This window comes from Arachis ipaensis, chromosome B6 (assembly GCF_059453495.1).
Source record: "Arachis ipaensis isolate K30076 ecotype BB chromosome B6, ASM5945349v1, whole genome shotgun sequence".
NCBI lineage: Eukaryota > Viridiplantae > Streptophyta > Magnoliopsida > Fabales > Fabaceae > Arachis > Arachis ipaensis.
The window spans coordinates 20,308,672-20,380,760 of record NC_142441.1 but is presented as its reverse complement, the minus strand read 5'-3'; the positions used below and the strand labels follow the sequence as shown (position 1 = coordinate 20,380,760).

Below are 72,089 nucleotides of genomic sequence, written 5' to 3'. Positions count from 1 at the left end.
ATTATTTTTGAATTGAATTCCTCCATGCCTGCAATGGTCATACTCTTGGTAGCCCTCGCCGTTCTGCTCCTCTTCTTCTCCTTCTCCAAGAAGCTATGGAGGGGCGTGGAAGACTGGTTCCACGTGTACCAGTTCTTGAAGGTCCCACAGCACAACCACACAACCTTGCAGGAGAATCATCTCTACAGAAAGGTCTCCCTCTACTTGCATTCTCTCCCTTCCATCGAAGACTCTGATTTCACAACACTCCTTACTGGCAAGAAGTATAACGACATCCTTCTCTGCCTCGGCCCCGACCAAACCATTCAGGACCGTTTTCTCGGAGCCACCGTCTTCTGGCACAACCAAACCGACGTCGACGACGGTGCTGATCAGAATCCCCAATTCAATCGCGCCAGAGCCTTCGTTCTCAAGATAAGAAAAGTGGACAAACGCCGAATCCTCCGCCCCTACCTTCAGCACATTCACGCCGTCGCCGACGATATTGAGCAGCAAGGGAACCGCGATCTGCGGCTATTCATGAACACCGCTGCCGCTGCACAGGGAAGAGGAAGGTGGAGATCAGTTCCTTTTACCCACCCCTGCACCTTTGAAACCCTTGCCATGGAGTCCGATCTCAAGAACCGGGTGAAATCCGACCTCGAATCGTTCCTCAGGGCGAAGCAGTACTACAACCGGCTTGGCCGAGTGTGGAAACGGAGCTTCCTCTTATACGGTCCTTCCGGAACCGGAAAATCGAGCTTCGTCGCTGCCATGGCCAATTTCCTTCGCTACGACGTGTATGACATCGACCTCTCCAAGGTTCCCAGCGATTCGGATCTGAAACTGCTCCTACTACAGACGACGCCGAAATCAGTGGTAGTGGTGGAGGACCTCGACCGGTTCCTGGCGGAGAAATCCACGGCGGTGAGCTCTTCAGGGATGCTGAACTTTATGGACGGAGTAGTGAGCTCGTGCTGTGGCGAGGAGAAGGTGATGGTGTTCACGATGAACAGCAAGGAACACGTGGATCCGAACCTTCTTCGGCCGGGTCGGGTCGACGTTCACATCCACTTTCCCTTGTGCGATTTCACGGCGTTCAAGACGATGGCGAATAACTACCTTGGAGTGAAGGAGCACAAGCTGTTCCCTCAGGTTCAAGAGATTTTCCAGAACGGCGCGAGTCTCAGCCCCGCCGAGATCGGCGAGTTGATGATCGCTAACCGAAACTCACCGAGTCGGGCCATCAAATCGGTGATCACCGCCTTACAAACGGACGGCGATGGGAGAGGGTCCGGGAGTCCGATCGTACGGCATACAGGGGAGGATGACGTGGACGAACCTGACGCTGTTATGTGTGGTGAGGGTCTCCACACGGTTAAGGATTTGCGTAAATTGTACGGCTTTTTCAGGTTGAAGAATACCAGAAGATCCCCCTCCTCCAACACCAGCTCAATGCCCAGCCCCTTGAGATGACACGTGTCACCACTGGTTTGCTTCGGCGAAGGATGCTCTTCTTTTTTTCTTATATAAGCCAGCTTAGCTTATACATTTATGATTTATTGATTGGATACATGATGGTGGATAGATATGCTCTCTTCAGTGGGATTGTCTCTCATGGGAATGTAAATAACTAGAAATAGATGGTTAATTGCATATATTAGGCAAAAGCAAACTATACATACACTGTATAGTTTTTTTCTCATTTTGGTGATTTGCGAATCTGCTTTTATTTAGGAGGAGTGTTAGGGCAAGTAATTTTTATGATTTATAGTTATCAAATAGTTATTTGATGATGATTTTAATGGTATAAGATTGATGTGAAATTTCATTCAATGGCTTACTTTTTTTTTTTTCTAATTACATGTTTGACTAAAATTGAACAAAGTTGTCGGTACATAGACTTTTCTTTTATTTATAGTTGAAATGTTTTCTTTCTTTGCCTTATTCTCTCTCTTTGAAATCATATTTTTTCTGTTTTCAGAAAATACATATCGCGTTTTACCATTCTATAAAGAGTCTTTTATGTATGTCAAATCATATTTATACGATGATGCTCAAGTCCTACAGAAATTAATTACTGTTATCTCACTCTCACGGGAATGTATTATATTGTGGTTTATCATTCCATAATATGCTCATAAATGATTATTTTGGTTCATTAATACATTTATATCTTCATCAACATTTACCGCACATTATATAATACGAAGTAGTGGGGTGCTCGAGCTTGACAATAAGTAAACAAATCTGTTGCCCCTTAGGTACTTAAAGACAGTCAAAAAGATTATTTTAAATATGGCCACTATGTTATACATTTGTATCTTCAATGGAAAGCTGTTACTAAAAAACTTAATTAAGTCTATTTTAAGATGGCGAGGAAAGTTAACTGACAAGGGAAAACAGACTTTTGTCAAACATCTTTGTATAATGCAATATCCGGGTATCCAAGTGATTAAATCGGGTAATTCACGTGAATAAATACTGAATTTTTTGTAAACGCTTTGATGGCTTCATGTGTTATGAAAAAAAAAAATTCAAGTTTTAGTCCTTTAGAACATTAAAAGTTTTTATAATGATTATTTAAACGGTAATGAATCAAATGATAATTTTTAATAAAATTTTAAAAATAATTTATTATTTCGTTTTAAATTCATAAATTCGTAAAAATATAAATTTTTTAAAATTTAAATTAAAACACAAAATTTAAATTTTTATTCTTATTCGTTTTTATTTTTTAATATTTTATTTAAATTTAAATAAAAATATTTTTTTAGATATTTATATTTTAAAATTAATATAAAATAAATAAATAATTAACTTATGTATAATTGTATATATTATACTAATAGTACAATTTAATATTATTTATTGTGTTGCATGTTAATTCAACTTTAGTTAATTTAATTTATATATAAATAATATAAATCAAAACAAGTTTTTTTTTTTTGGTGACTAATCAAAACAAGTTAATTCCATTCGGCTTTACAAATGGATTTACAAACTATTTATTTGTCTGAATTACCGTGATTAATTTAGAACAAATCATAAGCCGCAAAATTTTTATTATGTACTATTTGTTTATGTGAGGCCCGAAATCGTTTTCTACCCACAAGTTAATGTGAGAACTTGGTTCGCTAACTAAGTAATTCCACGGAGTGCAACTGTAACTCCTACATTTTAGTTTTCTCCCAACTTGGAATTGTTGACAAGTACATAGTTGTCATTACTTATGTGAAGTCCACGTCCTTCTCATTAGGAATAGTTAGTTTGGTATTATTTATCTGACGATATTGTTAGCTTCTCAAAATTAGAAAGGAGATAGATGGTTTTTTTTAAAAAAAAACTAAAATTAAAAAAATAATTATTTTTTTAAATATTTTATTCTAATTTTAATTCTTGGAATCTGCTTTTTTTTTTTATTAAGATGAGGCTTTCGGCGAGTTCGTCGCATTCAAACTAACTTCACTCAAATTTTTTCTGAAACCTTAGTTGAAAAGGAAATTTAAATTTCTAAACCATTATCATATCTCTAACAGTATAGAGGAGTACACAAAAGTATATAGATAATATGGTTTTTTTAATATCGCCGCGTTAATGATAATCATTATTATCGTCTCCAGAAATACACAGGTCGCACAGGAATAAACTATATTTAACAAGAATTTTTTTATTATAAATTAAAAAAATTAGTATTTTCCAAAAAAAATATAGACTTATTCATTTATACTCTTGTGTACTCATATGTATTCTGAAAGGAAAAGTATATGGAACCAAAAACTTACCAGCCAAAAATTAAACAAAACCACATTAATTTATATTAATAATTAATTAATTTTAAATTTTTTAAATTCAAAATTTAAAAAATTTAAAATTGATTAGATAAACCTAATTAAAACCTATAAAAACCTTCCTCTCCTCTCTCACATTAACCTACCTACCTCCAACAATCACACACCCCCCTCTCTCTCTCTCTCAACCCTCTCCGCCTTGCGTCATGGCTTCCACCGCTGAAGCCGCCAGAGAGTTCCTCAAAATCCACGAAACCTCCTTCTCCGACCCCCAACACACAAACCGTACGGATCCTATTGAAAGTTCATGAAGGTGTGCATGTTGGAGCTCCTGGGCGGCAAAATGTTCCACCAGCTCCTCCACGTGAGGCAGCAAGAGAGGAAGAGGTTCCTTAGCGATTTGGCGAAGAAAGGGTTGGCCGGTGAGGCCGTGGATATTGGGGCAGAACTCATGATGCTGACCAACAACGTGATATCGATGATGACGATGAGGCAAACAACGTGATATCGATGATGACGATGAGGCAGAAGAGTTGTTCTGAAAGGGGAGGAGAAGCGGAGGCGCTGAGAAAGGTGGGGGAGGACACGGTGGAGCTGAGCGGGAAGTTCAATGTGTCGGATTTTTGTGGTTCATGAAGGGTGTTGATATTCCTCAGATCTTCTTGATGATGAGTAGGGGGAATGCGCATTTTGTTCTCCTATAGTTTGGTGGATATTTAGGTGTTAAGAGACCCTAAACTACACACTTGATCTCAACTAAAATTGAATAATTACAGAAATATAAAAAAACATTCATTTAGTATGAAAAAAAAATTATAATACTTAACAAAAGAAACATCTAATTATATTTTAGTAAAAATAATTAAATGTCTATAAAATTAAAAAAAATGAAATTCTCAAAGAAATAAAGACATTCATATTTGCAATACAAAAAAATTCGAAAAATATATAAAAGAACATCCATTTAGTATGAAAAAGAAACATTTTCGATACTTAACAGAAGAAACATCCATATATATTTAACTCGTAGAAATTTTAGATTCACCCAAAGATATTTGGCTGATTTTTGGCTAATACCCTTTTGGTTCCCTAATTGTTCTCATTCTGAAAACGATGATAATAGTTGACTTTTTAAGTTTTCTTTACACCCAATCAAATGTTTATGAAAATAACAAGTAATGAAGTGGATAAGACGAACTCTATAAAAATATAGAAGTTCACCAGAGATGCGATGCGACGAACTTATCCTAAATCCCAACAAAAATGCCTATTTAAGAATTTAAAGTTAGAATAGTGGGTTTAGAAAAATAATTATTTTTTTATTTGATTAAAAAAAACGATATATATATATATATATATATATATATATATATATTCAACATTAGCTTTTATTTTGAAAAAAAATTAAAATTCTAATATATATCTCCTTTATCTTTATTACTATTATATTTGTGTTTAATCCATTCAAATCTTAGATTTTAGTAACAATTTTAATAAATATTAATTCTTATCTGATGCTTATTAGAAATAACTTTTACTTTGTTTTGTCAAACAACTATTTATTTTAACTTTTAAAAAGATAAAAAATAACAACCAACTTTTTTAAGAAAATAACAAAATTATGAAACCCACCCATAGTACTAGCTTTGAATTAAGACAAAGGAATATCATTCAAAAGGCTAAACTTAAACGAAAATGTTTAGCAATAAAAAAAAATTAATTATTCTGTTAGTTTCTATCATTTTGTGAAATTTTTAGTTAGGTTTTTATACTTTTTTAATTGAATCTCTGTATTAAATTTTTTTTAATTAGATCCCTTTTGACAGTAATTGATTTAATTGTATAGAGACCCAATTAAAAAAAATTGGTGCAGGACCCAAATAAAAAAATGTATAAAGATCCAGTTAAAAAAATTTGATACAAAAACTCAATTAAAAAAAATATAAAAATCTAATTAAAAATTTCGCAAAACTATAAAAACTAATAAAATAATTAAATCTAAAAACAATTAATTAAAATCAGTTAAAAAAATAATAACTAATAAATATTAAATAAAATAAATTTAAATATTTTTTATCTTCCTAACATTATCAAAACTTAAATAAGGGTATAGAATTATAGAAATGCCAGAAACACAATGATCAAATTCTCTCTAATCGTTCTCTAGAGTCTAATAGTCACTTTAATTGTTTGTAATTAATTCATAACATGCAGTCAGATTTTTAAAGTGTCCTATATAGTATATGATTCTTTGTTTCCACATTCCCTTTTAATTTAAACATTGGTCCACCATGAAGCATCTTTGGTGATGAGTGACCACAGAAATTAATAATAGTAATAATAATTACTTCAATTTTGTTTATTTGTTTTATTAATTGATATGATTGAGTCTTCTTTATTCATTCTCCCACCAAAATTGATGATCGTGGTTTTGTCGCGTAGAAGATATTAAGGGAATATAAACAGGTCTACTACACATACAAGTATTTTTGGCTTATAAGTTATACAAGTTGACCCAAACACAACAAAAAGCACGCGCACTACACTCTTCTACAATTGAACGTAAACACACGCACTTTATTCAATCGTTTCGTTTTTCCAAAGCGCGCTCGTTATGAAAGACTCTTCCTCTTCTTCCTCAATCAATACCCAAACTGTCGAGATTCAAGCCACATTCGAAACCAACTACAATTCTGAAGAAACCTTCCAACTCTTCGTGAAAGGTAGAAGAAATCAAGAAGAAAACATACATAAAAAACACCAAAAAGAACGAACAAACATTATTCAAGGTATTCTTTTACTATTCTTCTAGGTTTTTTACATTTTTGTTTATGATTTCGAAATCAAAACACTATATCGTCTGTATTTCTTTCTATGTTTCACTATTCTTGGTTTAGATCTCATATTACTATTCTGATAAAACTGTTCTTCTAGTGAATGCTTTAACGTGTGTTTTGATCTGTTTTGGTACATGTTTTGTGCATGTTTACATATTTTTTAAGTAGGTTTGTATACTCTGTATTGTGCATGTTTACATGAAAGACTCTTCCTCTTTTAAATGGTTTTTGGGTGTATATGTCGGACTTGGAATGCGACTGTTGCTTCTAGTGGCATTTTGAACTTAAATATCTTTCTGAACTGATATAATGTCATGTAATCGAAAGAGATGTAGAGGTATATAGGACTGATATATATATTAGGATTATTGAAGTCTAACTGGTACCGTTCTAATTGTGCTTGACCTTGTAGTGTCATTTTATGCATGTTTGGTTGAGTTGGATATGATTTTGAACTCATTTAATTTCGTTTAATTGAAAAACAAAATGTTTATAGGATTGGATTTGGATGTATGTGGCTGATATTTGGGTGTATCTGACTAATATTTGGGTGTATCTGACTAATATTTGGGTGTATGTCTCTGATATTTAGGTGTATTTTTTATCTATTGACAGTATCTCTTTTTCATTGCAGTAAAAATGGCAACCAAGAAACAAGGTGAAAAAAAATACAATGTAAGCACAAATATATGTCTTAGAACAAGTCAATTTTTCCTAATACAAATATATGTTATTTAAATGACTCTAATTTTGCTTTTTTTTAAAGCAAACCAAAGACTTGAAGTGTGCCACCAGATTATTGAGTAAAAAATTTGAAAAAATGAGCGAGGCAAAGAAAGCGATTTTTCAGGAATTAAGTTTTGGTGGACTAATGCACATCCCGCCAATGAGGGTGCATCACAAACTATTAAAGGAGTTGGCTAACTCCTTTAAATTGGGCAAAAACACACTCGAAACAAGCTATGGTTCCTTCAAAGTTAAACCCAGCACAATAGGGGCTGCCCTTGGCCTCAATGCATCAGGTAACTCATTACAGAAAACCTCTATAGTTCCATTCTTCGTAATATCTTATTCTGATATCATGTAATCAAGAAATAAATATAGGTGTATATGAGTGATATTTGGGTGTATTTCAAGTGATTTGGAGTGTAAATTGTTTTCTTTTTTGTAAGAGATCTATTTCCTAATAAAGTGAGTTATAAGGAACTTTCTGAAGAGAACAAACTCATTTTTAGAAGGTTCCAAAGGAAGACTCTAAAGAGTTTGACTGATGAGATGATGAGTATTGGTGTTGAAAATGAACAAGATCGCCTGATGTTCAAGAGGATTTTCATCCTCTATATTCAGATGGCGTTCTTGTTGCCAACAACAATAAACAAAATCTCTCCTGTGCACCTAGCTCCAATTTTTAAGATGGACAAAATAACGGAGGGCAACTGGGGAGCCCATGTGCTGAATTTCATCATCAAAGGCATAACTAATTACCGTCTGAAAAAGAAAAAATCAATCGACAGCTGCCTCTTTGCCTTGATGATAGTCTATTTCCATCTGGCAAAAAATAAAGACAAGAAAGGAGAAGAAAAACCTGGACTGCCTGGGTTTGCAATTGGAATAGAGAGCAGTTGGTTGAAAGGATGAGAGCAGAAATAGATGGACATATGGTAAGTGAACAGAATACCTTCTCTAATTTGGGTGTATCGTATTTACATAGATGCCATAAACTAACATTTTTACTGTTTCAGGGAATCATAAAGATGGTAGAAACAAAAAAGAAATTGAAACAAATGAAGAAAAAAGAAAAGAAAGAAAAAAAAGAAAAAAAAGAAAAAAAACAAGGCAAGTTCATCATCATCTGAGAGTGATACATCTGAAACTGAAGTTGATTCTTCCTCTGAGTCTGAGTCTGAAGAAGACTCAGAGGAACCAAAAAGGAAACAAACCACTAGAACGACCAAAAAGTAAGTAATATTTTTGGGTGTATTTTGTCACTTTTAGGGTGTTTTTTACTAATGATTGTTTGTCTTGCAGAATGGAATCCAAAAAAAGGAAGTAGATTCAGGAGGATTCGAATTCAGAAACTGAATCGAATGATGAGTAAGATTCTGAAATTATTATTGCTTTATTTTTCGTTTATTTTTAAAATTTGATGTATTAACAGAGTGTTTCTCATTAACTTTTAGAGAAACTACGTAAGTTCTCAAAAAATAAAGCCTGTGTTTCTTTTCAATCCTTCAGGTGTATTTTGACTTTATTTGGGTGTATTTCAGGTTGAGTCTGGTAGAAGAATCAGCCAATGACCCAACTCAACAGAACATGATGGTTGTGCGGATGGAGACACATTCACAACCTGAAGCGCTTTCAATGTGAGTTTTACAACTAAATTTCAACCTTATAATCATGAATTTTAACGGACTTTCTTAACTTTTTATTTTTGTCTTGCTTAGAGTTCCGATTCAAGTTTATATCCCTCTGTCCCAGACAACCCCTGTGCCAGCAATTGAACCATCCCTCGCAAAGTCTCCAAGAGAGAAAATTAGTGAAGAAAGAACAAAAAGATAAGGAATAATATTCGGGTGTATTGGATTATTATTTAGGTGTTGTTACGGTGGGTAATCAGAGATTAATGGGCTGGACTTGTTAAGTTGGCCCAATCGTCTGAGGAAGGAAGCCTTCGAGTGGATCTAAGTCTTCGGGCCTCCGTCCGACTTGTGAGTGAGAAAGAATGGGGGGTGGTACCTGCAAAGACACTCCGATGCCTAAGTTAGCAAGGGAGTAAGCAGGTCTAGAGAGTATTGGGACTTAGTGATACCTGAGGGGTGTCAGTGTATTTATAGTGGTGAGCCAATAACCACCGTTGGAGTAGTTCCACCTTTCAAGGGGAATAACCGTCCCTTGATCTTAGAGAAGTTGGGATATAGCTCCTGGAAGTGGGTTAAGAGATTCTAGGGGAAGTTACCTATTCAAATAGGTGTTATTTGCCAGTTAATTTGTACTCCTGACTTTCTTAGAGCAGGTCGTGGTAAGAACCGACTTCTTGAGGGAAGATCGGCATAGAGGGAGGGTCAATCCTTTGGATTGGGCCTCTCGTTTGGATCTGGGCCTTTAGCATTGGGCCAGGGTATGAACAGTGCCCCTACTCGAGTACAATCTCTTTCAAGAGTTGGGCTCGAGTATTTTGACTTGGGCTTATAACCGACCTGCTGAGGAACCGACGTGATTTTTTGGAACCAACGTGTCTCAAAGTTTTCCAATAGTCGTGTCTAATCAAACGGCGCGTCGGTTAGGAATTTCGTATTCATACGCGGGGATCAGTTACATTGGTAACGGTGCACCTCTTTAATGATGGCCTCTGCTTTTACGATTATGCACATATTTATAAATACTTTCCCTCTCTTTCTTTATTTCATTTCTGAAAACCTTCGTATTTTCCTTCCTTATTCAAAAAAGAAAAACTCTATTCGCGAGGATTCCCCTGAGCCTTCTCCTCTCTCTGAGCCGCCACTGCCCCATTCCTTTTTCAAGCAAAGGTTAGTTTTTTTTTCTGTTCTCTTTTTTACAAAATGCTTTCATTTGCATGTTTTTATTTTGAGAGGAGTGTTAACTGTAGGCTTAGTGACTTGGAGGATCTGACCTCAGGCCCCTTAGAGACCTTGTTTTTGACCCTTTTTTCCTTTTTTCTTTTGTAGGTTTCATTATCCTTTTAGAAAAAGATGTCGTCCGTAGAGTCCCTTTCTCAGTGGGTGGATGTTACGGTTCTTGGGGAAGAACCTTTTATAGATACTGACTACATCACCGATCTTCGCACTCATCATAGGATTTGTGCTTCTGATGAGGATGAGCCAAAATATGAACTGGTTGCCCCGGGTCCTGAAGACCGGGTTTGTTTTGGAAGGGCTTCTGGCGAGGACCCTCATTTCTTTTTTATGTATGAGAGTCTCTTCACTCGACTGGGAATTTTTCTACCTTTTTCCTTCTTTGAGATTTCTGTCCTGCACCACTGCCGTGTTGCCCCTACTCAACTTCATCCCAACTCTTGGGGTTTCTTGAAGGTTTACCAACTTATTAGCCAGGCTTTAGATTTTCCGACCTCTTTGAGGATTTTCTTTTATCTTTTCCATATGACCAAACCCTTTAGTGGGCAAAATAATAAACAACAGTGGGTGTCTTTCCGAGCTATCCAAGGTCGGAGAGTCTTCAACCTTTTTGACGAATCCTTCGATGATTTCAAAAATTTCTTTTTTAAAGTTCAAGCTGTAGAGGGTCACCACCCTTTTTTTCTGGATGAGAATTCTGTTCTCCGCTTTCCTTTATACTGGCTGGAGGCTTCTCTTGTGGAGAAGTATGGTTTGGATGACCTGGATGAGGTCGAGGAGGCTGCCGTGGGGTTCCTCCGAGAAGTTTGGGGGAGGGCCCCTTATTTGGATACAAAGAAATTTCTCCAAGGGTCTCCGAGTTTTGTTCGGGCCCAAATAGGTAGATATGATTATTTTTTTATTATTCTGACTTGTTATAACTTGTGCTTAATTTATTTGTTGTCTTCTTCCTTTTCAGAAATGGTGAAGAAAGCTTCTGCCTCCTCCTACCAGAAAGTCCAGGATGCCAAGAAAAGATCTCGGGTGCGGGTGGACGCTGCAAGGACCACTGGCGATCTTCCCCCTCCTCCTCCTCCTCATAATTTGGGGACTTCCTCCCGTCCCATTATGGTATCCTCTTTCTCTACTTCCTCTCTTCCTTCTCCTCCCCCTCCGCCCCGACCTTCCCCTGAACCCGAGAAGAAAAAACGGAAGACTTCTGGCTCTTCTTCTGGGGCTGCCTTTGATGGTCCTCAATTTGTTCGAACCCATCTTTTTCCTCATTCAACTATTAGTATGGATGATGCTATGGTTCGGAACCATCTAAATCTTATAGTTCAGGAAAGTGTTCGGGCGGCTGGGGTTTGTACCAAGCTCCTGGATATTTTTGAACATACTCCCCTCAGTTCATTGGGTTCCACCCCATGAGTTGAGGAACTTGAGGGGAGGATTTCTTTATATCAGGAGGAGGAGAGGAAGTAGAAGGAGGAAGTTACCAGATTAAAGGAGGAGAAGGATAAGATTCGGGAGAGGGAGAAGAAGCTAATGGGCCAGTGTGCCATGGCGAAGGGCCTTAAGGAGAAGGTAGAACATAATTACATCAGGCTTTTTACGGAGAACTTGGACCTGAAAAAGGAGCTCTCTGGGTGTCGGGATGCCTATCAGGACCTGGAGGATTCAATTGCTGAGGGGGCAGAGGAGGCGTGGAGGATCTTTAGGGAGCAAACCGGAGTTATTGCTCCTGACTTGGACCTCTCTTCTTTGGATCCTGACAAGATCGTGGTGAATGGTGCAATTGTCTCCCCTCCCCGACCTGAGACGGACTCCGAGTTAAAGACTCGGGCGCAAAGGATAATTGAGTCTCCTCCTCGGGGTGATGCTCCGAGCTCTTCGGGGGTCCCCACTGAGGTTCCTGACCAGCCTGATCCGACTTCTTTTGATGCCGCTCTGACTCCTACTGCTCCGACTCCTGGTGGTGACCTTCGTTCTTTCAATTAAACTATGGGGGTTATATGGGGGCCCGGTCTGTGGGTCTCCCTTTTTTAAACAATTTTTCTTTATATTTTTATTTGTGGTGGTAACTTGCTGACAATTTTGTGGCCTTTTTTGCCATAAACAAAATTAAAAATACCCTTTTTTGGATAAGGGTTTTAGGTTATTTTTCCTTTTGGCCTGTATGCTTTCTGCTTAGGTTCTTTTGGAAACCTTTTTTGTTTTTTCAAAAACCTTTTGTTATTTTCGAGAAGGCTTTTCCAGGGCTAACCATCCTTTGTTAGCTTGAACTTTTTCCAAAGTTTTGGGACAATTTTTGCCAAGTCTTTTCGAAGTTTTTCTTATCTCTCTTTTATACTCAATTTTGGATTTCATTGAGCTTTCGTAACTTAGGTTATTTTTGCGATGCATTTCATTTGTCCTCAGTTTCCCGATTTGTAGGTCGACTATTTTCCGAGTTCTTTTTATGATCTGCTTATATAACCTCTTTACGCTGACTTGTACTTTGTCGTTTTATCCTGACGATCATCTAGGTCGGTTCATGGGATTTTCATGTTTTGTCGAGCTTAAGTCGGCGTGTTTCGTAGAAAAAACAAAAAAGTGAAAAGGAATTTATGAGAGATATTGTAAAAGATCTTTGTTTATTTGCAAAGGTACTTTATTGCTACTAAGGGTTTTTGATAATTTTGTAGCCCCTTAGCCTCTATTTTGATGCCTCATTAAAAACCCCCTCCAGGAAAAACCCTTTCTTTTGGGAGAAAACCATGAAGTTGGGAAAAGAGTACATCAGGGAGTAGAGTTCGCTTTCAACTGTAGTACCTTTTCATATTACAAGCATGCCACGACCTAGGTAGCTCGGTGCCATTCAAGTCAGTCACCTTATAATAACCCTTTCCTAAGACTTCATTAGTTTTGTATGGTCCCTTCCAGTTAGCAGCGAGCTTTCCTTCCCCAGACTTGTTGACTCTAATGTCATTTCTGATTAGAACCAAATCGTCTAGGGTGAAGCTCCTTCAAATGACTTTCTTGTTGTACCTGGCAGTCATTCTTTGTTTCAATGGCGCTTCTCTTATCTGGGCTTGCTCTCGGATCTCAGGGAGTAGTTCAAGTTCCTCTTTGTGCCCCTGTATGTTTCCGACCTCATCATAGAAGATCACCCTTGGACTTTGTTCGCCGATTTCTATTGGTATCATGGCTTTCACACCATAGGCAAGTCGAAAGGGTGTTTCCCCTGTAGCAGACTATGGCGTCGTCCGATAAGCCCATAGTACTTGGGGGAGCTCTTCAGCCCAAGCCTCTTTTGGCATCCTGCAACCTTTTCTTTAATCCTTCCAGTATGACTTTGTTGGCTGCCTCGGCTTGTCCATTTGCTTGTGGGTGTTCTACCGAGGTGAATTGGTGTTTGATTTTCATACTGGCTACCAGGTTTCTGAAGGTCGAGTCGGTGAACTGAGTACCATTATCTGTGGTGATGGAATGAGGTACCCCATACCTTGTGATAATATTTTTATAGAGGAACTTCCGACTTCTCTGGGCAGTGATGGTGGCTAATGGTTTTGCTTCTATCCACTTTGTGAAGTAGTCTATTCCCACTATTAAGTACTTTACTTGTCCTGGAGCTTGGGGAAAAGGTCTTAACAGATCCATCCCCCATTTTGCAAAAGGCCATGGAGAAGTTATACTGATGAGCTCCTCGGAGGGAGTCACGTGGAAGTTTGCATGCATTTGGCATGGCTGTCACTTGTTCACAAATTCTGTGGCATCCTTCTGCAAGGTCGGCCAGTAGAACCCAACTCGGATTACCTTTCTGCCTAGCGACCTAGCTCCGAGATTATTTTCGCAGATTCCATTATGAACATCCTCTAACACTTCAGTTGTCCTTAATGTCGGGACACACTTTAGCAATGGTGTTGATATTCCTCTTTTATAGAGGATATTTTTCACCAAAGTGTAGTGTTATGCTTCCCTTCGGATCTTCTTGGCCTCTTTTTCCTCTTTGGGGAGGATGTCGAACTTTAGGTATTCGACTAAGGGATTCATCCATCCGAGATTTAGCCCGGTGACTTCAAGGACATCTTGTTTGGCCTCTACTTTAACAACAGAGGGTTCTTGGAGAGTTTTCTGGATCAAGCTTCTATTATTCCCCCCTGGTTTGGTACTTGCTAATTTGGAGAGGGCGTTTGCTCTACTGTTAAAATCCCAAATTATATGCTTGATCTCAATTTCTGCAAAGTGCCTGAGATGCTCCAAGGCTTTGTCCAAGTATCTCTTCATATTTGGGTCTTTGGCCTGATACTCTCCATTTATTTGGGAGGTCACCACTTGAGAGTCGCTGAATATCATCACTTTTGTGGCACCAACTTCTTCTGCCAACTTCAATCCTGCGATCAGGACTTCCTATTCTGCCTGATTATTAGAAGCTGGAAATTCAAATTTGAGGAAAACCTCTATTTGTGTTCCCCCTTCATTGACCAGTATTATGCCTGCGCCACTTCCTATCTTGTTTGAGGATCCATCTATGTATAGTTCCCATGTAGTTGATTTTTCCTCTTGATCTCTGGTATATTCTGCTATGAAGTCGGTGAGGCACTGGGATTTAATTGCCGTCCGGGTTTCGTACTTCAGATCGAACTCGGAGAGCTCTATTGCCCATTGAACCATTCTCCCCACAACATCCTTCTTTTAGAGGATTTGCTTCATGGGTTGGTTCGTTCAGACTTTTATTGTGTGAGCTTGGAAGTAAGGCCGTAGCCTTCGTGAGGCTATTACTAAGGAGTAGGCAAACTTCTCTAGTTTATGGTATCTTAGTTCAGGGCCTTGAAGAACTTTGCTGGTGAGGTACACAGGGTGCTGCCCGACCTCATCTTCCCGTATTAGTGCTGATGCTATAGCTTTGTCTGCTACAGACAAATATAGGACGAGTTCTTCCCCAACTAGAGGTCGGGTCAGGATTGGAGGTTGGCTCAAAAACCTTCTGAATTCCTGGAATGCTTCTTCGCACTCTGGAGTCTATTCGAACTGGCATCCCTTTTTTAGTAGAGAGAATAGTGGAAGGAATCTTAATGCTGACCCTGCCAAGAACCTGGAGAGGGCTGCAAGTCGGCCATTCAATTGCTGAACCTCTCTTAAGCAAGTTGGGCTTTTCATTTCTAAGATGGCTTTGTACTTGTCGGGATTTGCTTCAATTCCCCTTTGCGTCAGCATAAACCCCAGAAATTTTCCAGTTTCCACCGCGAAGGTGCATTTTGCGGGATTTAGCCTCATCCCATGTAACCTTATGGTGTTGAAGATTTGCAAGAGGTCTGTCAAGAGGTCGGTCTCCTCCTTGGTTTTCACCAACATGTCGTCCACATAGACTTCCATTAAGTTCCCAAGGTGGGGAGCGAATACCTTATTCATTAGCCTTTGGTATATGGCCCCAGCATTTTTTAACCCAATAGGCATGACCACATAGCAGTAGTTTGCTCTAGGCGTGATGAATGATGTTTTTTCTTGGTCCGACTTGTGCATCGAGATTTGGTTGTATCTCGAGTAAGCATCCATAAATGACAAGTATTGATACCCTGAGCTGGAGTCTACTAGAGTATCAATGCTGGAAGAGGATATGGGTCTTTAGGACACGCCTTATTAAGGTCGGTGTAGTCAACGCACATCCTCCACTTGCTATTTTGTTTTTTGACTAGTACTACGTTTGCTAGCCATGTCGGATACTTGACCTCCCTGATGAAGCCGGCCTCTAAGAGCACTTCTACCTACTCCCAGTTGCAGCTGCAGCTCTTCTTTGGCTCTTGCTCCACCGAGCTCTATGGTGTGAACTTCCTTGCTCTTTCCTCTCAGGTTCAGGCTTTCATTGTAGTATTTTCTTGCCAATTTCTGGTCTTCCCGTACCGTTGCTATCCCCGCATATGTTGGAAATTTTATGCAAAGGTGAGGGGTGGACTCCACCGCTCCGAGTCGATTTAGGGTAGTCCTGCCGATCAAGGCATTATATGCTGACCCGACGTCGACGACTATAAAGTCTATGCTCAGAGTTTTGGATTTTTCCCCCTTTCCAAAAGTCGTGTGGAGGGGTATGAATCTTAGTGGTTTTATTGGCGTGTCGCCTAACCCGTACAGGGTATCAGGGTAAGCCCTTAACTCCTTTTCGTCCAACCCTAGTTTGTCGAACGCGGGCTTGAAAAGGATGTCTGCTGAACTCCCCTGGTCTACTAGCGTTCTGTGGAGATGGGCATTTGCCAGGATCATGGTTATCACCACTGGATCATCGTGTCCAGGGATTACCCCTTACCCATCTTCTTTGGTGAATGAGATAGTTGGGAGGTCGGGTGGTTCGCTCCCGACCTGGTGAACTCGCTTTAGGTGTCTCTTGCGAGATGACTTAGTGAGTCCCCCTCCCGCAAATCCCCCCGAGATCATATGTATGTGTCTCTCTGGGGTTTGTGGTGGTGGGTCTCTTCTGTCCCCGTCATCTCGCTTTCTTTTCTCATGATTGTCCGACCTTTCCATGAGATATCTGTCAAGTCGACCTTCCCTGGCCAACTTTTCTATCACATTTTTAAGGTCGTAGCAATCATTTGTTGAGTGACCATACATCTTATGGTATTCACAGTAATCACCGCAGCTCCCCCTTTTATTTTTGATGGGTCTAGGGGGCGGCAGTCTTTCAGTATTGTAGATTTCTCTGTATACGTCCACTATGAAAACTTTTAGAAGAGTATAAGAGTGATATCTCCTCGGCCTATCGGAACTGACCTCCTATTTTTTCTTGGGCTCCCTTTCTTTCTCTTTTGCTGAGTGAGGGTGCCCAGGTCGCCAACTCAGTTCTCGTAATCTGGCATTCTCCTCCATGTTGATGTACTTTTCTGCTCTCTTTTGTACATCGCTCAAGGAGGTGGGGTGTCTTTTTGATATGGATTGGGAGAAGGGACCTTCTCTAAGTCCATTTACTAGCCCCATGATAACTGCCTCCGGGGTGCAGGTCTTGAATCTCCAAGCACGCTTTATTGAACCTTTCCATGTAGTCACGTACATGTTCTCCAACCTCCTGCTTTAGTCCCAGGAGGCTTGGTGCATGCTTTACTTTATCCTTCTGGATGGAAAACCGCATTAAGAACTTCCGCGAGAGGTCCTTGAAACTGGTGACCGACCTTGGAGGGAGGCTGTCGAACCACTTCATGGATGCTTTTGACAAGGTGGTTGGGAAAGCTTTGCAACGAGTAGCATCAGAAGCGTCAGCCAGATACATCCGACTTTTGAAGTTGCTTAAATGATGCTTTGGGTCTGTGGTTCCGTCATAGAGGTTCATATAAGGGCTTTTGAAGTTTGTTGGAACTTTTGCCCTCATTATGTCCTCACTAAACGGATCCTCTCCTCCCAAGGGCGACTCTTCTCGGTCGTCGCGGGAGTTTCGGCTTCTAATGGAGGACTCTAGTTTCAAGAGTTTTTGTTCTAACTCTTTTCGTCGCTCTATCTCCTCCCTTAAATTCCTCTCCGCTTCTTGTTGTCGTTCTAATTCTTGTTTCAACTGTTCCAAACGACCTTGGTGGCCGTAGACTAATCCCATTAGCTCGGCCGCATGGGGTTGTCATTCTTTTCCTGATTCGCGTCCCTCCGAAGAGTTTACCTTTGGATTTTTTTAACCCAGAGGTGCCTTCTCTGTGCTGGTCGTTGGCTCCTTGGTGGAGGGTCATGTCTGCGTCATTATTTTCGGTGTCAAGATTTTCTTGTTCTGAATCGGACGCCGTATGACCATCTTTTGGTGAATTATCAGCCATTACTGGTTGATCTCTCGGGTCCCCGGCAACGGCGCCAATGTTACGGTAGGTAACCGAAGATTAATGGGCTGGACTTGTTAAGTTGGCCCAATCATCTAAGGAAGGAAGCCTCCGAGTGGATCTACGTCTTCGGGCCTCCGTCCGACTTGTGAGTGAGAAAGAATGGGGGGTGGTACTTGCAAAGACACTCTGATGCCTAAGTTAGCAAGGGAGTAAGCAGGTCTAGAGAGTATTGGGACTTAGTGATACCTGAGGGGTGTTAGTGTATTTATAGTGGTGAGCCAATAACCACCGTTGGAGTAGTTTCACCTTTCAAGGGGAATAGCCGTCCCTTGATCTTAGGGAAGTTGGGATATAGCTCCTGGAAGTGGGTTGAGAGATTCTAGGGGCAGTTACCTATTCGATAGGTGTTATCTGCCAGTTAATCTGTACTCCCGACTTCCTTTGAGCAGGTCGTGGTAAGAACCGACTTCTTGAGGGAAGGTCGGCGTAGAGGGAGGGTCAATCCTTTGGATTGGGCCTCTCGTTTGGATCTGAGCCTTTAGCATTGTGCCAGGGTATGAACAGGTGTATATTGTCCTTATTTGGGTGTATATTTTTCTTATTTCGTGTTTGGTTGTATTTGATTATTATTTGGGTATATATTTTCCTTATTTGGGTGTATATCTTCACAATTGATCTGTACCTGGTTTTTCTATAATATGATTCGTTTTATCAAACCCTGCAACACTCCACAACCTCCGAAACCTGATGAAAGCACACCCACGATTCCACCAGCTCCATCTAAAATGTAAGTTCAGCACAATAGAATTTGGTTTTCAATATCATTCGTCTATTCTTATTCTTATAGTATGTTATATGTCAACACAGTAATCCAGCCCTAGAAGACGCCAGAAGACGTTGCTGCACTGATGATTAGGGGTGTTCAAAATCGATCCAATCCGAACAAAACCGATCAACCGAACCAAAAAAACCGATAACCGAACAAATCGAAAACCGAAAAAATAAAATTTTGCGGTTTTTTTGCGGTTCGGTTCAGTTTTCGGTTCTGATAAGAAAAACCCTAACCGAACCAAACCGAACCGGTTTTTAAAAAACCCTAAATTAAACAAACCCCCAAAGGCCCAAATGACAGCCGCAGCAACAACATAACCCTAACTTATTTCCCCTTTGCCTCCAATCCTCTCAACTCTCAGCGCCTTTTGCCCTCTCCCTTCCTCTCCTCCCTATGCTCCGCGCCTCCGCCATTGCTGGCGGCCTGCCGCTGGACAGCACCAACCCTGACTTGCATCTCGTGGCCCTGTTCTCTTCCTCTCCCTTCCTCATAGCAACGCTCTTTCTCTGTCGTCCTCCCGGCACGGCTCCACGCAGCACGCCGTCGTCCTCTCCCAGTAGCACACATCGTCCTCCACGGATCCACGAAGGCCGCAGCAACACACCGTCGTCCTTGTAGCGGCTCTCTCTCCGTCGTCCTCCCTGCACTCTGCGACTCTGTCTGCATCAGCAAATCATCAAGAATGGAGCATGAGTTAGGTTGGTTCTTCTACTTCTGATCCAGCCTCTTGCTATTTTTTGTTTCTTGATTTTCTCTGTTCTTCTGTTAATTTTTTACTTCTTGCCTTCTTGGTTTAGTGTTCTCTCTTCTTCTAATTTTTGCTGGCTAGCTGCTGCTACTATTAACTGTTTTTTTATTTTTAATTGTTATTGATTTTAATTTGTTAATTAATCATTATTATTGCTGCTGCTACTGTTAAATGTTCTTGTTAATTGCCTATTCTTATTATTGCTGCTGCTAATTGATTTTAATCTGAATTTATTAATCTGTTATTGTGAAAATTTTCACTGGTGGAATAATTCTAAATCTGTTTTTTGAAATCTTTAAATCTGGTGCAAAGGATACAATGAACATGAAGTATTATGTGATTTATGATGAATTCTGATATGACAATGACCATGATGCTGGAATATTGTTGGAACAAGTCACTCTTTGATCTTCAATTATTCAATTATACTAGATGTCAAGTGTAATTTCCAATATAATATCTTCTTTGAGGAGAAGGTGGTGTTATGGTGTAGTTAATTTACCAGATTATCATAATCTGTTAGCTGATTTATTATATTTCCATTGATTTTTGAATTGTAGGGCTCATGTTTGGGGGCAATTTTGCTTATGTTATGAAGGACGTAAGCTTGTCAAGTTGTCATTGAAACAACTTATCTTAGAGATTATGGCATCAAGGATGGTGACCAAGTTAGTGAATTTTAAGGCTTACAATTTCAGTGAAGGGAGCTGGAATGCTGGATTGATAGAAACATGAACGGTTAATTTATAATATATGTTATTGAAAAGAAGTTTGATTAAAGTTGTACGTGAATATCCCCATGATTTTATTCAATTCTGATACATTGTTACCCTGCTATTAATCCATTCATCTCAATTTCGGTTGTACTTACTTCATTCCTCTTGACTCATGATATCTATAAATTCAATTCTGATACATTGTTACCCTGCTATTAATCCATTCATCTCAATGTCTCTTTAGTCTTTATTATTAGAATGTATAACTAGATTAGAATGTTTTTTTACTAGTGCTATATTATTACTATTGTTAGCTATTATGTATTTGTGTTTGTTGATTTCAATGTTATGACTTTGTGAAATAGTATGGTAGTATTTTTTTTGAATTGATTGAAAAAACCGAACAAATCGAACCAAACCAAACCGAATTTAATTGGTTTGGTTTGGTTTGGATGACTTCGAGAAAAAAACCGAACCAAACCGAACCGCACTTTAATTAAACGATTGGATCGGATGACTTTTCTTTCAAAAATCGAACCAAACCGCACCGCGAACACCCCTACTGATGATGATGGCCCGGACAGCATCCTACATACCTAAAGAAGGTTCGATGCTATCATTCAGCCTTGGCTTGACTGATTCAAGCCAAGAAGAAGCACCGAGGCAAGAGGGGCAGAAGGCAAAAAGTCCTGAAACACCAAAACTAATCGAACAATTAGAGGAACTGGTGGAAAAAATTGCAAACAGTGGGGTGAAGACAGCATTGGATTATGCAGAGGGTAAAAGTCCAACGATTGAAAAGCAGCGTGCCGAATAAATTCTTGAAAAGTTTGAAATTCCTGTGAAAAGCAAGGAGAGGTCAGTTGAAATGAAAGAGAAATGCTACGTCTGGGCCACACGTGTGAAGACATACGGAGATGGAAGAACTAATGAGTATGACCCGATGTGCACCCTCAAAGCCCAAGATCAATTCATTTTGTCAAAAGTCCACTTTGCATCTCTGAAAGCTGCTACACATATAGAAGCTGAGGTAATATTAGAATAACATTAATAATTTTATCATGAAATATAACTGCAATTTTAATTGATGTAAATTGATTTGGAATTTTCTTTTCTAGATTGTCACTGCCATGTGCCTGATCCTAAACCAACAAAACATTAAAAGATTTCAAGAAGAAATATACTGTCTCCCCCCTGATATTGTGGTAAGGTGTACTTTAATGAAATTTGGGTATATTTCTGTAATCTTTTGGGTATATTATATATTTTATTTGGTGGATCACAAATGTTACAGAACATGGCCATTGGAAATCATCCAGATGGGGAATTCTTACAGCCTAAAACCAAAAAGCCATTTAGGGTCGAAGACTACCCAATGTTTATACCCTTTTTGGACCTCAAAAAATTAGTATCACATCTATATGTAAGTTTTCGTTTCTAAAACTTCTTATCATAATTCTTTTCTTATGTGCCAATTAAACTAAAAAACTGTTCAATGTGGACATGCTTTAGATTTTTGCACATGTTTGGAGCATTGGTGGATATGGGTGACTGATGTAAGAAAGAGAAAATTTTATATACTTGACGCATATCACAAGACGTGTCCCTCCGAAGCTAGAATGAAGCTAAATAAATTCATTGTAAGTTGTTTCTATGTTTTGTATTTTAATATTTGGGTGTATTTCTATTCAAAATAAGGTGTAGTTTGTGATTCTTTGGGTGTATTCTTTTATTAAATTTATTCTTATATTTTGCTTTGTTTTATGTTTTTAGAGATATTTAATTTCGAGAATGAGGCTATATGCTGGGGCACCTCTCAGGAAAAAGAATCATGAGATTGAACCACCAAACATTAACATCTCAGGCCAAAAAATAAGGAATAAATCTTTCACTCTGAAAAATAATCTTTCCTATATTAATTTGCTAATTTATTTTTTGTTTTTCAGCTATGATTGTGCTATTTATGTAATGAAATGGCTTGACATAATTCAGCCTGAAAACATTAAAAAAGGGAGAAGTATGAGTGGGACAATTAAACTCAGGTAATTGTGTTTAAAACTATATAACTCTTTATTACTTTACCAAATTAACATAGTTTATTAAAAATAATATTCTTTTAAACTGTAGGAGGAGGTGGACCACTTTAGAGTAGAATTTTCTTTCCGGATTCTATTTCATAAAATGAATATTGACAGAGCTGAAGCCATTAGGGTAAGTGATGCAGTAAGATTGTCCAAGCCATCCTCACTGTTGTTGAGTCCATATTGTTAGATAGATTCATATGATATTGACAATGATTAATCTAAGTGTTATGTATTCTTGGAATAGTTTGAACACTTGTTGTAAAATTTTGAGAATATAATCCAGTTTTATGAAAAAAAATTTCCATAATTAAACTGTTTCTGCCGTATTCAAAAGCTCTAAATTACAGGTTCTAAAAAAAATGAAGAAAAACAACACCAAACTAACTTTACACCCAAAAAATTGAATTTTACACCCAAATAATTTTAATATACACCCAAAATTCTATCCCCTGATTCTGGATCCCTAAACCCCTAAAGCCCTAAACACAAAACCCTTAAAGTCTAAAACCCTAAACCCTAAACCCTAAACACTAAACTCTAAAACCCTAAATCCTAAACCCCTAAACCCTAAATCCTAAACCATAAACCCTAAAACCCTAAACCCTAAACCTTAAAACCCTAGACCATAAACACTAAACTCTAAAACCCTAAACCCTAAACCCTAAACCCTAAAACCTAAACCATAAACCCCTAAACCCTAAACCCTAAGCCATAAACCCTTAAACCCTAAACCCTAAAACCTAAACTCCTAAACGAAACAATAATTTCTAACATAAATAGCAGCATCTAAAAAATATAAAAAAAATTTAATTTTACACCCAAAAAAATTGATTTTACACCCAAATAGTTTCATTATACACCCAAACTTCTATCCACTGCTGCTAGATCCCTAAAACATAAAACCCTAAACCCTAAAATCTAAACCCTAAAATCCTAAAACCTAAACCCTAAACCCTAAACCTTAAAACCTTAAACCCTAAACCCTAAACCATAAATCCTAAACTCTAAAACCCTAAATCCTAAACACTAAACTCTAAACCCTAAACCCTAAATCCTAGACCCTAAACCCTAAACCCCAAACCCTAAATCCTAAAACCTAAACCCCTAAACAAAACAATAATTTCTAACATAAACATCAGCATCTGAAAAATATAAAAAAAAAAATTAAATTTTACATCCAAAAAATTGAATTTTACACCCAAATAGTTTCATTATACACCCAAAATTCTATCCCCTACTGATGGATCCCTAAAACCCTAAATCCTAAAAATCTAAACCCTAAACCCAAAACCCCCTAAACCCCTAAACTCTAAAACCCTAAAACCCTAAACCCTAAACCCTAAACCCCTAAATCCTAAACTCCTAAACACTAAACCCCCTAAACCCTAAATCCTAAAACCTAAACCCTAAAAACCTAAACCCTAAAATCTAAACCCTAAAAACCTAAATCCTAAATCCTAAACCCTAAACAAAATAATAATTTCTAACATAAACAGCAGCATCTGAAAAAGATAAAAAAAATGAATTTTACACCCAAAAAATTAAATTTTACACCCAAATAGTTTCATTATACACCCAACAGTCTATCCCATGCTACTGGATCTCTAAAACCCTAAACTCTAAACCCTAAACTCTAAAAACCTAAACCTTAAACCCTAAAAGCCTCAACCCTAAACCCTAAATCCTAAACCCTAAACCTTAAACCATAAAAACTAAACAAAACAATAATTTCTAAACATAAACAGTAGGATCTATAAAATATAAAATTCAAATGTCAAACACAAGAAAATTCAGAAATACACCCAAAAAACTGAGCGTTACACCAAAAAACTATCCCCTGCTGCTGGTTCCCTAAACTGATAATTCATAATATGTCCGTGATATTGGCTGGAATTTGGTTGCACCACTAATGTAGCATCAAAAAGGTTTAACTGGAAATAATAAACTCACATATTAGCAAAACTATTAACAAGAAAATTAAACTCAATCACCACCTATTTAAAGAACATCAGTTTTACCTCGCTTAGAGCTTTTGTTTTCTTCTTCTTTGAGGCATTTGCACTCTGTTTGTCCAATTTTGAACCTAGCCTATTTTTTGGATGTCCTCTTATTCAAATCCTTGGAGGGCTTTGAAGCTCGTTAACGGATTCCAAGTTGGCATCTTCGTGAGATAACGAACATGTCCCCTTCCATTTGGCTTTCAGTTCTTCTATCTCAACCATGACGTTATCGTAGGCACGGTGCAGAATGGCAGTCAGTTCCTTGGATTCTAATACAAATTCGCATATATTTTGCGAACAAAACACCAATTCGTCAAACCTCTTGCTTCTTGGCTCCAACAGTGGCTCGTCGTGGCTGCTCTTGATGTGTGTGTGTCACCTCTTTACCTTCTTACTCCATCGTTTCAATATATATCTTGGTGACACTTGGGTTACTCGTTCAAAGCTTAACACACTTAGGACATGACGGCACAATATCCCTCTTGACTCGAATAATAAGCACTGGCATTTTACTTGTGCTGCTACAGGGTCGTAAGTAACCGCAAACTTGTTGAATTTTGAGCTAGAAACTTGTTCTCCAACTTCGTATACTGAATAGCCTAGAGCGAAGTTCATTAATCTTGTGATGCAATTCGTCTTTCCTCTGAATTGTGCTTGGACTTCCCTAAACTTTTGGTGAGTGTACACATGTTGAAACTGAGCTTCTATGGAAGATTTTGTTGCACACGGTATGACGGTGTGAAAATCTACAGCATCGGATTCTCTCTCTTTGCTCCCTGCTTCCGAGGCAATTATCGTATTGTTTGACAAATTGGATAAGTGAGCTGTTCCGGGTAATGAACTTGTTAAAAAATGAATGCATACTCTCGCTCCTTTGTGTGCTTCTCATCCCGGCCCAGAAGTGGTGATCCAGATAAATTGAAATCCATATATGACGATCTTCGTACAGATCTGCATAATACACCCAAATCAGACTATATTACACCCAAAAACATGCAATTTATACCTCTGCTGCAGAATTTAAACATCATTACCTGAAAGCCACTTATTGTCCACAAGACCATACTTCAGCAGAAAATCATTCTAATTCCTATCAAATGAGTCTTTGGTATGAGAGTTCCAAACAACTTGGCTCATTTCTCGTTTGATTTCTACGTGTCCCTTGTAGCCGTTTAATTTTCTAGGAATATTCTTCATGATGTGCCAAATACACCAACGGCAAATTGTTGTAGGCATACAAACCTCTATAGCCCTTTTCATTGATGCGCATTGATCGGTGAGAATCCCTTTTGGAGCATTTCCTCCCATGCAACGAAGCCAACATTGAAATAACCATTTGAATGATTCAATATCTTCGTTTTTCATCAAAGCACATCCAAGAAGTGTTGACTGACCGTGGTGATTCACCCCGACAAAAGAACCACAAACCAAAGTATACCTGAAACAAATTATGAGAAAACAGAATTCAAATAATTACATACACCCAAATAATGATTTTATACACCCAAAAAATCCAATATACACCTTTGCAGCAGATTCATAAAACAACATATATAACAGAATTAAAATCATTACATACACCCAAATAATGATTTATACACCAAAAAACATCCAATATACACCTCTGGAGCAGATTCATAAAACAACATTAATTTAGTGATGTAACTCCTCACGTCTTTTTCGATAAAATTTAACTCGCAATGACCTCCGGCTGCTGCAACAAATGATTGGAAAGTTTTGCTAGGTCTGATACTGGCTTCCTCGTTATTCTCTATTGCACGACACACGGACATGCTTAGCTCCCTGTGCTGTTTGAGCATCTGTGCTTGATCGGGACAGTAAGGATGTGAATGATGCAACACGACCTTCAAAATGATCCAAACACCAACATCCTTCAATACGTGTATATAAATTCTTGCAGGGCAATTTAAACCAGCTGTGGGATTTGCCTTCTCGGTCAGAGATATTTTAGATTTCCATTTTCCCTTCTTATTTGTGCTCCGAACTCTTGTAGAAAAACTTACAGCCTTTGCATAGTCCTTGTAAAATTTTGCAGCATCTTCAAGGGTGTTAAAAGTCATTCCAACCTTGGGAACAAACTGGTCATTAACAACATAGAGGGGCTGCAAAATACACCATGTTAAAAACAAGGATATACTATAGAGTTTCTGCACGTCATAAAACATAACAATTCAACTAAAATACACCCAAATATTCCTGATCTATCCCCGAACTACAACAACTCAACTAAAATATTCAAAAAAGCCATAAACTGTACATACACCCAAACTTCCCTAAAATACACCCAAATAGTTCTGATCTACACCCAAACGTCTGGTATAAAATGCACAAAATTAATCAAAACTAGTACATTAGATTCAATTAACAGTCAATGTTCACGCATTAATTTCACAGTCAATGTTCACGCATTATTTAGCTAGACAATCATAAATGACTAACTGCATCAAATTCAGATTTAATAATTAACTGAAACTAAATCACACCTCAAGAACTTCATTCGATTCAAATTCAAAATCCACTTTGCCCTGGTTCAACTGACAATCTGAAGTTGAATCATCCATTATCTTCAAAACAATTTCAAAGCTTGATTTCAGAAACCATAAAAATCGAGAAAAACAAAGCAAAAAACAGAGAGAGAAATGCACGTAAATGATGAAGGAGAAACCAGTGAGAAATGCACGTAAACAACGAATGAAAAGGCAAAGAGAAACGCACGAATGAGATCGAACGAAGACGACAAGAAATTCAAAAAAGGAAATGAAATCCTTTGAAAAAAGGAAGTTATATATTCACGCGTTAATTTATTTAAAAGTCTGTTAAGGAGGCATGTGAAACACACATACCACGAAAGACGCGTTTGAGGGTAAATGACTTGTAAGACTTGTAACTGTTAATCGCTTGTATGCCGAGATTATTCGTTTAGTTAAATACTATCTTACAATAGGTTCTTTTACTAATGTGTCTTCTTTTTAATTTATTATCAAAATGTCACTTTTTTAACTATTATTCAAATGTTATTATTTATAAAAGTGACTCTAGCATCTTTTTAGAACAAAAACTCATTTTATAACTTATAATAAAATATAATATTTAATCATAATTACATAAATACGATCATTAAAATCAAATACATTATGTTTGGTTTTCAATCACAAATATAATATAATTATAAAAATCTACAAATTATTTATACACAATCTTATAAATATATATTTTTAAAATAGCCATCTTTTATAAATCCTTATGTTAGTTTCAGCCATTTGTCATGAAAAATTGTGGCTATTACAGCCATATAAAAAAATATTTTGTTTAAGGCTTTCTTAACCGTTGGTAGTCCGTGACCATTCGCACTAGTGAAACAATTTTTTGAGGAGAGACCAGTCAATATTTAAAGGCTTTCATATTCTTGAATTTTTTTAAATTTGTCAAGAAAGAACTGCTACCATTTGATTTCTTTTCTTTACTTTTGTTCCCATACTTAGTTATTCTAGAAGTCATTTTCACCATTTCCAAGGTTCTGTACTTTGAAGCAAAAATGGTAGATCCAACAACCTCCAACCAACTTCTGAATATGGGCAAGAGAGAAGACAGTGGGTCATTGTTTCATCGGCTCCTTCACACTTAGGGCATGTTGAGCTCATTGACTAGATCCTGGTACGAAACTTATCTCTAATTGGCAGTCCTTGATGCATTACTTTTCATTTTAAGTTTTTAATTTTCAGTTGGCATTATAAAAAAGAACTCTGATGGAGGATAAAAGAATTTGAAGGCTAGAGTGTATCTTAAAGCGACAAAGTATGAGTCATTCTTTTCCTTTGTCCAGATAGCAATATCTTCTCCTTAGGTGATTGTTGTATCTAGAATTGCTTGAGCTACTGCTGGCATGAATAGTGTTATTACTATATCTTGATTCTGAGTACAATTAAAAAAATTTTCTCAGGGACCTATTTTGGATGTTGTGATTGAAACTAATTTTAATATGGGATTCATTTGTTTCATCCAATTGTCTTTTTTTATTCTAAGTTACCTGACACCAATACTCCATAGAATACCTTTCTCAATGACTTTGGTCCCATCATCCAATCCTAAGATGATTTGTTTCAAAGACCAAACCTTAAAAAATTTGAGTATCTATAATATTTATTTCAGTAAATTCAAGAATTCAATGAGTGTTGTCTCGTTAGTAACCTCCAGCCTTACTTATCCAACATTGTCAGGTTAAATGCTTTAAGATCTTTGAAATTTAGATTTCTTGATATTTCGATCTACAAGCCACCTTCCAACTAATCTACTGCAACTTTTTCTTTTAATTTTTTCGCCCCCATCAGAATTGCATGATTTCTATATGAATCTCTTTTAGTAAAATTTCTGGCAGCATGAAAAACTTAAGGTGTAAATTGGTACTGTTGTTGCAATTGCTTTAATCAGGATTTATTTACCCTATGATATCTCTTCCAATATTGTAGTTTTTGCAGTACCTTATCATTTATATAATTAAAAGCCTTTCTCTTAGATCTATTAACCACGGCTAGGAGAGTAAGGTACCTATTTTGACAACCAATATATGGGACAGATAAGAGTCTTGCAACCTGGTCTCAAATATTAGCTTGGGTATTCTACTAAAAAAACTGAATATTTATCAAAATTCACCATTGGGCCACTAATCTCCTTATAATTATGTAGCACACCCAATAAATTTTGACAGTCCTTCACTGTTTCTTTGCTAAACAAGATTGAGTCATTCGCAAAGAAAACATGAGTGATGTTAGGGCATTTAAGATTCATCCTCAAAGTCTCCTTTCTCTTTTATGAAAAAAATGGGACAATCTCTCTTCACAGAACAAAAATAGATAGAAAAAAAAGTGAGTTTCCTTCACACAATCCTCTACATGGTCTGAAGTAACTGAGTTTCCATTCAACTCTGTCATACGCTCTGCTCATATCAAGTTTTAGAGCTAGCTCATGTTCACTATACTTCTCATTCTTCAAAAATGCATAAACTCATATGCTATCAAAATATTATCGCTGATGAGCATACTTTTATGAAGGCGCTCTAAGTGTCACTAATATTCCTGTTCATAACATATTACAGTTTGTGCACTAGAATTTTAGATATTATTTTGTAAAATACACTACTGAGACTAATAAGCCTAACTTATTTCACATAACTAGCATTTCAAACTTTGGAATAAGATAAGACATATATGTGTATGATTAAATGTTTTCAACAATTTACCTCTTGAGAGAAAATTCTTTGTTGTACATATCACATCCTTTTGAATGAGATCCTAATAAAATGGAAAATGATTAGATATCTTTTTCTAACATCGGTCTAGCAAGGGTTCGGTTGGTATTATCATCAATTTTATTAGGGATGTCTTGGATTTCCTATGTAGGGTCTTTAGGATTGGAGGAGGTGAATGGTTTCACAAAATAGTCCTCTGCCATAAGAACTGTACCTGGATGGTCCATGCGTGGCTACATTCTCAGCTTTATTTACTAGCTCTTGAATTTTATTCCTCTTGCACCTTGACTGAAACTTAGAGTAAAAAAACTTTAGTATTTTTGTGATCTCAATTCAGCCCCTATACTTTGGATTTCTCCTTCCAAAATCTGTTCTCCTGCTCCAGATTTTCTTTTAGTTTGGCTTCTAGTAATCTGATTTAAATACTATCTACTTTTCCTCCTTTTTCTTTTTCATCTTTTAGCTTTTATTGTAGATTCTGAATTTGATTTCTAGAGTTGTTGTTATTTTAGCCACTCTATTAGCATGTGTCTACACTTTTTTTATTTTGCAGCCAATTTAAACATAAGGGAGCCAGTCATGTCTAAATTCCAAGTTTGTTTGATAATGATTGAAACCTCCTCTCTATCACATCATTGCTCTTGGAATCTAAATCTTCATTTTTACTTTTCACTTTCTCTTTCGGATTTGATAATGATCGGGCAATGTTTAAGACTTCAGATTTTCGGAAATTAAATAATAAATTATTTATGATTTATTTATTTATTCGAGAATATATTTTTAGAGATTTTTATATTAATTGAGTACTTTCTTATTATTGATTTAAAACTTTAGTGATTGAAAAAATAATAAGAATTTTATATGCTTTAAATTTGAATAATTAGATTTTGAACTTTATTTTATAATTTAAAGAAAATTAATTTGATTATCTCTAATTATTAAATTAGAGTATTTATTTGAAAATAAATTTTTATGTCGATAATTAAATAGTATTTTTATAAATATTATTATCGGGTTAAAAATTGGTTTTTAATTACTCTGTTATCTCTAATTTTATTAAAATTACCAAACTACCTTTATACCAAATTTTTACCGAAATCCTAATTTTCACTACATTCAAACACACACATCCCCCTTTACCCAAACCCTAGCTGCCTATCCCCCATCTTCAACACACACACACTAACGAGAAGTGAGGAGAGAGCAGAGGAAGAGAGAAAGAGATACGATAGAGGGAAGAGAGGAGCCGCGCGGCCACCGCACCCCCATCGCGCCTACCTCACCGCCGCATCCTGTTGTTGCTGCCATCTTCGTGTGACCCAGAGGGAGTGACATAGGAGAGCCGTGCAAGAGAAGGAGCTGACACCGCAGAAAAAATGCGATGGGGGGTAGGACGCCTTTTGCCAATGATCCGCCATCGCCACTGCCGGAAGGAACCCTCACTGTCGCCGTCGTTGTTGGCCAGTGGAGAGAAAGGACACTTTGATGGTGGTGGACGAAACTGGATTTGCTGTTGTCATTGCTGCTACTGGGGCCAGCCACTGTCGCCGCCACTGCTCGCTGCTCTGGGCCACACCGCCGTTTCTGTGGCCGCTAGGAGCGTGGCTGTGACCGCCGGAAGTAGGAGCCGCTGTTACTCCGATCTTTGGTTCTTCTCTAAGTACAGTGAATTTTTTTGCCCCAAAACCTTTATCATTGTTTTTCTGTTATAAGTTATTAAGTTTTACGCGACGTTAATATCTCAGGGTTGAGTTTTGATTCTTGTATGCTATGTTTGATGAACGGTTGCTGCTGCAAGGATGGACTGAGTTAACGCCGATGTTGTGAATTAAGGGTTTTAAGGAATTGTTACAAGTCGATATTAATGCAAAAAATGTATTTTTATAATTTTCGTAAGTCTTATGGATTGAATTGAATTATTTTGGATGACTCTAATAATTTGTTTGATTGAATTATTGATTGGCTGTGGTGGCTAGAAATTATGATTTTTATGTTGATGTTTGTTTAAATTGTGATTTTCTGGAACTGGTTTGATTTTGCTGGTAATAAATTAAGATTTAAAAATGATTTGAAAAGAGTTTGAGAAATGGTTTGGTTGGAACCCGAGAAGGGTGGCAAGGTCTGAGTTTTAAGGGAGGTGTTGCGATAATTTTTATGAGAATTTTGGAATTTTTATTTTGGTTAATTGGGATTGAAGACTTATTTTATTTAATTTTGATTTATTTAAGAAAAGAATGAATTTATGTTTGAGTTTAAATTATTGAGAAAAGACTTATGTTTTGAGTTTGATTAAGATATTATATTTGGAGGAATTTTAGTGAATTTCAAAAGTGATTGGTTTTGATTGAATAATTTTATTTTGTGACGTTTTGGAAAAGTTGAAGAATTCAAATTTTGATTTAGCAAAACGGGACGATCTCCGAGCTTTTGGGAATGTTTTAAATTTTAAGAATGAAACTGAAATTGGTTTTGATTTAAATAATTTGGTTTTGAAATTGGTTCGGAATTTTTGGTTTATATAATTTGGTTATAGTTTAAATGATTTGATTTTGGTTTAATTTTATTTTGATTGATTCAAACTGAGAAGTTATGATTTTAAGGATTTTTAATGAATTTAAGAAAATGAGATTGGTTGTCGCTACCCTAAAGTTTAGAGGCCTTGTCAAGGAGTTTAACTAATAAATGATTTTCTTTTGTCTTTTGAAAGAAGAATTGGTTTTAAATGAAATTGTTTTAAAGGTTTTAGAAAATATCACAAAGAGGTGGTATTGGTTTTAAAGAAAAAAGAGAATTGAGATTTGAATTACCTGGGTAAGACGCAAGAACTGTAGTTTGCCCCACTTGCTCTGAATCAAGATTTTAAAAGATTGTGGTTTTGAATGTGAGCTTTGACCTGGTAAGGATCGTGGCGGTGTATCGCTTGTCCAGTGTCGCAATGTGGTAGGGATCGTGGTGGTTTACTGCCCACGAGTTTTCCAATTGAAAATCTTATGAAGATCGTGGTGGTTGTAACACCCTAATATTCAAATCCTTATACTCGAATTATAAGTCAATGATAATAAGGTAGTACGACTCTTAAGGTAGATTTATAATATAATATACATATATATATATATATATATAATTGAAAGGAAGTATTAAACGAGAAGATTGAAAAGGAGTAAAATAAAATCATGAATCAGGAACACTCACATATCGATGAAAAGGAAGGTTAAAGCGCGTTCGGAAAGGGATATTAAGTAAAACATTAAGGAATAACAGAATAAAGACAATATATATATATATATATATATATATATATATATATATATATATATATATATATAATAGCCACTGGTCGCAACCTACGAAGTTCAGACTGTCTAGGATATAGAAATAAAATCAGTAGACAACAGTGTTTTCCCTATCACTCTCAAAAGATACATTAAAGCCTCTATAGGCAAGTTCCAAAAGAAATAAATACATACATATGAGCTTTTTAAAATAAGTGCGTAGAGATTCTAAACAAAATATAAACAAAAGTTCAATAAGCTTCGCAATCTCTCAGATGAACCACAGCTCACTGCTGAGCTTCAGGACCTGCATCTAAAAAACAAGAGATATATACGGAATAAGAACCCCCGACCCATGGGTTCTCAGTACCGTAAAAGTGCCAAATAGATACTACATAAGGTAACACGAACTCACTAAACAATCTTAAACTCCATACCTCATCATATCCATCTTAAGTTCTTATTAATCCATATTTAGGCAACTATCATAAGGGGGCATAAATCTAATTCAACATTTCTCATATTTCCACCACTCTCCAATAGAAAAAATCTTAAACTAGAACCAGCCCTCAGATAATTCGACTTAGTAACCCTATCTCATCACAACAACTTTCTGCTTGTAGCAAGTGGAATCACTCTACTGTATCAACTCAGGATGTTCAAATCATCTCATTCAATATTTACCTTTATTATTCAACCATTTTGTCATTCCATCTCAATAAGGACAGCCATCAGCGTCAACTGACACAGCATGAGGGACCTCTCAGTTATGTAGACACAAGCAATGCAAACAAGGAATACACAAGTAGATTCAAGTAAGGCAAGTAGCACTTAATTATGTAAGATATACAATTAGACAAACGATACAATTAAGCAAACGCAAACAAATTAAACATATGAAAATGATTAAACACTACTTCCATCCCTCCTAAAATTAGATCAGCTTCATTATAGGGTAGAATTTGGTTTTGTGGGTAAGTTTCGCTTGGTATTGGAAAATTGGGATTATCACTACAAAAAGAAACATTTAAAACTGTCAAAATTATCATAAGACGAATTCTGACGGTATAAATAATGCCAATAAATGGTTGCTGGTAAATTTTTGAATTCCAAGGCTAATTACTGTTGCAAACGTTGCAGAATGCCCATTTTGGTGTGTCAGAAAAAATCTGATAATAACATTGGCACTATTTTTATTTTTTCGCGCCCAAAGTATCGTAAAAAAATTTCTCTCAGTAATTTCGACGGTAATATATTTAATAAAATTTAATTTAAAAAGAAAATGAAAAATGCTGTCGGATTTATCTGTCGCAAAATCCGGATGCAAAGGGTGACTGATAGTCATAAGAGGGTTAGTCACCCGCCCTCTACCCCAACCACGAGGACAACTTCTGACACTGCCTCTGCTGGACATGTCTAGTTTAAATAAATAATTAAAATAGTTAAAAGAATCATAATCTAAATGCAATATGTAATACATAGAATGATTATCCTATATATAAGTCTAACATATAACATGCAATATAATATAAGGTTCTGTGTTGAACACAAAAGCAACAAATTGATCGATCCCCTCAAAGAATTCAGGTTTCATTCCCCTTGTTGTTTTTTATCCCTGTCGTACATCCACAAGCGATGACTTGAAATCATTTTGCCACAAATAACCTAGAATTTCAAACAACAACACAACGTAATTTTTTTTTTTATAAAAAATTTTGGTAGAGTTTTTTCTTAATTTAGGGACCTCCACAAAAAAATCTCAGTTTCCATAAACAATTACAAGTATGTATCAAAACAAATAACCAACACCTCCTTGTTAAATTTTTTAAAAATTTTGACAGAGTTTTGGCTATACTTAGCAACCTCCATCAAATGTAATTTTTAGCTTTTACCAACCAAACATGACTTGTAACAATTTTAACAAAAATTTGACAGAATTTTTCTTTAATTTAGAGATCTCTACCAAAAAAATTGTCAATTTTCAAAGTTTAAACAATTGTAAAGGTTCTTAATAGCCTATAAAAAGGGAAGATTAAACCACTTTTTATCTTTTAAAACTTGAACACCAAAGACAGTCTGAAACTTTGTTACTGCTATTTTTGAGTTAGCGATTATGCAGGAAAAAATTTATTTTATCTTAGAACAAACAGAATAAAATAGAGCAGAGAATAGTAGCTTACACCACCATGTATCCTAATTTAACTACCTTGTATAATGTGGCCTACACCCAGTCTCCACTACAACTGTAGTAGAATTTTCACTATCTTTTTCAAGATTACAAACACCAATTTCTTAGGATTCTTCCTAATCCTATCTATGAATTGAACACACAAGCTTCTAACTAATCTTGTTTCGGTTAGGCTCTCAACCTAGACTCTCAACACTAAGTGCTCACCTAACTTAGCAAGGGAAACCTCTTAGGATCATGAAACAAAACAAAAAATATATCAAAAGATATTGACATATTTAATACTTTTTCTCCAAGTTCAACTCTCTTTGCCTTTTCTCTCATATGGATTTCTCAAATACCTCATATAATGCCTTTTACTATGAGAAATCAAAGAAAGATAATCTGAAAAAAGAAAATATTTAATAAAGCAATATGAAGGAGAATATATGAATAGCTTGAAAGCTATGAAAAAATCATATTTTCAGTTCTTGCTCTTCAATCCTTGGCTGATTACTCCTTTTATTGAAGGGTAATACTTCCAAAGCTTGAAGCTATCTGTTCCGAGGGTTACCTGAAACAGGGAGGTCAATCTCGGAGGAGATCTTCAGATCTAGACTGAGCTGCCGGGCCCAACTTGTGGGAGCTCAAGACGTTGATGGTCCTCGATCATCGGAGGGGGTGGTACCTACAAGAGACTCCGATGCTTAAGTCAGTACAAGCTTTAGGTAGGTTTTTAGTAGAATTGGAGTATGAGTTATACGTGGGTGCTCCATTGTATTTATAGTAGTGCCTTGATGATCTTCCTTTGAAATAAGTTGGTTATTGTATCTTATCTTTTGGGGAAGAGATCTTTATCTTTTGTCCAACCGCTCTCTGGTAGTGGTGGTTCCTTCGCTTTGGGCCTTCTTGGGCCTCTGAGGCGTTTGTCTGAGCTCTTTGCGAAGAGGTCGATGATGGGCCAACCTTTCATGAGGTCGGTCCCTTTGTCATCCTCCGACTCGGCCTTAGTACTCGGACCGGTGTATGAACACTGTCTTTGGAGACAACTTCTGTACCACAAGGACGATGTATAGCTTGTCTTCTTCTCCTAGAATCAAAGTAGAAATGCAGAGGTAGTGGAGGTACAAAATTATAGAGGAATAACACAGCGTCATCAAAGGATCATGCTCGGAAAGAGTGCTTGTCTTCTTTCCTTGTTTGCTGCTTTTTCTTCCTTTTTGTGGAGGTCATTTGATCTTATTGTACTGCTTGAATCAGAACCATTTGATTCTTGCTTTGGCTATAAGTTGTGATCTTTTTTCCTCCAACCATTAAATAAAAATTGATTTACAATAAACTATAAATCAATCCTAATTACTCTAAACTAATTTAAACCTTAAACCCTATTAAAATTTAACCAAATCTAACAAAATTATTATGTTAATATCCTATACCAAACTTGATAAAAAAAATTAAACTCTAATTACTCTATACTAATTTAATTAACCTATATTAAACTAACATATTAGCCTAATGTACAAATTAAATTAAGGGTTAAGTATGATTTTGGTCTATAAGGTATAAGCCGAAAATTATTTTTGTCCCGAACCTTTTTTTTCATACAAAATTGTTTCTAATGTTCAACGTAGTTTTAAAATCGTCTTTCGGACCAAAATACCCTTCTCTTCTTCTTTTTCTTCTTCTTCATCACAACATCTCTTCTTCTTTATCACATCATCTCTTCTTCTTCTTCTTCTTCTTCACAACATTTTTTTGAAATAAAAAAAGAAAAAAATCTGAGAGATTGAGAAAAGAGGGAGAATGCAGGGAAGAGAAAGAGAGAGAGAATGCACAAGCTCACTGGAACCCCCGCGCTGCCGCCGTTGCCTCTGTGCTCCAAAATTGCCGCTAAAGAAGGGACAAAGAGGAGATCTGAAACCGTTCGTGGAGGAGAAGCACGTCCATGAGCGGACGTGGTAGAGACGGCATCATGGAGAAGACAAAGTTGTTGTCGCTGCTGCTCCTCGCTGTCATCGCTGTTCCTTGCTATCGCTGCTGTTCCACGCTCGTCGCCACTGTTTAAGTTTTATTTCTTTAGTTTCTTTTATTTTTGCTTCTGATTCTATTATTGTTGTTGCTGATGCTGTGATGAAGAAGAAGAAGAGATGTTGTTGTTGTTGTTGTTCTTGAATTTGAATATTGTGTTGTTGTTGAATATTATATGTTGTTGTTGTTGGTGCTCCATTAATGGCTTCATTGTGGTTTTCTTGCCTCTATTAATGGCTTCTTTATTCTTTTTTTAAAATTTTTTAATTTTTTGTTAGGGGTAATTTAGTCCAAAATTTTAAAATTTAGGTCAAAAGGACTATTTATAAACTACTTTGAACCTTAGGAACGATTTTGTTTGCAAAAAAAGGTTGGGAGCGAAAAACATTTTCGGCCTATACCTTAGGGACCAAAATCTTACTTAACCTTTAAACTAACAATAACGAATTGAAATAAACAATAAGTACTCTAATCAATCTGAATTACTCTAAAGCCTAAATAAACTCTAACTAAACACTAATCACTCTAAGTTACTATAAACCTTAAATAAATCCTAACTAAACATTATATTAATAACTATAAATTATTTCAACAATAAACTCTAATCAACCCTAGTTAAATCATAATCAATCATAATCTAACAAAATTAATATATTAATATCCTAAACCCTAAACTCAACCTAATCTAACAAAATTAATCTAACCTAAACTTAGATTTTTGAAAATAAATAAATAAATAAATAAAAGTCAAAAGCTTACCCTGAGAGAAAAGCGTGGAAGCAACAGTGACGGCGGCACCTCTCCGCGGTGTGCCTCTCTGCAGTGATAGCAGTAGCAGTGGAAGCAGCGGCAGCGACAACAGCAACTAAAAGAGGTTGAACATGATCTTCCCTCATGCAGCACTAACTCACGATGGTAGAGAAGGGGACAGTGGCAGTGGCAGTGACGGTGGTGGCAACAACCATAATGGCGGCGATAATGAAGGCTAATGGTGGTGAGAGAAGAGAGTGAACTCACGCAACACCCACTTACGATGGCATAGAAAGGGGCAGTGACGTGGTAATGACGATGGCCACGATGGATGTCACTGGCAACGACAATAGAGGCCGGTTGCAGTGGTGGTTAGAGAAGAAAAAAGAGAGGGGAAAGACGCAGAAAGGAGGGAGGGGTGCGAATTTGATTTTAGGTTAGATTTACCGTCGGATTTTCCATCAAAAATATCTGACAGTAACATTGGTTTCTTTAAGGAAAATGATACATTTTGAAAATTTAATTACCGTCGGATTTATCCAATGCAAATTCCGACGGTAGGCACACCATTTTAATTCAAATTCGCGCCGACAATGTTAATAGTTCGACGAAACTACCACGCTTACCATTAGTGTATGAAAGTAATGCTAACAGTTTGACAGTAACTATCACGTCAAGAGTTTTTCAACGAATTTCCTATAGTGTATGAAGGTTTGGATAATTAGGTTGAGGTTGAGTGTTTGAGGTTGTAGGTTGGGTTGGTTGATTTTCAGTTTAGAGAAAGAAAATTCAGAGAAACTTTTTGAGTAAGCTATCTAGTGTAGGTTTGTGATGTAGTTGTGTAGATTCATTTTCCTTCCTTCGCAGATTTGGGTTCGAATTTCTTTTTTTGATCCTCCACTCTCCAAACTATCTGCTGGACCTTAAGCTCATTACTCCACTTCTCTTCTACCTCATGTTGCATCGCTGATTTCTTCAAAAATACGATATTATAGATTCATGCCCGATATGCTCACAAAAATAACAGTAAGTGCCTAATTTTTCTACTTCAATAGTTTTTCAAAAACATATTTATCCAAACTAGAGACTTTGATGGACTGCTTTAGTGTGTTACTTACATCCAGAATAACCCTTATCTTGATAATTATACCCTCCCTCCTCCTCATCGAAAAATGATCAACCTCCAAAGCCTCCCCCAATCTCTACCTTGTCGTCCTCTTTGCTGCAGATTTTTTGTTTTGCAAAATTCTTGCATTCTCCGCATTTGGATCTAAATTGGGTCTCAAAGTAAAATATTCTTCCTCTACTGTCATGCTTGGATTCCACCATTTTCCAATAGATCATGAATTGTTTGAAAAGTCATGAATAACCACTTTCCACCCTAATCACATCAAATTCTTTGGCAAGAAAGAATAGAAATATATTTTGTCTGTTTGTCTTGACTTTAAATCCTTCATGATGTTCCAAATTGCACTAAAAGCTCCTTCCATTGTTTTTTGCTAAACCCCCTATCCACCATCAACATTTTCAATATATATATATATATTACGTGGGTAACCTAAAGTGAATGGATTGGGCTTGTGAGATTGGCCCAAGCGTTGAGTGGATGGGGGTGGTACCTGCAAAGACACTCTGATGCCTAAGTTAGCATAGGGGTAAGCAGGTTTTAAAGAGTATTAGAACTTAGAGATACCTAAGGGGTGTCAGTGTATTTATAGTGATGAACCAATAACCACTGTTGGAGTAGTTCCACCTTTTAAGGTGGATAACCGTCCCTTTATCTTAGGAAAGTTGAGATATGGCTCCTGGAAGTGGGTTGAGAGATTTTAAGGGCAGTTACTTATTTGAATAAGTGTTATCTGCCAGCTATCCTTTGACCCCGACTTCTTTGGAGTGGAGTCTGCATTCAATCCGACCTCTTTATAAGGAGGTCGGTTGATAGCAAAGGCCAATCTTTGGATTGGGCCTTTTTGGTTTATTTGGACCTGGGCCTTATTGTTGGGCCAGAGTATGAACAGTTCCCCTACTCGAGTCCAATCTTTTGTTTCATGAGTTGGATTCGAGTATATGAACTCGGGCTTGTAGCCGATGTGTCATAGAAACCGACGTGATTTTTAAAACGGACGTGATTCAAATTTCTCAACAGTCGCGTCTAATCAAATGCCGTGTCTGTTATGGGTTTTGTATTTACACGTGGGAGCAGTTACATTGGCAACGGCGCGTTTCTTTAATGACTGCGTCAAGTTTACCATTTTGCCCATGGCATGTTTATAAATACTTTTTCCTCTCTTTTCTCTATCTTCTTTCGTTTTCTGAAATCTCTTACCTTCAATCCTCAAAGAGAAAGCCTTTTAGCCTTCTTCCTTGGAGTACTGCGTTCGCTGTTGCCGGCTCGTTCTTGCTTCGAAGATTAGTCTTTTCTTTCTCTTCTTTATTTGAATGCTTTGTTTTGCACATTTAGAGGAGTTTTTGCGTGTTTGTAGTAAGTCTGTTGGTTGGTCTAGTGACTCTATTCCTTTGAGGGATTGTTTTGGCCTTTTAGAGACCCTATTTTTGATCCTTTTCCGTTTTCCTCTGTAGGTTTCGTCGCCTTTTCTCCTATTTTTTTTACCGAAAAAGATGACTTCTCACGTTTCTGAGTGGGTAAACGATACTGTTCTTGGGGAGGAACCCTTAGTAGACACAGACTACATCACCGACCTCTGCACCCACCACAGGATCTGTGACTCTGATGATGATGAGCCCAAGTACGAGTTGATTGCCCCGGGTCCTGAAGACCGGGCTTGTTTTGGGAAGGCTGCCGATGCTGACCCTCATTTCTTTTTTATGTATGACTGCCTTTTTACCCGTCTAGGGGTCCTTCTGCCTTTTTTCGACTACGAACTAAGCGTGCTATGTCATTGCCGAGTTGCTCCTACCCAGCTTCACCCCAACTCTTGGAGTTTCATGAAAATTTATCAGCTTGTTAGTCGAGAGCTGGATTTTCCAACCTCTTTAAGGATCTTTTTCTATCTTTTTCATATGACCTAGCCCTTTAGTGGGCAAAATAACAAGCAACAGTGGATTTCTTTCCAGGCCATTCAAGGCCGGAAAGTTTTTTCTATGTTTGACGAATCTTTTCATGATTTCAAGAATTTCTTTTTCAAAGACCAAACTATAGAGGGTTACCATCCCTTTTTCCTTGATGAGAACTCCAACCCCCGATTTCCTCTTTATTGGCTAGAGGCCTCTCTAGTGGAGAAATATAGCCTGGAAGATTTGGATGAGGTAGAGGAGACTATCGTGGGGTTTTTCCGAGATGCCTGGGGAAGGGCCCCCTATTTGGACACTAAGAAATTTCTGTTGGGATCTCCGAGCTTTGTGCGGACCCAATTAGGTAGCTTTCGTTTTTTTTTTTTTTTTTTTTGGTAGCTTCCGACTTGTAGTCTTCCAAATTGTAGCCTTCCGACTTGTAGTTCTAACTCTTTGTTTTCTTCTTTTCAGAGATGGTGAAGAAAGGTTCCAGCGCCTCCTACCAAAAGGTTCAGGATGCCAAGAGAAGGTCGCGGGAAAGGATTGATGCCGCAAGGGCTGCCGGCACTCTTCCACCTCATCCTCCTCGTGATCTGGGGACATCTTCTCGTCCCATTATGGTAACTTCTGCTTCTGCCTCTTCTCTTCCTCCTCCCATTCTTCAAGCCCGAGTTTCTCCTGAACCTGAGAAAAAGAAGCATAAGACCTCGGGGTCTGGCTCTTCTTCTAGGAATTTTGATGGTCCCCAATTCGTTCAGAATCACATCTTTCCCCATACTCAAATTAATATGGATGATGCTTTCGTTCAAAACCATCTTAATATCCTGGTTCAGGGGAGTGTTTGGGCTACTGGGGTATGTACAAAACTTCTTGATATTTTTTAGAAGACCCTCCTTAGCTCTTTGGGTTCTACCAAAAAAGTTGAAGTGTTAGAGGGGAGGATTTTCCTTTATCAAGAGGAAGAGAAGAGGCTCCAAGAGCAAGTTGCTGGGTTGAAGGAAGAGAGGTCCCGACTTTAGGATCGGGAGAAGAAGTTGATGGCTCAGTGTGCCATGGCAGAGGGCCTTAAGGAGAAGGCAGAAAAGAATTATGTCCGAGTCTTTTCCGAGAACATTGATCTCCAACGGGAGCTGGAGAAAGGTCTGGAGGCTTATCAAGATTTGGAGGACTCTCTGGCAGAGAGCTCGGAGGAGGCCTGGAGAATTTTCAAAGAGCAGGTCGGAGTTATTGCTCCTGGCCTGGATCATTCCCCTCTTGATCCTGATAAGATTGTTGTGGATGGGACTATTGTTTCTCCTCCCCGACCTGAGACGGATTCTGAGCTAAAGACCCGTGGGCAAAGACTTATGGAATCTCCTCTTCGTGAGGATCAACTGGAGGGATCTCAGCCGACGTCTTTAGATGTTCCGACCCCTGCTGCCGAAGAGACTGCTCCGTCCTCCCCTGCTGCTGATCCGACCTCTCTTCCTACTGGTGACTATTAATTTTTTTTTCTTTTTCTAATTGATTTGAGCTATTTGGGACCCGGCTTGTGGGCCCCTTGTTGAACAATTTTATTTGTTGTTTTTGTGGTGGTTTGTTATTGACTTTTCTGGCCTTTTATGGCCGTTAACAAAAAAGTTTAACTTGCCCTTTTTTGGATAAGGGCTTTTAAGAAATATCCTGTGCGTGCATGCTTTCTACAATTTGCTAGGTTTTTATTAAGAAACCTCTTTTGATCTTTTTGCTTTTTGAAAACACCTTTTATCTTGGCAGGCTGTGCTTTATCTAAGTTACTTGATTTTTCAAAGACTTGAGACAGCTTCTGCCTTTGATTTTTGATTGGTTTTCTCGTCTCTTTTTGTATTCCTTGTACTCAATTTTCACTTATTGAGTTTCTGTAAATTAGGTTATTTTTGCGATGCATTTCTATTTTCTCGGTTTCTCTGACTAAGTAGTCATTTTTAAGTTTTGAAATTCCGAGTTACTATGATCGACCGTGTAACCTCTTTACACCGACTTATACCTCGTCGTTTTATCCTGCTGACCACGTAGGTCGGGCATGGGATTTTCACGTTTTATCGAGTTTAAGTTGGTGCGTTTCGTAGAATAATGATAACAACTAATGGAATTTATAAACAGATGTAGTAAAAAGATCTTTATTCATTTGATAAAGGTACTCTTTTGCTACTAGGGGAGTCTTCAAGACTCTTCCCTAGCCTCCACTTTGATGCCTCGTTAAAACCCGCTTCAGGAAAACCCTTCTTTTGGAAAAAAAAAATAATGAATTTGGGAAAAAGAGTACACCAGGGAGTGGAGTTTGCTTTTTAACTATAGTACATTTTCATATTACAAGCATGCTACGACCTTGGTAGCTCGGTACCGTTCAAGTCAGTTACCTTGTAGTATCTTTTTCGTAAGACTTCACTTATCTTATATGGCCCTTTCCAATTAGCAGCAAGCTTTCCTTCTCCTGATTTGTTGATTCCGATGTCATTTCTGATCAAGGCGAAGTCTTCTGGGATGAAGCTTCTTCGAATGACTTTCTTGTTGTATCTGTTTGTCATTCTTTGCTTTAACGCTGCTTCTCTTACCCGGGATTGTTCTCGGACTTCAAGGAGTAGCTCGAGCTCCTCTTTGTTCCCCTCTATGTTGCCAACCTCGTCGTAGAAGCTCACCCTTATACTTTGTTCGTTGATTTCGGCTGGTATCATGGCCTCTATGCCATAAGCAAGTCGGAAGGGTGTTTCTCCTGTGGCAGACTAAGGTGTAGTCCGATAAGTCCATAGCACTTGAGGGAGTTCTTCAGCCCATGCTCCCTTCGCATCTTGCAACCGTTTTTTCAACCCAGCCAGTATGACTTTGTTAGCTGCTTCAGCTTGCCCGTTTGCTTGAAGGTGCTCTACCGAGGTGAACTGATGCTTGATCTTCATACTGGCTACTAGGTTTCTGAAGGAGGAGTCGGTGAACTGAGTTCCATTATTAGTAGTAATGGAGTGAGGGACTCCATACCTTGTGATAATATTTTTGTAGAGGAATCTCCGACTTCGTGAAGTAGTCTACTCCCACTATTGGATATTTTACTTGTCCAGGCGATTGGGGTCCAATCCCCATTTTGCAAAAGGCCATGGAGAAGTTATGCTAATGAGCTCCTCAGGGGAGCAATGTGGAAGTTTGCATGCATTTGGCATGGCTGACACTTCTTTACGAATTTGGTGGCATCTTTCTACAAGGTCGGCCAGTAGAACCCGGCTCGTATGACTTTCCTAGCCAAAGACCTTGCTCCGAGATGGTTCCCACAGATACCATTATGGACCTCTTCTAAGACTTCTATTGTCCTTGAGGTCGGGACGCACTTTAACAATGGTGTGGATATACCTCTTTTATAGAGGATATTTTTTACTAAAGTGTAGTTTTGTGCTTCCCTTCGAATTTTTTTGGCCTCTTTTTCCTCTTTTGGTAGGATGTCGAATTTCATGTATTCGATTAGTGGGTTCATCCATCCGAGGTCCAATCTGGATACTTCAAGGACGTCTTGTCTCCCTTCTGTTTTTGTAACTAAGGGTTCTTGGAGAGTTTCTTGTATCAGACTTCTATTATTCCCTCCTGGCTTGGTACTTGCTAGTTTGGAGAGTGCATGTGCTCTGCTGTTGAGATCCCGAGTTATGTGCTTGACCTCGGTCTCTGCAAAACGCCTAAGGTGCTCCAAGGTTTTGTCTAAGTACCTCTTCATGTTGGGGTCTTTAGCCTAATATTCTCCATTTATTTGGGAGGTTACCACCTGAGAGTCGCTGAACACAACTACTTTGGTTGCTCCGACTTCCTCGGCCAATTTTAACCCTGCAATCAAGGTTTCATTTTCTGCCTGATTGTTAGAAGCTGGAAATTCGAATTTGAAGGAGACTTCTACTTGGGTTCCCTCTTGGTTAACTAATATTATGCATGTACCTCTTCCGACTTTGTTAGAGGATCCATCCACGTATAACTCCCACGTAGTGGAGGCTTCCTCTTGATCTCCTACATATTCTGCCACGAAGTCGGTGAGGCATTGAGCTTTAATTGTCGTCCGAGTTTCGTACTTAAGGTCGAATTCGGATAGCTCTATGACCCACTGAACTATTCTACCCGCAATATCCATTTTTTGAAGGATTTGCTTCATGGGCTGGTTTGTTCGAACTCTTATTGTGTGTGCTTGAAAATAAGACCGTAACCTTCGAGAGGCTACGATTAAGGCATACGCAAACTTTTCAAGTTTTTGATACCTTAACTCAGGGCTTTGTAGAGCTTTACTGGTGAAGTACACAGGATCCTGTCGGACCTCGTCTTCCCGTATTAGAGCTGATGTTACAGCTTTGTCGGCTACGGACAAATACAGGACGAGTTTTTCCGTAAATTTAGGTCGGGTCAGAATGGGAGATTGGCTTAAAAACCTTTTGAACTCCTGGAATGCTTCTTCACACTCAGAAGTCCATTCGAACTAGCATCCTTTTTTTAGTAGAGAGAAGAGTGGTAGGGATCTTAACGCTAATCTTGCCAAGAACCTGGAGAGGGCTGCAAGTCGGCCATTCACCTGCTGGACCTTCCTTAAGCAAGTCGAGCTTTTCATTTCTAGGACTGCTTTGCACTTGTCGGGGTTGGCTTCAATCCCCCTTTGTGTAAGGATAAATCCCAATGGTGTTGAAGACTTGCAAGAGATCAGTTAAGAGGTCGGCCTCCTCCTTGGTTTTTACTAACATGTCGTCTACATAGACTTCCATTACACTCCCAAGGTGAGGTGCGAACACCTTATTCATCAGCCTTTGATATGTGGCTCCTGTATTTTTTAACCCAAAAGACATAACCACATAGTAATAGTTTGCTCTTGGCGTGATGAAAGATGTTTTCTCTCAATCCGGCTTATACATCGGGATTTGATTGTATCCATATGCGTCCATGAACGATAAGTATTGATACCCCGAGCTGCAGTCTACTAAGGTATCAATATTTGGAAGTGGATATGGGTCTTTAGGGCACGCCTTGTTCAAATCGGTATAATCGACGCACATCCTCCACTTGCCATTTTGTTTTTTGACTAGCACCACATTTGCCAGCAACGCCGGATACTTAACCTCTTTGATGAAGGCAGCTTCTAGGAGGGCTTGTACTTGCTCTTCCACTACTTGGGCCCATCCAGATCCGAGCTTTCGTCTTCTTTGCTGAACAGGTCGCGATCCCAGGTACACTGACAGTCTATGCGACATGAGCTCGGGATCTATTCCCGGCATGTCGGAGGCTTTCCCGGCGAAGAGGTCGAAATTTTCTTGTAGGAGCCTTATGAGCTTCTGCTTCAGTTCTTCTTTCAGGTTGGCTCCTATATTGGTATATTTTCCTTCCTCTTCTCCAATCTGTACCTCCTAAATTTTCCCCCAGGGTTGTGGTCGCAATTCTTCTTTAGCCTGGCTCCTCCGAGCTCAATTGTGTGCACCTCCTTGCCCTTTCTTCTCAGGTTCAGGCTTTCATTGTAACATTTTCTTGCCAACTTCTGGTATCCCCTAATGGTTGCAATTCCCTCTGGTGTTGGGAATTTCATGCAAAGGTGGGGTGGACACCACTGCTCCGAGCCGATTTAGGGTTGTTCTGCCTATTAGAGCATTGTAGGCTGAACCCACATCGACGACTATGAAGTCGATGCTTAGAGTTTTGGTCTTCACCCTTTTTCCAAAGGTTGTGTGTAGGGGTATGAATCCTAGTGGCTTTATTGGTGTATCCCCCAGCCCATATAGGGTATCGGGGTAAGCTCTTAACTCCGCTTCATCCAGTCCCAGTTTGTCAAACGCTGGTTTGAACAGGATATCGGCCGAGCTTCCCTGATCCACCAGGGTCCTGTGTAATGGGCATTAGCAAGGATCATGGTTATCACTACTAGATCGTCATGTCCAGGAATGATGCCTTGCCCATCTTCTTTAGTGAAAGAGATGGTTGGAAGGTCGGAAGCTTCACCCCCGACCTGGTAGACTTCCTTAAGGTGTCTTTTGCGAGATGACTTTGTGAGACCACCTCCAGCAAACCCTCCTGAGATCATGTGTATATATCTTTCCGGGGTCTATGGTGGTGGGTCTCTTTGGTCTTCGTCATCTCGCTTTCTCTTGCCATGATGCTCTGACCTTTCCATGAGATATCTGTCAAGCCGACCTTCTCTGGCCAGCTTTTCTATCACATTTTTTAGGTCGTAAAAATCATTTGTTGAGTGACCATATATTTTATGGTACTCACAGTAGTCACTACGACTTTTCCCCTTTTGTTTTTGATGGGTCTAGGGGGAGATAGTCTTTCAGTATGACAAATTTTTCTGTAGACATCAACTAGGGAAACTCGTAGAGGAGTGTAGGAGTGATACCTCCTGGGCCTTTCAGGGCCGACTTCCTCTTTTTTCCTGGGTTCTCTTTCCTTCTCTTTTGATGAGTGAGAAAGCCCAGGTCGCCAGTTTGGCTCTCGCAGCCTGGCATTTTCCTCCATGTTGATGTACTTTTCAGCTCTCTCCTGTACATCACTCAGGGAGGTCGGATGCCTTTTTGAGATGGATTGGGAGAAGGGGCCTTCTTGGAGTCCATTTACTAGGCCCATAATTACTGCCTCTGTGGGCAGGTCTTGAATTTCTAAATATGCTTTATTGAATCTTTCCATGTAATCTCTCAAGGGTTCTCCGATCTCTTGTTTTACTCCCAAAAGACTCGGTGCGTGCTTTACTTTGTCCTTCTGGATGGAGAATCGCATAAGGAACTTCCGCGAGAGGTCGTCGAAGCTGGTGACCGACCTTGGGGGGAGGCTATCGAACCACTTCATCGCTGCTTTGGTTAGGGTTGTCGGAAAAACCTTGCAGCGAGTAGCATCAAAAGCGTCGGCTAGATACATCCGACTTTTAAAATTGCTTAAGTGATGCTTTGGGTTAGTAGTTCCGTCATAGAGGTCCATTTCAGGGCTTTTGAAATTCCTTGAAACTTTTGCCCTCATTATTCCTCACTGAACGGATCCTCTCCTCCCAAGGGAGAATCTTCTCGGTCACTGCGAGGGTTTTGACCTCGGAGAGCGGACTCAAGTCTTAGGAGATTTTCTTCAAGCTCCTTTCGTCGTTCGATCGCATTTTTCAAATTTCTCTCTGCCTCTCGCTGTCATTCCAGCTCTTGTTCTAGCTGTTCCAGCCGTTCCTGGTGGCCATGGAACAATCCCATGAAATCAGTTGCATGGGGTTGTCCTTCTTTGCCTGATTCATGTCCATTAGAGGAGTTCCCTTTTGGGTCCTTTACCCTTGAAGTGCCTTCTTTGTGCTGGTTAGTCATCCCTTGGTGAGTGACTATTGCTCTGTCGTTATTACCAGTGTCCTAATTCTCTTGCTCAGAATCGGATGCTGTGTTTCCGTCCTCGTTGAAATCATCCGCCATCATCAATTGATTTCCAGGTCCCTGACAACGGCGTCAATGTTACATGGGTAACCTGAAGTGAATGGATTGGGCTTGTGAGATTGGCCCAAGCATTGAGTGGAGGTGGTATCCGACTTGGTTCACGTCTGGGAGCTGCCGTCCGACTTGTGCGTATGAAGGAATGGGGGGTGGTACCTGCAAAGACACTCCGATGCCTAAGTCAGCATAGGGGTAAGCAGGTTTTAGAGAGTATTGGAATTTGGAGATACCTGAGGGGTGTGAGTGTATTTATAGTGGTGAACCAATAACCACCGCTTGAGTAGTTCCACCTTTTAAGGTGGATAACCGTCCCTTTATCTTAGGGAAGTTGAAATATGGCTCCTAAAAGTGGGTTGAGAGATTTTAGGGGCAGTTACTTATTTAAATAAGTGTTATCTGCCAACTATCTTTCGACCCCGACCTCTTTGGAGTGGAGTCTGCATTCAGTCCGATCTCTTTATAAGGAGGTCGGTTGATAGCAAAGGCCAATCTTTGGATTGGACCTTTTTGGTTTATTTGGACCTAAATCTTAGTGTAGAGTTAGGATATGAACAATATATAATAAAGAAAATGTAATTACAACGCACATAGAAATTTTTTAGTCGAGTACTCGAGTTACATCTATATATGTGTTATTCAACTAAAATTTTATATGTTTTCTTTTGTATTATTAAACTACAAATCAACACAATTTAAAATAATTTATGTGTTCTTCAACTAAAATTTTTAGATTTGTCTTTTGTATCAATTAACTTAAAAATTTGTATAATTTAAAATAATTTCTGTAGTTTTTACGAAATATATATATATATATATATATATATATATATATATATATATTATTTTTGTAAATGTAAAACTGATTTGTTTGAATAAAACTTTTTATTTTTTAAGAAAAATATAGAAAAAAATATAAATAATTTTATACCTATAATAAAATACGAAAATAAAATAAGAGTTAAAAGGAAGAACTAAAACTGAAAAAAATAATTAAAAAAAAAAGAAAAAAATAAAGACGAAACAAGGGAATAAGAAGAAGGAAAAACAACATCATTATCAGCGGAGGAAAAAAAGTGGATAATTTTAGGTATACATTTGTGTAGATTATTTTTACTGTATCAATAAATTCACTTAGTTACTATTTAAAAAAAACGGTGAATTTTATTCTGTCTTTTTTATAATAAAGAGTAAATTATTACAGTAATTATTGATAAATTATTCTTTTATTAGAACTCTAAAATTTATATTATTTTCTTTTTCTTTTTAATTAATGCTATGTTTTTTTTTTTGAAATTTGATAATAGTATCATTTTCATTGTATCCACTAAATATATTTTTTTTCCAATTTTAAAATCTTAATTTCTTTCAAATTCAATCACAATTTTCATTCAGTTAGGTTAGGATTTTGAATTTATTCTTAAGCTTTCAATCTCCAATTTCAACGAGTACATCCATCAATTTTTCAGCTCTCTCTTTCCTAAGATTTTTTTCCTAATATTTTTCTTAAAATTCAGCCGAATCAATAATGGTACTTCCCTTCAGGTAACCAACCCGATAATCTTGTATAACTATATAATAAAAATAAACTAAAATATTAGTTAGTCATAAAAACAATGAGACAATAATTACCATCTTAGAGTTTTTATTAGGGTAAAGTACTAAATTAGTCCCCTATGTTTTGGCGTAATTCTGTTTTAGTCCTTAAGGTTTAAAGTGTTCTATTTGAATCCAAAAAAGTTTTATTTAGCATCAATTTAGTCCCACAGTGAGGTCAAAGTTAAATAATAAACCGTTGATGCATCAATACATTTATTTATCATTCTCTTTAGTTCTATAGAAAATATTTTATTTATATTATAAGAAAAATAATAAATAAATATATTGATGCATCCACGGTTGATTTTGTGCCTCTGGAGCTTGTACTTGTTCTTCAGATTATCGATTTTATTCTTATACTGTTGTTATGTAGGACATTTTGTTAATTATTTAACTTTAACCTCACTGTGGGACTAAATTGATGCTAAATGAAACTTTTTTGGATTCAAATAGGACACTTCAAATCTTAAGAACTAAAACAGAATTATACCCAAACATAAGGAACAATTTAATACTTTACCCTTTTTATTATCTGAATAATGAAGAATGATTGAAAGATAATTTAAGAGTAATTAAAGATAAAAAAAATTAAAATATTTTGATGTCCTCTTTCACACACCAATTATCAATTTACCATCATTTTTAACTAATATATCATAAATTCTTATTAGTTTTCAGCTCTCTCATTTTTAAGATTTTCTTCCGGTCATATTAGAGATAGCAATTAGATTTGACGATCTCATTCGAATCTTGAAACTCTAATTAAAAGATAATTTATCAATAATTATTATATATATCACAAGAAATAATTTATCTTTTATTTTAAAAAAGACATAGTAAAATTCACCATAAAAAAATTGTTTATCTAACGTTTTACTAAAATGACAATCATAGCTCTTTATTAATCATAGTAATTAGTTTTCATAAAAAAAAAATGACAATCATAGCTTCACACAGGAAAGAAATGAAAGTGCAACTTTGACTTTGAATTGCAGTGTGATGCACACGAATAAAATATTATGGACACGTGAAGAACCTCTTACAAGTAACAATCTAACCGGGCACATCATTTCGTCTACGATCGTGGGAACATAAAGTGACGAGCAAGCTAAAACATTAATGCCTAATTGTTTGGTGTAATCATGATTAGAATGGAGGCAATTGTTGAAATCATTTAAGGTATAAATATTGTTTATCTTTGTTTGTTTAGGTATAATAATGTGGCCAAGAGGTGCTGAACTATACGTCTACGATATCTTGGAGAAGAAAAATTCAAAACCATTATAACTTACGCTAGTATTTTTGTTATGAACTACAAGAATACCAATCCTGAAAGAAATAAAAAGCTGAAGTAGTTTAGAAAATAAAATTAATTGTACTAAAGTTATTTTATTTATTTATTCATGATCAATTATTACATTATTAGAGTTTAGTTAACATATAAAATAGATGTTAAAGTTACTGATAAAAAATATTCTTATGAAAAAATATACAAAATTTACATTTTTAATATATTTATTATGTATTTATTAAAATATTAACAGCTTTTACTAATAATAACCTAATATTTGTCTTTAGATTATATATTTTGCTAAACTCTACATTATACAATAGTCAAACACTCTAAAATATTCTTTTAGTAATAATACATTATCTTTTCTAAAAGACATTAATCCTATAACTCCTAATACTCTGTTATATAATTTTTCTAGCCACAACATTACTATCTCCTTGACATTAACCTTGCCTCAAGGTTATAAAAAGAAAATTAAGAAACACCTAAAAACTATTAACCCTAATTAGCAATTAGCATAATTCCATTCTTTTTCTTTTCTTTTTATTTTATTCTATCATGAATTTTCAGAAAAAAATATGCCACCAGATCCCAGATCCAAAACTTGTGTGTGCAAAAATCATGTTGGGATTTTCCCATGAGAATTGGCAGCCACAACTCCTCCTTAATAATTTGGTATTTTCATTAGAATTACACAGAATTCTAATAAAACTATAAAAGTATTAAATTATTATGAAGTACAAAGAATGCTAGTTCTGAAAAAGAAATTAAAGGTTAAAACTAATTATACTTAATTATTTTTTATATCAATACAGAACTCAAATAATACTCTAAAATATTTTACTAATAAGGTCTTTTATCTATTCTAAAAATATTAATTTTATAACTCTTAAAGTCCTAATATTCTGTTTTATAATTCTTCAATTTTCTTGATGATTTATTGTGACATTGATGGGTTTTTAGATGTCGCCATTGCTTACAATAGTAGTTATACCCCTACCTAAAACATCATTGTATGTAGTAGCTTTTTGGTTTGATTTGATTTTAGATGGAGGAGTATACATGAGGTGATTAATTGTGCACAAACTTAAACTCGGTCCCCAAGTGAAACAAAGCCATAAAAGTGGCGCTAAGCCGCTAACTCACAAGTCACAACAGTACAACACAGATAAAGGATTGCGATGTCTCCAGATTTTTTAGATTTTTTTTAGGGGGTCAAAACAAACACACAGTGACCACACTTTTTCCCCTTTTATTGAGGTGCACGTAATCGAATGTATGCGCACAAAATATGAAGTCCAAAAGGACTGCCTCGTTACACTTGTCCTACAAATTGCTCAAGGGTCGGTGCTTAGAACATCAAATATTCTTTATTATTTTCCGATATTTATTGCAACCTATGTGAATTGGATGGAACTTTAAAATGAACGGCTTGAGTTTTTTTAAACCATAATAATTACATATTTAGGAACAAAGTGTTAGTAAAAAATAAATAAATTCTGAGCTTTGTAGTAAAAACTTGCTTTACGGGACATATCGAGGATGGCATATTGATAAGGGAGTGAATTTCGATTAATAAAGACTCGTCGAAAAAAATGAAGTAATCGAAGAAATGAAGAATTTGATAAGTGAAGCTAATTAATGACCGTTATCCACGTCGTACAAAAGAGCGAGAATGGTTACTCAAAAATTAATGCACGTGAGAGTTATATATATTTGAATTTGATTGGTCGAAAACTCTTATAAATAGGTGAATGTTTGAAGAAAAAATAGTTGGAATTCGTTTTCAGAAAATACTCTCATACACTCACATTTCCAACGATTTTCTGAGTCTGCAAAGAATTTTTTTTCTGTAGAATTTCTTCCATGTCTTTTAAATTTCATTTAAATTCCTTATAATCTTTATTTTCATGCAAATATATTTTCTGAGCAAATTTACTCTTTGTATTTTCCTTTAAGATTCATCATTTTGTATTTAACTTCAAAGTCCTTCAATTTTGTCAAAGGTGGTTTACTGCTTTCTTTAAATTCAATGTTATTCCTTTCAATTCCAGTCATTTTACTTTCAAATTTATTTTGCTTTTCTTTCAATTTTTTTTTGTTGTTTTGTTCAATTGAAAGAACTTTTGATGCATTTTTGAAAACTAGTAGTCACAAGAGGAGTAGGTTTCACTCCCAGATCATTAGATATCAAACCACTTAGATTTGCTAAAAATCGGTAAAACAAATTGGCACATCTGGTGGAACAATTTTAAAAATTATGTCAAAAAGTATTTTATAATAATCTAGTGCATGAAACTTAGAAGTGGCAAGATTATTCAAATGATAGAAGAAGTTTCTAACGCTAATATGGAATCATTTGCAAATGATAATGTTGCTATAGTTGCACCAATTCCAACGGAGATACCGTAGTCGCATGCTAAAAGTAGTACAATTGAGGAGAATGTAACAGTTACTAATCCCTCAGTTGAGAATAGTGGGCAAAATCAACGCTCACGAATTGCTGTGACGCAACCGCCAGTAACTGCTGATTGGCCTCCTTACTTCCTTCAGGTTATACTCCACCAATAGGTGGGTATGTTCCACCAAATAGATTTAGAAATTCATCAAGTTTTAGTGGTAATCCAGTGCCTCCATTATATGCTGAATTTTTCTGAAATTATCAATTGGGTTCTACATCGAATGCTTCTAGTTCGACGGCTGCTTTTCGACAACATGTTGATGAAAGTCATCACGATCTAGTCAATTTATTGACCCAGAAGATGACTACAATTTGAACCCTATGATGGCTGATCACGAATCAAAATTTGAGCGCTTTGCTAGGCAAGTGAAAAGAATTTCTTGAATTGTTGATTATGATCAAAGAGATCAAAATTTGTATATGAATCAGGAGGATGGGATAAATATGCCCAAAAATATGGGAAGTGATATGCATTTTGAAAGCAATACTCCTCGAGTTGTTCGATGAGATCAAAATGCGGATGAATTGTTGGCTCGGATGAGAGTCAATTAGCGTGGTAAAAGATACCAGGTTACTAGGATTGTTGAAGATGTACTTAATAGGGTTGGATTCTATGTGGGTTTTATGAATCAACCATATTTGTCTCTGCTTTTTTTGCTACTGTACAAGCAGCAGAAGTGTCTAGGAGAGTGAAAAATTCCAAAATAATAACAAAGTTTGCGGGAGAAATTAGTGAATCGATCACTGAGTATATTGCTTGATATATGGTTGAGTTGGAAAACTTAGCGAATGATGAAAATTTAAAGATGAAGTTTTTCCTTCTTCTTTAATAAAGAACGCATTCACTTGGTTTTCTAATCTTAGGCCTAATTCGATTGGAACTTAGGCACAACTAGAGAATGCTTTTCATTCTTAATTTTTTAGTGGAGAGTTGAATGTGACCATCATTGACTTAGTGGTTTTGAAATGTGAGGATGGAGAATCAATTGATGACTTTATGATTCATTTTAAAAATGTTCGAAGTCAATGTTATGTATCTCTTCTTGAAAGTGAGGTAGTTAAAATAGCCACCATGGGTTTAGGCTTTTATATGCGTCGAAAATTGCTTAATGTTCATATACCTGACTTGGCTCATTTGGGAGAAAGAAAAAATTAAAAATGAGAAAAGGTTGAAAAGTAAGGATTTTTCTCAAAAAGAAAAGGTTTCATACATCAAGATGCAATCCTTAAGTGAGGAGTCTAATTTTGAGTTTCCTGAAGTTGATTTGGCTGAATAAAAGAAAGGCCACTTTATGTATACTCTTTGCTTAAGAAAATTGCAAATGTTGATAGATCCAATGATACAAAACAAAAGAGTGAAAAAAAAATATAGTTTCGATATTTCAAAATTTGATCAAATATTTGATGTGTTACTTAAAGATAAACAATTAGTTTTGCCTGAAGGCAAAATATTGCTTTCGATAAAAGATTTAAAGGGAAAATCCTATTGCAAATTTCATCAAGCAACTAGCCGTTCAACTAATAATTGTGTCTGTTTCATGGACTTGATTCAAGAGGAAATTATGGAAGGGAGATTGAAGTTTGATGATGGCAAAAAGGACATGAAGGTCGATTCTGATCCCATCGATGCTGGCATAAATTTTGCGGAGCCCTTTTTAGGGGGTTGGTGCATAAAATTGTGATCTCTAGTAATGGCTCCAAAAACTTGGTGCTCTAATCTCAATTCATAATTTGTCACAACTTCGATGCAACTAACCAGCAAATGCACTGGGTCGTCCAAGTAATAAACCTTACGTGAGTAAGGGTCGATCCCACGGAGAATGTCGGCTTGAAGCAAGCTATGGTCACCTTGCAAATCTCAGTCAGGCGGATATAAAATAGTTATGGAGATTTCGAAAATAAATAATAAAAGAAGGATAGAAATACTTATGTAAATCATTGGTGAGAATTTCAGATAAGCGCACAGAGATGCTTTCGTTCCTCTGAACCTCTGCTTTCCTGCTGCCTTCATCCAATCAGTCTTACTCCTTTCCATGGCTGGCTTTTTGTAAGGGCATCACCGTTGTCAATGGCTACATCCCATCCTCTTGTGAAAATGGTCCAAATGCTCTGTCACAGCACGGCTAATCATCTGAGGTTCTCGATCATACTGGAATAGGATTCACCCTCCTTTTGCGTCTGTCACTACGCCTAGCACTCGCGAGTTTGAAGCTCGTCACAGTCATTCAATCCCTGAATCCTACTCGGAATACCACAGACAAGGTTTAGACTTTCCGGATTCTCATGAATGCCGCCATCAATCTAGCTTACACCACGAAGATTCTGATTAAGAGATCCAAGAGATACTCATTCAATCTAAGGTAGAACGGAAGTGGTTGTCAGGCACGCGTTCATAGGAAATGATGATGATTGTCACGTTCATCACATTCAGGTTGGAGTGCGAATGAATATCTTAGAAGCGGAATAAGTTGAATTGAATAGAAAAATAGTAGTACTTTGCATTAATCTTTGAGGAACAGCAGAGCTCCACACCTTAATCTATGGAGTGTAGAAACTCTACCGTTAAAAATACATAAGTGAAAGGTCCAGGCATGGCCGAGAGGCCATCCCCCATGATCTAAGAACCAGGCGTTCAAAGATGTTTAAAGATACAATCCCGGATTCAAAGATATCTAATACAGTAGTAAAAAGTCCTATTTATAATAAACTAGTTACTAGGGTTTACAGAAGTAAGTAATTGATGCATAAATCCACTTCCGGGGCCCACTTGGTGTGTTCTTGGGCTGAGCTTGAAGTCTACACGTGGAGAGGTCATTCTTGGAGTTGAACGCCAGCTTTTGTGCCATTTGGGGCGTTGAACTCCACTTTGCAACTTGTTTCTGGCGCTGGACGCCAGAATTGGGCAGAGAGCTGGCGTTGAACGCCAATTTGAATCGTCTAAAATTGGGCAAAGTATGGACTATTATATATTGCTGGAAAGTCATGGATGTCTACTTTCCAACGCAATTAGAAGCGCGCCATTTCGAGTTCTGTAGCTCCAGAAAATCCATTTTGAGTGTAGGGAGGTCAGAATCCAACAGCATCAGCAGTCCTTCTTCAACCTCTGAATCTGATTTTTGCTCAAGTCCCTCAATTTCAGCCAGAAAATACCTGAAATCACAGAAAAATACACAAACTCATAGTAAAGTCCAGAAATATGAATTTAACATAAAAACTAATGAAAACATCCCTAAAAGTAACTAGATTCTCCTAAAAATATACTAAAAACAATGCCAAAAAGCGTATAAATTATCCGCTCATCACAACACCAAACTTAAATTGTTGCTTGTCCCCAAGCAACTGAAAATCAAATAGAATAAAAAGAAGAGAATATAATATAAATTCCAAACTATCAATGAAACATAGCTCCAATCAGATGAGCGGGACTTGTAGCTTTTTGCCTCTTGAATAGTTTTGGCATCTCACTTTATCCATTGAAGTTCAGAATGATTGGCATCTATAGGAACTCAGAGTTCAGATAGTGTTATTGATTCTCCTAGTTCAATATGATGATTCTTGAACACAGCTATTTTATGAGTCTTGGCCGTGGCCCTAAGCACTTTGTTTTCCAGTATTACCACCGGATACATAAATGCCACAGACACATAATTGGGTGAACCTTTTCAGATTGTGACTCGGCTTTGCTAAAGTTCCCAATTAGAGGTGTCCAGGGTTCTTAAGCACACTCTTTTTTTTGCTTTGGATCTTGACTTTAACCGCTCAGTCTCAAGTTTTCATTTGACACCTTTACGCCACAAGCACATGGTTAGGGACAGCTTGATTTAGCCGCTTAGGCCAGGATTTTATTCCTTTAGGCCCTCCTATCCACTGATGCTCAAAGCTTTGGGATCCTTTTTATTTACCCTTGCCTTTTGGTTTTAAGGGTTATTGGCTTTTTGCTCTTTCCTTTTGGTTTTAAAAGCTTTGGCTTTTTCTGCTTGCTTTTTCTTTTTCTTTCTATTTTTTTTTTGCTATTTTTTTTCTGCAAGCTTTGTTCTTTGCTGCTTTTTCTTGCTTCAAGAATCATTTTTATGATTTTTCAGATTATCAAATAACATGTCTCCTTATCATCATTCTTTCAAGAGCCAACATATTTAACATTCTTAAACAACAACTTCAAAAGACATATGCACTGTTCAAGCATTCATTCAGAAAACAAGAAGCATTGTCACCACATCAATATAATTAAACTAAGTTCAAGGATAAATTCGAAACTCATGTACTTCTTGTTCTTTTGAATTAAAACATTTTTCATTTAAGAGAGGTGATGGATTCATAGGACATTCATAACTTTAAGACATAGTTACTAACTACTAATGATCATGTAATAAGACACAAACATAGATAAGCACTTAACATAGCGAAAGCGAAAAACAGAGAATAAGAACAAGGAATGAGTCCACCTTAGTGATGGTGGCGTTTCCTTCTTGAGGAACCAATGATGTCCTTGAGCTCTTCTATGTCTCTTCCTTTTCTTTGTTGCTCCTCCCTCATTGCTTTTTGATCTTCTCTTATTTCATGAAGGATGATGGAGTGCTCTTGATGTTCCACCCTTAGTTGTCCCATGTTGGAACTTAATTCTCCTAGGGAGGTGTTGATTTGCTCCCAATAGTTTTGTGGAGGGAAATGCATTGGAGGCATCTCCGGGATCTCATGGTGATGAGCTTCATGTGCCTCTTGAGCTCCATGAATGGGCTCTCTTACTTGCTCCATCCTTTTCTTAGTGATGGGCTTCTCTTCCTCAATGGGAATGTCTCCTTCTATGAAAGCTCCAGCTGAGTAACATAGATGACAAATAAGATGAGGAAAAGCTAGCCTTGCCCCAGGGGAGGGCTTTTCGGCTATTTTGTAGAGTTCAAGGGAGATGACTTCATGAACTTCTACTTCCTCTCCAATCATGATGCTATGGATCATGATGGCTCGATCCACAGTAACTTCAGATCGGTTGCTAGTGGGGATGATGGAGCGTTGGATGAACTCCAACCATCCTCTAGCCACAGGCTTGAGGTCCAGTCTTCTTAGTTGAACCGGCTTGCCTTTGGAGTCAATCTTCCATTGAGCTCCTTCCACACATATGTCCATGAGGACTTGGTCCAACCTTTGATTAAAGTTGACCCTTCTAGTGTAGGGGCGCTCATCTCCTTGCATCATAGGCAAGTCAAACGCCAACCTCACATTCTCCGGACTAAAATCTAAGTATTTCCCCCGAACCATTGTAACATAATTCTTTGGATTCGGGTTCTTACTTTGATCATGGTTCCTAGTGATCCATGCATTGGCATAGAACTCTTGAACCATTAGGATGCCGACTTGTTGGATGGGGTTTGTTAGAACTTCCCAACCTCTTCTTTGGATTTCATGTCGGATCTCCGGATACTCATTTTTCTTGAGTTTGAAAGGGACCTCGGGGATCACCTTCTTCTTGGCCACAACATCATAGAAGTGGTCTTGATGGGCTTTGGAGATGAACCTTTCCATCTCCCATAACTCGGAGGTGGAAGCTTTTGTCTTCCCTTTCCCTTTTCTAGAGGATTCTCCGGTCTTAGGTGCCATCAATGGTAATGGAAAAACAAAAAGCTTATGCTTTTACCACACCAAACTTAGAATTTTGCTCGCCCTCGAGCAAGAAAAGAAAGAATAGATGAAGAAGAAGAAGAAATGGAGGAGAAGGAGAAGGGGTTGTGTTTCGGCCAAGAAGAGCAAAGAGGGTTGTGTTGTGTGAAAATGATGAAGAATGGAGGGTTATATATAGGGAAGGGAGGGGGGTAAGTTCGGCCATTTAGGGTGGGTTTGGGAGGGAAATTGATTTTTGAATTTTGAAGGTAGGTGGAGTTTATAAGGTAGGTTTATGGGGAAGAGTGGATGGATGTGAGTGGTGAAGAGGTGATGGGGAAGAGAGATTGAGGTGATTGGTAAAGGGTTTTAGGGAAGAGTGTTTATGGGATTGTGTGAAAGAGGGGTGAGAAGAAGTGAGTGGAGGTAGGTGGGGATCCTGTGGGGTCCACAGATCCTGAGGTGATCCTGTGGGGTCCACAGATCCTGAGGTGTTCAAGAATTTACAACCTTGCACCAAATTAGGCATGCAAAATGCCCTTGTACACAACTCTGGGCATTCAGCGCCAGATTGGTGCTTGTTCTGGGCGTTGAACGCCCATTTGTTGCCCATTTCTGGCGTTGAACGCCAGAACCATGCTTGTTCTGGGCGTTCAGCGCCAGCTCTTCTCCAGGGTGCATTTCTGGCGTTCAGCGCCAGAACCATGCTCTGTTCTGGCGTTGAACGCCCAAAACATGCTTCTTACTGGCGTTTAAATGCCAGTAAGGTCTTCCTCCAGGGTGTGATTTTTCTTCTGCTGTTTTTGATTCCGTTCTCAATTTTTTTTATTTATTTTGTGACTCCACATGATCATGTACCTATAAAGACATATAACTAATAAAAATATAATTAAATAAAAATTGGGTTGCCTCCCAACAAGCGCTCATTTAATGTCAATAGCTTGACAGTGGGCTCTCATGGAGCCTCACAGAAGTTCAGAGCATTGTTGAGACTCCCCAACACCAAACTTAGAGTTTGGATATGGGAGTTCAACACCAAACTTAGAGTTTGGTTGTGGCCTCCCAACACCAAACTTAGAGTTTGACTGTGGGGGCTCTGGTTGACTCTGTTTTGAGAGAAGCTTACTGTGCTTCCTCTCCATGGGTATAGAGAGAGATCCTTGAGTTTTAAACACAAGGTTGTCCTCATTTAATTAAAGGATCAATTCTCCTCTGTCCACATCAATCACAGCTCTTGCTGTGGCTAGGAAGGGTCTTCCAAGGATGATGAATTCATCCTCATCCTTTCCAGTATCTAGGACTATGAAATCAGCAGGGATGTAAAGGCCTTCAACCTTTACTAACACGTCCTCTACTTGTCCATAAGCCTGTTTTCTTGAATTGTCTGCCATCTCTAATGAGATTTTAGTGGCTTGCACCCCATAGATTCCCAGTTTCTCTATTACAGAGAGGGGCATGAGGTTTATCCCTGAACCAAGGTCACACAGAGCCTTTTCAAAGATCATGGTGCCTATGGTACAAGGTAGTAAGAACTTTCCAGGATCCTGTTTCTTCTGAGGTAATCTCAGTTGATCCAGATCACTTAGTTCATTGGTGAACAAGGGAGGTTCATCTTCCCAAGTCTCAATACCAAATAATTTGGCATTCAGCTTCATGATTGCACCAAGGTACTTGGTAACTTGCTCTTCAGTAACATCCTCATTCTCTTCAGAAGAGGAATACTCATCAGAGCTCATGATTGGCATAAGGAGGTTAAATGGAATTTCTATGGTCTCTGGATGAGCCTCAGATTCCTTTGGTTCCTCAGAGGAAAACTCCTTATTGATCACTGGACGTCCCAGGAGGTCTTCCTCCTTGGGATTCACGTCCTCTCCTTCCTTCACAGGTTCGGCCATGGTGATTAATTTAATGGCCTTGCACTCTCCTTTTGGATTTTCTTCTGTATTGTTTGGGAGAGTACTAGGAGGGATTTCAGTGATCCTTTTACTCAGCTGGCCCACTTGTGCTTCCAAATTTCTAATGGAAGACCTTGTTTCATTCATGAAACTTACAGTGGCCTTAGATAGATCAGAGACTAAGTTTGCTAAATTAGAGGTATTTTGTTCAGAGTTCTCTGTCTGTTGCTGAGTAGATGATGGAAAAGGCTTGCTATTGCTAAACTTGTATCTTCCACCATTATTAAAGTCTTGTTGAGGCTTTTGTTGATCCTTCCATGAGAGATTTGGATGATTTCTCCATGATGGATTATAGGTGTTTCCATAAGGTTCACCTAAGTAATTTACCTCTGCTATTGCAGGGTTCTCAGGATCGTAAGCTTCTTCTTCAGAAGCTGCCTCTTGAGTACTGTTGGATGCAGCTTGCATTCCATTCAGACTCTGAGAAATCATATTGACTTGCTGAGTCAATATTTTATTCTGAGCCAATATGGCATTCAGAGTATCAATTTCAAGAACTCCCTTCTTCATAGGCGTCCCATTACTCACAGGATTCCTCTCAGAAGTGTACATGAACTGGTTATTAGCAACCATGTCAATGAGTTCTTGAGCTTCTGCAGGCATTTTCTTTAGGTGAATAGATCCACCTGCAGAGGTGTCCAATGATATTTTAGATAATTCAGACAGACCATCATAGAATATATCCAGGATGGTCCATTCTGAAAGCATGTCAGAATGACACTTTTTGGTCAGTTGCTTGTATCTCTCCCAAGCTTCATAGAGGGATTCACCTTCTTTCTGTCTGAAGGTCTGAACATCCACTCTAAGCTTACTCAGCTTTTGAGGAGGAAAGAACTTGGCTAAGAAAGCCTTGACTAGCTTATCCCAAGAGTTCAGGCTATCCTTAGGTTGAGAGTCCAACCATATTCTAGCTCTGTCTCTCACAGCAAAAGGGAAAAGCATGAGCCTGTAGACTTCAGGATCTACTCCATTAGTCTTAACAGTATCACATATCTGCAAGAATTCAGTTAAGAACTTAAAAGGATCTTCAGATGGAAGTCCATGGAACTTGCAGTTCTGCTGCATCAGAGAAACTAATTGAGGTTTCAGCTCAAAGTTGTTTGCTCCAATGGCAGGAATGGAGATGCTTCTTCCGTGTAAATTAGAATTTGGTGCAGTAAAGTCACCAAGCATTCTCCTTGCATTATTGTTGTTGGGTTCGGCTGCCATCTCCTTTACTTGTTCGAAATTTTCAATAAGATTGTCTCTGGATTGTTGTAATTTAGCTTCTCTTAGTTTCTTCTTCAGAGTCCTTTCAGGTTCTGGATCAGCTTCAACAAGAATGCCTTTTTCCTTGTTCCTTCTCATAAGAAGGAGAAGAGAACAAGAAAAGAAGAGGACTCCTCTATGTCACAGTAAAGAGGTTCCTTATTAGTAGTAGAAGAAGAAAAGGAATAGGGGTGAAGAAGAATGAAGAATCCAAACACAAGGGTAAGGATAGGAGCAGTGATGTGAGATGAAGAGAAGTGTTAGTAGATGAATAAATAATTAGAAGGAGATGAGGGAGAAGAATTTTTGAAAATTATTTTGAAAAAGAGTTAGTGATTTTCGAAAATAGTTTTTGAAAAAGGTTAGTAGTTTTCGAAAATTAAAATCAAAAATTAAAATAATTAGTTAATTAAAAAGAAATTTTGAAAAAGGGGAAAGATATTTTCGAAAATTAGAGAGAGAGAGAGAGTTAGTTAGGTGATTTTGAAAAAGATAAGAAACAAACAAAAAGTTAGTTAGTTAGTTGAAACAAATTTTGAAAAGATAAGAAGTTAGGAAGTTAGAAAAGATATTTTGAAATAAAATTTTTGAAAAAGATAAGATAAGAAGATATTTTTGAAAAGATATGATTGAAATTAGTTTTTGAAAAAGATTTGATTTTTAAAATCACAACTAATGACTTGATTCACAAGAAATCACAAGATATGATTCTAGAACTCAAAGTTTGAATCTTTCTTAACAAGCAAGTAACAAACTTGAAATTTTTGAATCAAAACATTAATTGATGATGTTATTTTCGGAAATATGATGTAAAATTAAGCAAACGATTTTTGAAAAATATTTTTGAAATTTTCGAAAATAAATAAGAAAAATGAAAAAGATTTGATTTTTGAAAAAGATTTTGAAAAAGATAAGATTTTTAAATTGAAAATTTGATTTGACTCATAAAAACAACTAGATTTTAAAAATTTTTGAAAAAGTCAAATCTAATTTTCGAAATTTTAAGGGAGAAAAAGGGAAAGATATTTTTTTGATTTTTGAATTTTTAATGATGAGAGAGAGAAACATGAAAATGATGCAATGCATGAAAATTTTGGATCAAAACAATGAATGTATGCAAGAATGCTATGAATGTCAAGATGAACACCAAGAACATATTTTTGAAAAAAAATTTTATGCAAAGAAAACATGCAAGATACCAAACTTAGAAATCCTTGATGCTTAGACTCTATGGATGCAAGAATGCATATGAAAAACACCATACAACACAAAACAAGAAAACATCAAGATCAAACAAGAAGACTTACCAAGAACAACTTGAAGATCATGAAGAACACTATGAATGCATGAATTTTCGAAAAATGCAAGATGAATATGCAATTGACACCAAACTTAAAAATCTGACTCAAGACTCAAACAAGAACACAAAAATATTTTTTTTGATTTTTATGATTTTCTAAATATTTTTGGATTTTTTTCGAAAATTATGTGAAAAAGAAAAATAAGGATTCCAAAATTTTTAATATGAATTCCAGGAATCTTGTGTTCTTTAATCTAAAGCTCCAATCTGAGGGTTAGGCATGGCTTAATAGCCAGCCAAGCTTTAGTATGCTATATGAAACACTAGAATTCATTCTTAAAAATTCTGAAGAAAAATATATTTTTGAAAATATTTTTATTTTAAAATTTTTCGAAAACAAAGGAGAAAATTTTTGAAAGATTTTTTTTTTGAAAAATTTTTGAAAACTTTTTGAAAAGAAAACGAAAAGAAAGTTACCCAATCTAAGCAACAAGACGAACCGTCAGTTGTTCAAACTCGAACAATCCCCGGCAACGGCGCAAAAAACTTGGTGCACGAAATTGTGATCTCTGGTAATGGATCCAAAAACTTGGTGCTCTAATCTCAATTCATAATTTGTCACAACTTCGATGCAACTAACCAGCAAGTGCACTGGGTCGTCCAAGTAATAAACCTTACGTGAGTAAGGGTCGATCCCACAGAGATTGTTGGCTTGAAGCAAGCTATGGTCACCTTGTAAATCTCAGTCAGGCGGATATAAAATAGTTATGGAGTTTTCGAAAATAAATAATAAAAGAAGGATAGAAATACTTATGTAAATCATTGGTGAGAATTTTACATAAGCGCACAGAGATGCTTTCGTTCCTCTGAACCTCTGCTTTCCTGCTGCCTTCATCCAATCAGTCTTACTCCTTTCCATGGCTGGCTTTTTGTAAGGGCATCACCGTTGTCAATGGCTACATCCCATCCTCTTATGAAAATGGTCCAAATGCTCTGTCACAGCACGGCTAATCATCTGAGGTTCTCGATCATACTGGAATAGGATTCACCCTCCTTTTGCGTCTGTCACTACGCCCAGCACTCGCGAGTTTGAAGTTCGTCACAGTCATTCAATCCCTGAATCCTACTCGGAATACCACAGAAAAGGTTTAGACTTTTCGGATTCTCATGAATGCCGCCATCAATCTAGCTTACACCACGAAGATTCTGATTAAGAGATCCAATAGATACTCATTCAATCTAAGGTAGAACGGAAGTGGTTGTCAGGCACGCGTTCATAGGGAATGATGATGATTGTCACGTTCATCACATTCAGGTTGGAGTGCGAATGAATATCTTAGAAGCGGAATAAGTTGAATTGAATAGAAAAACAGTAGTACTTTGCATTAATCTTTGAGGAACAGCAGAGCTCCACACCTTAATCTATGGAGTGTAGAAACTCTACCATTAAAAATACATAAGTGAAAGGTCTAGGCATGGCCGAGAGGCCAGCCCCCATGATCTAAGAACCAGGCGTTCAAAGATGTTTAAAGATACAATCCCGGATTCAAAGATATCTAATACAGTCGTAAAAAGTCCTATTTATAATAAACTAGTTACTAGGGTTTACAGAAGTAAGTAATTGATGCATAAATCCACTTCCGGGGCCCACTTGGTGTGTGCTTGGGCTGAGCTTGAAGTCCACACGTGGAGAGGTCATTCTTGGAGTTGAACGCCAGCTTTTGTGCCATTTTGGGCGTTGAACTCCACTTTGCAACTTGTTTCTGGCGCTGGACGCCAGAATTGGGCAGAGATCTGGCGTTGAACGCCAGTTTGCGTCATCTAAACTTGGAAAAAGTATGGAATATTATATATTTCTGGAAAGCCCTGGATGTCTACTTTCCAACGCAATTGGAAGCGTGCCATTTCGAGTTCTGTAGCTCCAGAAAATCCATTTTGAGTGTAGGGAGGTCAGAATCCAACAGCATCAGCAGTCCTTCTTCAACCTCTGAATCTGATTTTTGCTCAAGTCCCTCAATTTCAGCCAGAAAATACCTGAAATCACAGAAAAACACACAAACTCATAGTAAAGTCCAGAAATGTGAATTTAACATAAAAACTAATGAAAACATCCCTAAAAGTAACTAGATTCTCCTAAAAACATACTAAAAACAATGCCAAAAAGCGTATAAATTATCCGCTCATCAAGGGTCAATATGGTTGTTTTTTCCTATGAGTTTCATACTGCTCTGGGAGATTTCGAGACTAATGTTTGGGCAGTATATCCTGGTGTCGGTGAAGGGTTGTTGGAGTTTTTGATGCAACAAAAGCTAAAAGATCGAGATGTGTCTTTATGTCCTCGATGTAATACTGTGTTTGACGCTGATGCTGTAGCTATATTCAAAAAAGAAAGAATAAAAAAGGAGTTAGTTTATAAGGAAGAACAAGTTCGGTAAAGACAATATTCTCGAAGGCAAGAGGGACAAAGTTTTGGTGTCCCTCAAAGGAATTTTCCTCCTCCAATGAATTGTTCTCAAGCTTTGGGTGTGCAATAGATTCGAAATTGTCAGGAGTTTTGTAATCGAGATGCACAATATAGGCATAATCCTCAGAGAGGTCATCGAGATTTTTATCGTGGCCACTATCCATATTCTTGAGGAAGAGCTAGGGAAAATCAAAGAGGAAGGAATGGACGACAAATGAGGCAAAGAGAGCCATTGAATAATAAAGACAAGGGGGAAACTCCTTCTGTTCATTCTCGAGTTATCTTTCCATCTGATGGAGAAATGGTTCCTAAAAGAATCCCGTTACCAGCTAAATTCAAAAAGGACAAAGCTTTAGTCGTAGCCCCCGATCGATGACAAAGATAAAAATGCTGATTTATATGAAGAGTATTTTGAAAAAGGTGATTAAGAGATGGTTAGTACCATTTTGATTATACCTACTGAATATCTGGGAGAATATGAAAGAAATGCAAGTGAGGATTATAATGTGGAGGATGAAGAGGCATTTGATTTATTCGATCTGAGGATGAGTTGGGGTATTTTCACATCTTCAACCGTTACATGTCACTGCTTATATGAGTGGCATTTGTGTTAACAAAGTTATGGTCGATGGAGGGGCAACGATCAGTTTGTTGCTAGAAAGGATGTTGACAAAGGTGAAAAAATATTCTGATGATTTGGTTGCTACTAACATTTTAGTAACCGATTATAGCGGTGTATCAACTTCTGCAAAGGGGCTAGTGACACTTCGAGTGCAAGTGGAATCCTCACATCGAAATATTGTTTTTGTGGTAGTGTCGTCAAAGGCCAGTTAAAATGTATTGCTGGGACGAGACTGGATTCATGGTGTTGAAGCTATACCTTCGACCGTGCATCAGAGTATTCTTCTTTGGACTGATGAAGGAAAGTCTGAAGTGATTAAAGCAGATTCGAGCCTTTATGTGAAATAGTTATATGTCGATTTCAAGGTGTATAATGAGAAACTAAAACCTCTTAATGTTGACAGGGTACTTAATTCCTATAATTGTGAGGGTTGCTTTTTAACTTCAGAAGGACTTAATGTGAAGCTTCATCAACCAAAGCTTGATTTTCCCCTACTGGTTAGGAGTAGTGGTTCTTAACGGCTGATAATTCGAAGGCATTCTATCATGGCTGAAGGTCAAGATATTTTGAATTATTTGGGTACTTTAGAAAGTTATTTAAATACTTTTAATTCTGTAGAAAGTCTTTCTTGTGTTAGAGATTATTCTTCTGATAAAGTTGAATCATATAGGCATTTCAATTCAGTTTTTTCAATTTCTAGTGCAAGTCCGATTCCCCAGATCGAATTTAGGCATAGTTTAAGTTCTACTACTTTTCTCATTTCTGAAAATAATGTTATCAACCGGTCTTTTGTCGATATATTTCAAGATCTTTGTATTGAAAATGATTCGATTATTGATTTGGTCAATAATAAAATTTGTTTTTCCTCAAATGAGTTAATATACTTATCTTTCGATTGTATCTACGATTTGGAACCTTTAGGTTTCAAAAAGTATTCAATCAATGATGATAATGTTGAAAGAGGTTTGAGTCTCAAGATCCTCTTGAGGAAATTAACTTGGGATCTAGCGATAATGTTAGACCTACTTATATTTGCAAAAAATTGATGAGCAATTTCGAATAGAACTAATCAATCTTTTAGTTAAATACAAACACTGCTTTGCTTTGGATTATCATGAGATGTCTGGACTTGAATGTTCTTTAGAAGAACATCGATTGGCTTTGAAATAATTTGCTCGGCCAGTGAAGCAAGCGCCTCGACGCTTTGCACCTGAGATCAATCTAAAGATTAAAGAAGAAATAAAAAGGTTGATTAAAGCAAAGTTCATTTGAACAACTCGTTATGTTGACTGGGTACCAAATATTGTACCAGTAATGAAGAAGAATGAAAAATTGCGAGTATGTATTGATTTCCGAGATTTAAATAATGCTACTCCTAAAGATGAGTATTTTATGCCTGTAGTAGATATGCTGGTCGATTCTGCAGCAGGCAATGAAATCCAAAGTTTTATGGATGGTTATTCTAGGTATAACCAAATATTTATAGCCAAAGATGATGTACCAAAAACTACTTTTTGATGCCCTGGGTTTTAGGAACCTATGAATGGGTAGTAATGCCCTTTGGTTTGAATATTGCTGGTGCAACATATTAGCGCGCTATAAATACTATTTTCCATGAGTTCATTGAAAATTTTATGAAAGTATATATCGATGATGTAATGGTCAAGTCAAATTCGGTAGACCAGGATATCGATCATTTACGGCAGGCATTTAATACAATGCTTGAAAAGGTTTTAAAGATGAATCCCTTAAAATGTACGTTTGGAGTATCTGCAGAGAATTTCTTGGGATTTGTAGTTCAAAAGAAGGGGATTGCTATTGATCAAAATAAATTCAAGACAATCTTGGAATTACCTCCGTCAACGTCGAAGAAGGAGGTACAATCTTTCCTGAGGAAGGTTAATTTCCTTCGACGTTTTATCTCGAATCTTTCTGGTCGAACATGTATTTTCGCATCTTTAGTCAAACTTAAAGATGAATCTCAATATGAATGGAAGGTTGGTATGAAAAATCGTGATCGTTCATTCCTTGGTAACGGCGCTGAAAACTTAATACGCACGTTCATACTCTTAGTTCTTTGTCACAACTTCGCACAACTAACCAGCAAGTGTACTGGGTCGTCCAGGTAATAAACCTTACGTGAGTAAGGGTCGATCCCACGGAGATTGTCGGCTTGAAGCAAGCTATGGTCACCTTGTAAATCTCAGTCAGGTGGATTAACTCTACTTTGCAACTTGTTTGTAACTTGTTTCTAGCGTTTAACTCTGCTTTGCAACTTGTTTCTGGCGTTCAACGCCAGAATAGGGCAGAAAGCTGGCGTTGAACGCCAGTTTGCGTCGTCTAAACTTGGGCAAAGTATGGACTATTATATATTACTGGAAAGCCCTGGATGTCGACTTTCCAACGCAGTTGAGAGCGCACCATTTGGACTTCTGTAGCTCCAGAAAATCTACTTTGAGTGCAGGGAGGTCAGAATCCAACAGCATCTGCAATCCTTCTTCAGCCTCTGAATCAGATTTTTGCTCAAGTCCCTCAATTTCAGCCAGAAAATACCTGAAATCACAGAAAAACACACAAACTTATAGCAAAGTCTAGAAATGTGATTTTTATTTAAAAAATAATAAAAATATATTAAAAACTAACTAAATCATACTAAAAACTATGTAAAAACGATGCTGTTCCGAGGGTTACCTGAAACTGTAGGCCGATCTCGGATGAGATCTTCTGTACTGGTCGGAGATGACGTGTCCGGCTGGCTGGTGGCGGCTGGAGCTGTTGTGTCCGACTTGTTGGACTGGCTTCACTTCTGATCCTTAGTCACCGGAGGGTGGGGGGTACCTGCAAGAGACTCCGATGCTTAAGTTAGCACGGGTATTAAGCAGGTTTATTGTAGAATCAGAGTATGAGTTATACCTGGGTGCTCCAGTGTATTTATAATGGTTGTAGAGTGACCTTTCCAGATAAGATAAGTTAGTTATCGTATCATATCTTATCTTATCTTTGGGTGAGGTCAGCTTATCTTTAACGGAACCGCCCTTCTCTCTGTAGGCTTGGGCTGCCTTTAGATTGGGCTGTGTTCCTTTGTTTGGGCCTTCTTGGGCCTTCCTGTCGATTTGGCCGACCTCTTTTGTAAAGAGGTCGGATAGTCTGACCTGAAGAGGTCGGTCGCTTTGTCTCCAATCATCCTAGGTCGGATAGCTTGACCCAAGGTATGAACAGTGCCCCTGCTTGAGCTCGGTCTTTTTGTTGAGGTCGAATCTTTGACTTCGGTCCTTCTAGTGAAGCCAAACTCAAGCATTTTGTCGATTCCTTTCTTTGTAGAGCCTTTTTTGAATGTGGAACGTTTTCCTTTAAAAGCGCGCGCTTTTATATCAGCGCTTTGGGAACATGCGAGGGTTTAATGCCCTCATTAATTGACTTCAAATACCCCATTTCCTTTGGTTTGAATTTTGCCATCAGAAACGGTTTCTCTTGTTCATTCTTCTTCGTAACTTCTCCCTTTACTCTCTCACTTTCTGTTTCTTGCCTAGAGTTCATAGTTCTTTCCTGCGATTCCTGCTCTGCCACTGCTTTTGTGGAAGAAGGGTGATTCTGGATTTCTCTTTCCGTTCTTCAAATTTTTCCATTTTGCGGGGTAGCTCTGTCGTTTCTGCTCTTCAGCTTTCTTTCGAGGTTTTCTTCTATTTTCCAGGTTTGATTTTTCTTCCTCTATCACTTTTTATGTCTGATTTTGAGAAAGTTTGGATCTTTTCTGCTTTTTTACCGTGCCTGATTGTTGCGTGTTCTGGAATTTCTTCGCCGTTTGTGTGACTTTTTTCGCCTTCCCTGCTGCTCGATGCTTTTTAGGGTTTTTTGCATGTTGCCGTCATTTCTGTTTGTGCTTCTGATGATGGTTTTGGAATGATGATTTTGTTTGATTCTGAAAAAAGGTTTGTGTCTTTGACGATTTTCGCTTGGCCTGTCTGATGTTGGTGATGCTTTTTACTGATATACTGTAGAAAGATAGTGGCTTGGATGACTTTTGTGTTTTTACTTCCTTTGTTTCATTTGAAACCTTTCTTTTCTTGTTTGATGAATGCTGGGACGTAGGCTATAGGAATTTCTTGAAACCTTGCTTTGTTTCTGCCTCCAGAGGATGCCCCATGACTTTGGTTTGAGTCTTGGGATTTTCCTTTTCTGCTTGTTCGCCTGTGTCATTTTAGTCGAGTTGTTTTGCCCATTGTCCGAGATATTTTTTAGTAATCCAATCTTCTTTTCTTATTTGTAGGATTAGTCGGCGTCATGTCTTCTCGCAATAATATTGTAGAGGTGTCTTCCAAAGTTCCTGAGGGGATGTCCGATTGGCTGGACTCCCTTGTCTTAATGTGTGTCTCTGTCGTGGATGCTGAATTTTATGTAGAGCTGAGGAAACATCATAGGATTTGTGGTAGCAGTGCTCGAGAGAGGGATTATGAGCTTGTAGCTCCTGACTCTGATGAGAGGGCTTGTTTTCCTACTTTTGTCGAGGGGGAACGTCCCTTCTTCTACGCCTATGAATATTTCTTCAACCAGTTGGACGTTACTTTTCCTTTTACTGCTTTCAAGACCGACTTGTTGTGGTCATGTAATATTACTCCATCCCAGCTTCATCTGAATTCCTGGGATTTTATCAAAATATTTCAACTGCTTTGCCAAGAGTTAGGCGTAACACCTTCTGAAACTCTTTTCCTCTATCTTTTTGTCTCGGCCAAGCCTGGAGGTTCTTCTAAAAATAAAGCTTCCTGAGTTTCTTTCAGATCGGCCCAGGGGCATAAAGTTTTTGCCATGTATGATGAGTCCTTTAAAGATTTTAAGAATTATTTCTTCCGAGTCCGTACTGTTGATGGGGTCTGCCCCTTTTTTCTTGATGAGAATGACGAGCCTGCTTTTCCTCTAGAGTGGCAAAAGAATGTGAGAGTGCCACGTTATACATGGGAGATGCTTAATGAGGTTGAGCGGGCTTTTGTAGTTGTTCTTGAAGATTTGTGGGGGGAACCACCCCATCTGGATACAAAAAGATTCTTGAGTGATCCATCTTTGGTTCGAACTGCTTTGGGTACTGTCTGACTTGTTTTTATACTTGTTTCTGAGCTTTTCTTCTCCTATGTTGTAACTCGTCATTTATGGTTGATTCTGTATTTTCAGAGATGTCGAAAAACAATGATTCCATGAAGGCCTACAAGAAGGCGAAGAAGGCTGCTGTTGCTCAAAACATCTCAGCCAAGGCGGCCGGAGAGGGTTCTTCTCAAGTTCCTGTGAAGCCGCCCGTGCCAAGTTCTCCTGGGACAAGGAAGGTGATCC

At 37.7% G+C, this 72,089-nt stretch overlaps 2 protein-coding genes and 1 non-coding gene across 5 annotated transcripts in view; all 3 read left to right on the top strand.

The window, feature by feature from the left end:
• LOC107646103 (P-loop containing nucleoside triphosphate hydrolases superfamily protein) overlaps positions 1–1,926 on the top strand; it is a 2,093-nt gene extending 167 nt beyond the window's left edge. Inside the window, exons 1-2 of the mRNA XM_021104196.2 lie at positions 1–1,721; positions 1,901–1,926. The exon at positions 1–1,721 is cut by the window's left edge and continues 167 nt beyond it. Of these exons, the coding sequence (XP_020959855.1) occupies positions 25–1,455 (1,431 nt within the window). The 5' untranslated portion in view covers positions 1–24 and the 3' untranslated portion in view covers positions 1,456–1,721; positions 1,901–1,926. The remainder of the gene's footprint in view (positions 1,722–1,900) is intronic.
• Positions 1,927–27,651: 25,725 nt separating this feature from the next.
• LOC110263216 (uncharacterized) lies at positions 27,652–51,177 on the top strand. Of its 3 annotated transcripts, none has more exons than XR_015886177.1 (2): positions 27,652–28,003; positions 50,830–51,177. XR_015886177.1 is itself a non-coding variant. In XM_021104195.2 (2 exons), the coding sequence occupies exon 2, from the start codon at positions 41,861–41,863 to the stop codon at positions 42,305–42,307; it is 447 nt and encodes a 148-aa protein (XP_020959854.1). In that variant the 5' UTR covers positions 27,652–28,003; positions 41,295–41,860; the 3' UTR covers positions 42,308–48,851. The 3 variants fall into 3 exon arrangements, 1 of the variants encoding a protein (XP_020959854.1); XR_002348430.2 differs by lacking the exon at positions 50,830–51,177 and adding an exon at positions 28,072–28,347; XM_021104195.2 differs by lacking the exon at positions 50,830–51,177 and adding an exon at positions 41,295–48,851.
• Positions 51,178–61,842: 10,665 nt separating this feature from the next.
• On the top strand, positions 61,843–61,946 carry LOC148554816 (small nucleolar RNA R71). The gene has a single exon (XR_015888103.1). It is a non-coding gene; the product is annotated as a small nucleolar RNA R71 (small nucleolar RNA).
• The last annotated feature ends 10,143 nt before the right edge of the window (positions 61,947–72,089 follow it).

What these genes read in the sequence shown, in the direction of transcription:
- LOC110263216 (XM_021104195.2), top strand. Translation starts at nt 41,861, where the DNA reads ATGGCTCAGTGTGCCATGGCAGAGGGCCTTAAGGAGAAGGCAGAAAAG.